Source organism: Salmo salar, chromosome ssa10 (assembly GCF_905237065.1).
Source record: "Salmo salar chromosome ssa10, Ssal_v3.1, whole genome shotgun sequence".
Classification (NCBI taxonomy): domain Eukaryota; kingdom Metazoa; phylum Chordata; class Actinopteri; order Salmoniformes; family Salmonidae; genus Salmo; species Salmo salar.
Window position 1 is genome coordinate 117447675 of NC_059451.1, and position 71701 is coordinate 117519375.

A 71701-nucleotide genomic window follows, 5' to 3' on the forward strand; every position below is an offset into this window, starting at 1 on the left:
GACACCCAGACGTACTGGTTGCATTTTCAATGCTTAGCAGGACAGGAACATGGTCTAATTCACACACTTATCAAGAGAACATCCCTGGTCATCTCTACTGCCTCTGATCTGGAGGACTCACTAAACAGAGAACATCCCTGGTCATCCCTACTGCCTCTGATCTGGAGGACTCACTAAACAGAGAACATCCCTGGTCATCCCTACTGCCTCTGATCTGGTGGACTCACTAAACAGAGAACATCCCTGGTCATCCCTACTGCCTCTGATCTGGAGGACTCACTAAACAGAGAACATCCCTGGTCGTCCCTACTGCCTCTGATCTGGAGGACTCACTAAACAGAGAACATCCCTGGTCATCCCTACTGCCTCTGATCTGGAGGACTCACTAAACAGAGAACATCCCTGGTCATCCCTACTGCCTCTGATCTGGAGGACTCACTAAACAGAGAACATCCCTGGTCGTCCCTACTGCCTCTGATCTGGAGGACTCACTAAACAGAGAACATCCCTGGTCATCCCTACTGCCTCTGATCTGGAGGACTCACTAAACAGAGAACATCCCTGGTCATCCCTACTGCCTCTGATCTGGAGGACTCACTAAACAGAGAACATCCCTGGTCGTCCCTACTGCCTCTGATCTGGAGGACTCACTAAACAGAGAACATCCCTGGTCATCCCTACTGCCTCTGATCTGGAGGACTCACTAAACAGAGAACATCCCTGGTCGTCCCTACTGCCTCTGATCTGGAGGACTCACTAAACAGAGAACATCCCTGGTCATCCCTACTGCCTCTGATCTGGAGGACTCACTAAACAGAGAACATCCCTGGTCGTCCCTACTGCCTCTGATCTGGTGGACTCACTAAACAGAGAACATCCCTGGTCATCCCTACTGCCTCTGATCTGGAGGACTCACTAAACAGAGAACATCCCTGGTTGTCCCTACTGCCTCTGATCTGGAGGACTCACTAAACAGAGAACATCCCTGGTCATCCCTACTGCCTCTGATCTGGAGGACTCACTAAACAGAGAACATCCCTGGTCATCCCTACTGCCTCTGATCTGGAGGACTCACTAAACAGAGAACATCCCTGGTCATCCCTACTGCCTCTGATCTGGAGGACTCACTAAACAGAGAACATCCCCGGTCATCCCTACTGCCTCTGATCTGGAGGACTCACTAAACAGAGAACATCCCCGGTCATCCCTACTGCCTCTGATCTGGAGGACTCACTAAACAGAGAACATCCCCGGTCGTCCCTACAACCTCTGATCTGGAGGACTCACTAAACAGAGAACATCCCCGGTCATCCCTACTACCTCTGATCTGGAGGACTCACTAAACAGAGATTATCCCTGGTCGTCCCTACTACCTCTGATCTGGAGGACTCACTAAACAGAGAACATCCCTGGTCATCCCTACTGCCTCTGATCTGTCAGACTCACTGAACACAAATATTTTGTTTATAAATGATGCCTGGGTGTGCCGCTGGCTATCCATAAATAAAATTAAAAAACAAGAAAATCGTGCCATCTGGTTTGCTTAATATAAGGAATTTGAAATGATTTATACTTTAATATTTGAGCAATTACATTTACTTTTGATACTTAAGTATATTTAAAACCAAATACTTTTAAACTTTTACTCAAGTAGTATTTTACTGGGTGACTTTCACTTTTACATTAGTTATTTTCTATTACGGTATCTTCACTTTTACTCTAGTGTGAAAATTGGGCACTTTTTCCATCACTGAACCAGGGTTGTTGTACTGTCCAGGAGCAGGCTGGAGGATGGACAATAGGCCAGCCGCCGGAGGGTGACCCTGGGCTGTTCCTAGCCTGTTGCTGTAGTAGCTGTAGTAGCCTACACTGTGACGTGTGAAGACAAGTCACAGTGTGAAATAGAACAGTGCAGACTAGTATGTGTAATGTAAAGTAACAGAGGAGATGGGGGGGGGGGGGGGGTAAAGTAGGAACAACAGCTCAAGCCAGAAGTATGCTGCGGTCCAACCTGGCTGAGGCTACAGGAAGTATGACGGGCCGAGAGGGAGAGCGAGAGAGGGGAAGACGGGGAGGAGCGACCAGGGTGGGTTTTGTCGTTTAATGGAGGAATGTGCAGTCCTATGAGTTCCTGTCTGCCTGGTTAATCACAGTCTACACGCTAGCACACAGGCTGACTAGTCTTGTCTAAAGTAGTACACTTCATAGAGAATAGTCTTGTCTAAAGTAGTGCACTTCATAGAGAATAGTCTTGTCTAAAGTAGTGCACTTCATAGGGAGTAGTCTTGTCTAAAGTAGTGCACTTCATAGGGAATAGTCTTGTCTAAAGTAGTGCACTTCATAGGGAATAGTCTTGTCTAAAGTAGTGCACTTCATAGGGAATAGTCTTGTCTAAAGTAGTGCACTTCATAGAGAATAGTCTTGTCTAAAGTAGTGCACTTCATAGGGAATAGTCTTGTCTAAAGTAGTGCACTTCATAGGGAATAGTCTTGTCTAAAGTAGTGCACTTCATAGGGAGTAGTCTTGTCTAAAGTAGTGCACTTCATAGAGAGTAGTCTTGTCTAAAGTAGTGCACTTCATAGGGAATAGTCTTGTCTAAAGTAGTGGTCTTCATATGGAATAGTCTTGTCTAAAGTAGTGCACTTCATAGGGAATAGTCTTATCTAAAGTAGTGCACTTCATAGGGAATAGTCTTGTCTACAGTAGTGCACTTCATAGGGAATAGTCTTGTCTAAAGTAGTGCACTTCATAGGGAATAGTCTTGTCTAAAGTAGTGCACTTCATAGGGAATAGTCTTGTCTAAAGTAGTGCACTTCATAGGGAATAGTCTTGTCTAAAGTAGTGCACTTCATAGGGAGTAGTCTTGTCTAAAGTAGTGCACTTCATAGGGAATAGTCTTGTCTAAAGTAGTACACTTCATAGGGAGTAGTCTTGTCTAAAGTAGTGCACTTCATAGGGAATAGTCTTGTCTAAAGTAGTGCACTTCATAGGGAATAGTCTTGTCTAAAGTAGTGCACTTCATAGGGAATAGTCTTGTCTAAAGTAGTGCACTTCATAGGGAATAGTCTTGTCTAAAGTAGTGCACTTCATAGGGAATAGTCTTGTCTAAAGTAGTGCACTTCATAGGGAATAGTCTTGTCTAAAGTAGTGCACTTCATAGGGAGTTGTCTTGTCTAAAGTAGTGCACTTCATAGGGAATAGTCTTGTCTAAAGTAGTGCACTTCATAGGGAATAGTCTTGTCTAAAGTAGTGCACTTCATAGGGAATAGTCTTGTCTAAAGTAGTGCACTTCATAGGGAATAGTCTTGTCTAAAGTAATGCACTTCATAGGGAATAACCTGGGAAACTGTTCTCTGGTTCTGGTTTAATATGAGACAAACTCAATGATCGGTGTTCTGATGAGGAAAGTGAAATATTATTGACCCTGATCAATGAATGCATTATCAAACCTACACACACACACACACACACACACACACACGCGCGCGCGCGTACGGACACACACACGCGTACGGACACACACACGCGTACGGACACATGCTTACGTAGTACACACACACACACGTACACACCTAGACACATACACACAAACATACACACACATCGTCAGAACACATTTCCGGCACAAAGTATCCCTAGAGTTTTCTATCTGTTATGTCAAACCACAAAACTGTCAAAGTCAGGACTTCCTCCTATTCTACTGTCAAGGACACATTGGTAGGGAGAGGGGGGATCCAACACTATGGGGCGCATTTCCCCAATCCTGTTCCACTTCCGACTCACTGCCTGCCTGGGTCATGGGATCAAGTGAAACTGTCCCTCTCACACTCCACCCCTTGGACATATACTAGGACAAAACAAATGACTGCTTTAAGAGGGCATTCTATGTTTAGGGTTCCTAGTGGCCGGGGGACTTTAATGCAGGGAAACTTAAATCAGCTTTACATCATTTCTATCAGCATGTTAAATGTGCAACCAGAGGGAAAACAAATTCTACAACACCTTTACTCCACACACAGAGACGCGTACAAAGCTCTCCCTCACCCTCCATTTGGCAAATCTGACCACAATTCTATCCTCCTGATTCCTGCTTACAAGCAAAAATTAAAGCAGGAAGCACCAGTGACTCGGTCTATAAAAAAAAGTGGTCAGAAGTAGCAGATGCAAAACTACAGGACTGTTTTGCTAGCACAGACTGGAATATGTTCCGGGATTCTTCCTGGAAGAATCAAGGACGTCGTCCCCACAGTGACTGTACGTACATACCCCAACCAGAAACCATGGCTTACAGGCAACATTCGCACTGAGCTAAACCCGGAAGCTGCACTCCGACAAACCATCAAACAGGCAAGCATCAATACAGGACTAAGATTGAATCATACTACACCGGCTCAGACGCTCGTCAGATGTGGCAGGGGATGCAAACTATTAAGAGACTACAAAGGGAAGCACAGCCAAGAGCTTCCCAATGACATGAGCCAACCAGACGAGTTAAATGACTTCTATGCTCTCTTCGAGGCAAGTAACACTGAAACATGCATGAGAGCATCAGCTGTTCCGGACGACTGTGTGATCACGCTCTCCGCCGCCGATGTAAGACCTTCAAACAGGTCAACATTCACAAGGCCGCAGGGCCAGATGGATTACCAGGACGTGTACTCTGAGCATGTGCTGACCAACTGGCAAGTGTCTTCACTAACATTTTCAACCTCTCCCTGTCTGAGTCTATAATACCAACATGTTTCAAGCAGACCACCATAGTCTCTGTGCCCAAGAACACTAAGGTAACTTGCCTAAATGACTACCGACCCGTAGCACTCACTTCTGTAGCCATGAAATACTTTGAAAAGCTCGTCATGGCTCACATCAACACAATTATCCCAGAAACCCTACACCCACTCCAATTTGCATACCGCACCAACAAATCCACAGATGACGCAATCTCTATTGCACTCCACACTGCCCTTTCACACCTGGACAAAAGGAACACCTATGTGAGAATGCTATTCATTGACTACTCCTCAGCATTCAACACCATAGTGCCCTCAAAGCTCATCATTAAGCTAAGGACCCTGGGACCAAACACCTCCCTCTGCAACTGGATCCTGGACATCCTGATGGGCCACCCCTAGGTAGTAAGAGTAGGTAACAACACATCCGCCACACTGATCCTCAACACGGGGGCCCCTCAGGGGCTCAGTCCCCTCCTGTACTCCCTGTTCACTCATGACTGCACGACCAGGCACGACTCCAACACCATCATCAAGTTTGCAGATGACACAACAGTGGTAGGCCTGATCACAGACAACGATGAGACAGCCTATAGGGAGGAGGTCAGAGACCTGACAGTGTGGTGGAAGGACAACAACTTCTCCCTCAACGTGATCAAGACAAAGGAGATGATTGTGGACTACAGAGAAACGACGGGGCTGTAGTGGATCAGGCTGAGAGCTTCAAGTTCCTTGGCATCCACATCACCAACAAACTAACATGGTCCAAGCACACCAAGACAGTTGTGAAGAGGGCACGACAAAGCCTATTCCCCCTCAGGAGACTGAAAAGATTTGGCATGGGTCCTCAGATCCTCAAAAGGTTTTACAGATGCACCATCGAGAGCATCCTGACGGGTTGCATCCCTGCCTGGTATGGCAACTGCTCGGCCTCCAACCGCAAGGCAATACAGAGGGTAGTGCGTACAGCCCAGTACATCACTGGGGCCAAGCTTCCTGCCTTCCAGGTCCTTTATACCAGGCGGTGTCAGAGGAAGACCCTAAAAATTGTCTAAGACTCCAGCCACCCTAGTCATAGAGTGTTCTCTCTGCTACCGCATGGAAAGCGGTACCAGAACGCCAAGACTAGGTCCAAGAGGCTTCTAAATAGCTTCTACCCCCAAGCCATAAGAACAGCTAATTAAATGACTGCCCAGATTATTTGCATTGCCCCCCCCCCCCCTCCCCTTCTACGCTGCTGGCACTCTCTGTTATTATCTATGCATAGCCACTTTAATAACTACCTACATGTACATAATTACCTCAACACCGGTGCCCCCGCACATTGACTCTGTACTGGTACCCCCTGTATATAACCCCACTATTGTTATTTACTGCTGCTCTTTAATTTCTTGTTATTCTTATCTCGTTATTTTTTTAGTTTTTTTCTTAAAACTGCAATGTTGGTTAGGGGCTTGTAAGTAAGCATTTCACTGTAAGGTCTACACCTGTTGTATTCGACGCATGTGACAAATAAAATTTGATTTGATTTGATTTAATTAAGTTCAACTTTCCACGTCACCTCAGCAATCATTTAAACACAGTTTTGTGCGAAAACATTTGTCACCTTTGTAATATGAACCATGATCTTCCTGGTTATTCAGAGTTCACACAAAGCCATCCAGTGTTTTGGGGAACGGAAACTCCTAATGTGATTAGGTGCTGTGTGTGGAGACAACTTAACCATGACTAAATCTGCTCTCTTCCTGTTCACATTCACAGTCCGTCGCTCGCTGGAAAATCCAACCACCGATTGCGAGTGAACCCCATAGTCGTTACATACGGCCAGCTTCAGAAAGCCCAAGCGGTGTTTTGAGTTGAATCTAGGTAGCTCTGTATAATACCCAACTTCTTTTTTATTATCTATTTATGTAACTGTCTGTCTCATTCTCTTACTTTTGAATAGAATAGTATGACTAAAACATAATTCACACAGGAGATTAGACAGAGTTGAAATAGACACACTCCAATACTGTGTATTTATTTTTCTGTCTCACTGACAAAGTTTGAAGATGTTTTCACTACCAGACAGATGCAAACCGGAAGCTCGTAGAAATGTTGTATAGTCTACTCCAGACCAGACAAACTAGAAACTCTCTTGCTGAAAGATCCTATTCTATTCCTCTGTTACACTGAGTTTACAGTAAAACGTGAATAAACAGCAACAATACATCTAGCTTTATGAATTTATGAATTTTGGTATAGACTAGAAACAAAACTACCTGTCCACATGTGGTCTACTCACACATATAATCTACAATAATTGAGATCAGTTTACCTAATTCATCAACCTACCTTTCAAAATCCATGTTGACTTTTCACTATCAAAGAAACAATGAAAAACCATAATAACATAACATAAAAACACATTTACTTGTTTTTACATTACCTGCGATCTCTTGTTTGCCTTTCCTTGAAACTCCTTGAAAAAGTTTATGATGAAATTTGTATGACCCCTTGTTTTTCCATTCTGACTGCCGTCTAGCTTGGCTACATGGCTCTGCTGGACTGAAATAGGATCCTGGCTTCTTTTTCTCTTTCTGAGCAGGAAGTTGGAGCAGGCAGACAGAGAGCCGGCTGGCTTCCTCTTCCCTACGATTCCCCAGGCGTTTTGCCGTCTATGTAAACACGCCTTTCCTCCTCCCTCTCTCTCTCTCTCTCTCTCTCTCTCTCTCTCTCTCTCTCTCTCTCTCTCTCTCTCTCTCTCTCTCTCTCTCTCTCTCTCTCTCTCTCTCTCTCTCTCTCTCTCTCTCTTTCTCTCTCTCTCTCTCTACGCGCCGATGGCCAACGTTGCTCTCGATTATAACACACATGGTAATATTGTAACTCTCCAACTTACTCAACAGTTAAGCTGACATCAAATAGAATACAATTGTATTTGTCACATGTTTCGTAAACAACAAGTGTAGACTAACAGTAGCTGTGTTTCCACTAAGTTCAGTTGTTTTTCTGTGGACATTTAGAAAGTTTGGATAGAAAAATGTGTTTCCATTAAACTGTGTTGTGTCGATTAAAAACAGCTGTAAAAACTGAAAGTGTCCAATACAAATGTAGTGGTTGAAGTGTTTCCATTACCCATTTAGACAAATTACACATTAATAATTTGGCCAACCCGTATGCCCTCCCATCTATCTATTTCATGTCTCAGGAAGTATGGGTGCTGAGGGTGCTGCCCTGAAAAATCTGAATAAAAAAATATATAAAAAAAAAAAAAAGAAAATGAAAATTCTCACAAAAGTGGTGCACAGAGCCTTTAATAGTTCTGCATTAGTGGATGATATAGCAGTCTGCAGCACCAGCACGGACAATACAATTTGTACGTGGTGACATATGCCCTGCGTACCTTCAAAAATGATTCTGCAATCATCATTCATTTAACAACAAAAAAAACACCATTTACCAAATAATTTCTCGCATTATATAAAAAATCACTCCTATCAAACAGATAAAAAATGTTGTCGATTTTTAGAAAGTTTCTCCTATAGCTGCTGTTTCCATTACACATGTCGCAAGGATTTTTGTTGTTGTTGCAACATTGCTTTTGTCTATTAAACCTTGTTCAATGGAAATCTAGTGAAATGCTTATGGGCCCTTCCAACAATACAGAGAGGAAAAAAGAGAAATAATAGAAAAAGAATAACACGAGGAATAAATAAGTAACACAATGAGTAACGACAACTTGGCTATATGGCTATATCAGTACCAAGTCGCTGTGCAGCGCTGAGTGGTGATTGAGATAGATATGTATATATAGGTAGGGATAGAGTGACTAGGCAACAGGATAGATAAACAGTCGCTGCAGCGTGTGTGACGAGTCAAAAGAGTTAGTGCAAAAAGGGTCAATGCAGATAGTCCGGGTGAGCTTAACTATTTAACTAACTATTTCGCAATCTTATGGCTTTGGGGGCAGAAGCTGTTCAGAGTCCTGGTGGTTCCAGATTTGGTGCATCTGTACCGCTTGCCAAGTCAATGACTTGGGTGACTGGAATGTTTTTAGGGCCTTCCTCTGACACCGCCTGGTATAGAGGTCCTGGATGGCAGGGAGCTCGGCCTCAGTGATGTACTGGGCCGTACGCACTACCCTCTGTAGCGGTACATAATCATAGAACATAGAACATATAGTATAGAACATAGAACATGCAGTATAGAACATACTGTATAGAACATAGAACATACAGTATAGAACATACAGTATAGAACATAGAACACAGAACATACAGTATAGAGCATAGAACATACAGTATAGAACATAGAACATACAGTATAGAACATAGAACATACAGTATAGAACATAGAACATAGAACACAGAGAGAGCCAGAGAGAGAAAGAGAGAGTTATTTAGCCAAAATAGGATAGTATCTAGTATCTGCTCGTCGCACATCTCATTTCAAAATCATGGGCATTAATATGGAGTTGGTCCCCCCTTTGCTGCTAGAACAGCCTTCAGTCTTCTGGGAAGGCTTTCCGCTAGATGTTGGAACATTGCTGCGGGAACTTGCTTCCATTCAGCCACAAGAGCATTAGTGAAGTCGGGTACTGATGTTGTGCGATTAGGCTTGGCTCGGCGTTCCAATTTATCGCAAAGGTGTTCGATGGGGTTGAGGTCAGGGCTCTGTGCAGGCCAGTCAAGTTCTTCAATACCGATCTCGACAAACTATTTCTGTATGTACCTTGCCTTGTGCACGAGGGCATTGTCATGCTGAAACAGGAAAGGGCCTTCCCAACCTGTTACCACAAAGTTGGAAGCACAGAATCGTCTAGAACGTCATTGTAGTGTAGCGTTAATATTTCCCTTCACTGGAACTAAGGGGCCTAGCCCAAACCATGAAAAACAGCCCCAGACCATCATCCCTCCTCCACCAAACTTTACAGTTGGCACTATGCATTCGGACAGGTAGTGTTCTCTTGGCACCCCCAAACCCAGATTTGTCTGTCAGACTGCCAGATGGTGAAGGGTGATTCATCACTCCAGAGAACGCATTTCCACTGCTCCGGAATCCAATGTCGGCGATCTTTACACCACTCCAGCCGACGCTTGGCATTGCGCATGTTATTGCGCATGGTGATCTTAGGCTTGCGTGGTGCTGTTCGGCCATGGAAACCCATTTCATGAAGCTCCCGACAAACAGTTCTTGTGCTGACTTTGCTTCCAGAGGCAGTTTGGAACTCGGTAGTGAGTGTTGCAACTGAGGACAGACGGTTTTTCCGCGCTTCAGCACTCGGAGGTCCCATTCTGTGAGCTTGTGTGGCCTACCACTTTGCGGCTGAGACGTTATTGCTCCTAGACATTTCCACTTCACAATAACAGCACTTACAGTTGACCGGGGCAGCTCTAGCAGGGCAGAAATTTGACAAACTGACTTGTTGGAAAGGTGGCATCCTATGACTGTGCCATATTGAAAGCAACTGAGCTCTTCAGTAAGGCCGTTCTACTGCCAATGTTTGTCCATGGAGAATGCATGGCTGTGTGCTCGATTTTATACACCTGTCAGCAACGGGTGTGGCTGAAATAGCCAAATCCATTCATTTTAAGGGGTGTCCACATACTCTTGTATATGGACTGTAGGACCTACACGCACCAAGGTTTCCATGAATCCAGTAAATTCCACTGCACCTTGGAACAAGCTAAACAATGAGGCGTGGTTCCCGTGCGCACCCCTGATTGGCTGTTGCCTGTTTGGCCCCTGAACTTGGTACCTTGGATAGCGAAAGACGCTCGAGAGTCATTTTAGTACACTACACTAACCTAATCCTAACTGACGCGCCATGCCTCGCTATACGGTTCACATTCGGGACGAATGGCTGGCTGTTCCCTGCCGCGACCCGACCTACACCATCCAGTGGCTGGGCTACGAGGCGCTCAAACGCTACACCAAGAACAAGCCCGACAACGGAGGCATCAACGCGGTGAAAGACATTCGGTTTGTCACGAGGAGGTGCCAGGGACAGGGGCTGTTGGACGGTGATGACACCATAGAGGATGTCCTCGAGGACAATGACTTCGTCGAAATTGGTAATTCGTCTATATTCAATTTATTTTATTTTGTACCACTTAGAAGGTGGACAGAATAACTTATTTTCTCCCTTGGAAAACTTAAGGAAACATGGCAAGGTCTACAATAGAATAGGATTTGAGTGCGCAATACAATAGAAAGCCTATGTGTTTTTTTGGTAGAATGTCTATTAATATATTGATTTATATTATCGATTTGTAGCCATCGAAGGGGATACCATGTCTCCAGATTTCATTCCATACCAGCCTGGAGTTTCACACCTGTATCCTTCTTGTGTCACATTGAACTGCTCATGTCAATGTTGGAATGGAATGGTATTAATTAACCAGATACGCATTTGGATTATGACTATAATTTGACTACAAATGTGTGTCATAAAATTGTTCTAAATCTCATATTAGCTAGCCATAAATGGAAGATAGGTAGTCATTATACCCATATCAGAATATGTCTTAGTAGCCTGCTCATGCCAGGTGAGTACTTAAGTTATTGATTGAGACATTATGCTGTAGTCATTTGAGGGTTAATATAGCGTAATTTCTGGTCCATATCCCTAACCATTATCAAACAGGACAGCTGCATACAGAGAATCCGACGATGTGAGTATTACTGGCGTATAACACTGCCTTACATGCTGTTTAATTCATATCTAATCAGTTCATAAGCAACACGTGCTTTCTTCTCTTCAGAACCTTTTCCTAGATGGCAACAGTCTGACTTCGACAGACCTGGTGAATTTAGGACGGGGTCTGTACAAGATTAAGGTCATTATTTATTTCATATTTTTCCCTGGTATATATATATATATATATATATATATATATATATTCATTTTGGGGCATTTCTTGGAAAAAGTAAGTTGTCTGTATTTGCCCTTTTGTAACTGTTTAAAAAAAACAACAACATATAAACAGTTGATCACCAAAAACAGATTTAAAGTAATGATCAACAAGCTTGTAGTCTAGTTGTGCTATCATGTCCATGATGTGCTGATCATATCATTACCCAATCCTTCTCTTCCTGTCCTCTCCTTTCCTCCTGTACCTAACCTTTCAGCTGACCTCAGAAGCAGAGAACGGAGTTGTGAAATCCAGAGAGCTTCTGGACACCATCGTCAAGGAGAACAAAGGTTAGAACAGTTAGAATCCTTAGACTCCCAAGTTAGAATCCAAGTTAGAATCCTTAGAATCTGAGTTAGAATCCAAGTTAGAATCCGAGTTAGAATCCAAGTTAGAATCCTTAGACTCCAAGTTAGAATCCAAGTTAGAATCCTTAGAATCTGAGTTAGAATCCTTAGAATCCGAGTTAGAATCCAAGTTAGAATCCTTAGAATCCAAGTTAGAATCCAAGTTAGAATCCAAGTTAGAATCCTTAGAATCCGAGTTAGAATTCAAGTTAAAATCTTTAGAATCCGAGTTAGAATCCAACTTAGAATCCATAGAATCCGAATTAGAATCCAAGTTAGAATCCTTAGAATCCGAGTTAGAATCCAAGTTAGAATCCTTAGAATCCAAGTTAGAATCCAAGTTAGAATCCAAGTTAGAATCCTTAGAATCCGAGTTAGAATTCAAGTTAAAATCTTTAGAATCCGAGTTAGAATCCAACTTAGAATCCATAGAATCCGAATTAGAATCCAAGTTAGAATCCTTAGAATCCTAGTTAGAATCCAAGTTAGAATCCTTAGAATCCGAGTTAGAATCCTTAGAATCCGAGTTAGAATCCAAGTTAGAATCCAAGTTAGAATCCTTAGAATCCTAGTTAGAATCCAAGTTAGAATCCTAGTTAGAATCCAAGTTAGAATCCTTACAATCCGAGTTAGAATCCAAGTTAGAATCCTAGTTAGAATCCAATTTAGAATCCTTAGAATCCAAGTTAGAATCCTGTCATGATGATTATAGAACTATTCATGTACCCATAACAGAAGAAGGTCAATCGAAAAAGAAACAATAATACTGAATAACAGTTTAACACACATATGTAAAATTGGTTATAGAATAGCATATATTATCTGTGAACCATACTGTTGACAATCCACCCCTATATAATGAAATTTGCACTAATTTTAACATAATATGCAATAGACTGTGATGGTAAACACCTGAGTAAAGTTATCCTGGGTGCGAGAGTGCAACAAATTGTTCACTGTCATCAGATAATTGACCTACATGCAACCGTCTTTCGTCTCTCTAGTTGTCTATGGAATCACTACAGGGTTTGGTAAATTTGCCCGGACTGTCATTCCTGTCCACAAGCTCAAGTACAGTACTTTATCTTTTTTCTCTGAATATTGTCTGATAAGATTGATGCATTGTTTGCTTACAATGTGTCCATGTGTTGTATTCCCTTAGGGAGCTACAGGAAAATCTGGTGCGATCACACTCTGCAGGTTAGTGACCTAACGTATAACCAAGCTACAGGTACTAATATCTAACTGGCCCATGTGTTCCACTACCTAAAGCATATACCTAAAAAAACTGATTTTAATTCATTCAAGTCTGTCTTTTTGTAATACTTGTATATTCGCTATGAATATATCCATTATTTTATATTCACTGGTCTTGTTTTGTGGCTCATTGTGACGATTGTCAAAAGGAGTAGACCAAGGTGCAGCATGTTGAGTGCTCATAATAAATATTTATTTTAACTCCGAACACTAAAGCAAAATAACAAACAAACGGAAAACAAACGTCACGTTCTGTGGGCTTTACAGAGCTGTGCAAAAACAAGATCCCACAACCCAGGTGGAAAAAAAACCCTACTTAAGTATGATCTCCAATTAGAGACAACGAGGACCAGCTGCCGCTAATTGGAGATCATCCCAAACAAACCAACAAAGAAATACAAAAACTAGAACCTAACATCATCGAAATAGAAAACATAGAATAAACCCCCTGTCACGCCCTGACCTACTCTACCATAGAAAATAACAGCTTACCTCGGTCAGAACATGACACTCATATTATACCATAGATAGGACCGCATTCATTTGAAACTTTCCCATTACGCTCTGGTGTTTAGGTGTGGGCAACCCACTGAGCCCAGAAAGGACCAGGATGTTGTTGGCTCTGAGGATCAATGTCCTGGCTAAAGGATACAGTGGAATCTCCCTGGAAACCCTGCACAGAATGATCCAAGCCTTCAACGGTAAACTCTTTAACCCTGACTTTCACCTCAGCTTCACCTCAGGGATAGCCTACATTCCATTGATTCCATTGGTACTATTGGTTCTGTTGGTTCCATTAGTTATTTTGATTCCATTGGTTCCGTTGATTCCATTAGTTATTTTGGTTCCATTGGTTCCGTTGATTCCATTAGTTATTTTGGTTCCATTTAGTTTAGTTTATTAGGATCCCCATTAGCTACTACACATGTAGCAGCTACGCTTCCTGGGGTCCACTTAAAACGTGTAAATACATAACAAAGTACAGAACAGTAATAGACAAGAACAACATAAGATAACATTACATTTAAAATAAAATGTTTTAATAAAATAAGAGTTAAACTGTATATAGGAAAGACACCAAGAAACAACACAAATACTATTTACACATGATTCATATTCTTATATACAGTACAGTTAAATTAGATCTTTAGAAAAAGGAGAGACGCTGTGTTTTTAAAGCTAAGCTTTCTTTTTGGCTTTGTAACCTCTAGTGGCAGAGCATTCCACGATGCGTTCCATTCTCTATAAATGTAACGAGTGCACTGAGAGCTGAGAGCAAGTCCTGGGAGTGAGTGTTTTAAAACCTGTTGTGGATAGGGGGCAGTATTGTCACAGCCGGATGAAAAAAACGTACCCGATTTAAACTGGTTACTACTCTTGCCCAGAAACGAGAATATGCATATTATTAGTAGATTTGGATAGAAAACACTCTGAAGTTTCTAAAACTGTTTGAATGGTGTCTGTGAGTATAACAGAACTCATATGGCAGGCAAAAACCTGAGAAGATTCCAAGCAGGAAGTGGCCTGTCTGTAAATTTGTAGTTCTTCTTTTGGTTCTCTATCGAAACTACAGTATCTGAGCTGTTACGAAGCACTTTCTAAGGCTTCCATTGACTCTCTAAAGCCTTCAGAAAGCGGATTGAGGCGTCTCCTGTCTCTGGGCAGAGTATACTAGCACAGTTTGTCAGTGGTCTGCCTGGTGACAAAGAGATTGGATATGCGCGGTCCCGCGACCATGCTGTTTTTTCTTTTCCTCTTTGAATGAATACACTATTGTCCCAATCCCCACACAAACATCCCCTTGGAAACCAGGGTCAGCCCGAACAACTGTGGTCCAGAGAGCTGAACTGAAGAAGAGTTGATCCAACACAGCCCAGTGACATGCCAAATATATATATATATGGAATATTATCGCTATTTTATGAGAAAAATACCCTACAAATTGATTTTAAACAGCGTTTGACATGCTTCTAAGTACAGTAAAGGAACATTTTGAATTTTTTTGTCTCGAAATGCGCTCGGGTGTTACCCTTTGGATAGTGACCTGAACGCACGAACAAAACGGAGGTATTTGGACATAACTATGGATTATTTGGAACAAAAACAACATTTGTTGTTGAAGTAGCAGTCCTGGGAGTGCGTTCTGACGAAGATCAGCAAAGGTAATACAATTTTTCTAATAGTAATTCTGAGTTTAGTGAGCCCCGAACTTGGCGGGTGTCAAAATAGCTAGCCGTGATGGCTGAGCTATGTACTCAGAATATTGCAAAATGTGCTTTCGCCGAAAAGCTATTTTAAAATCTGACATAGCGATTGCATAAAGGAGTTCTGTATCTATAATTCTTAAAATAATTGCTATGTATTTTGTCAACGTTTATGATGAGTAATTTAGTAAATTCACCGGAAGTTTTGGGTGGGAATGCATGTTCTGAACATCACATGCTAATGTAAAAAGCTGTTTTTGGATATAAATATGAACTTGATTGAACAAAACATGCATGTATTGTATAACATAATGTCCTAGGAGTGTCATCTAATGAAGATCATCAAAGGTTAGTGCTTCATTTAGCTGTGTTTTGGGTTTATGTGACATATATGCTTGCTTGGAAAATGGCTGTGTGATTATTTTTGGCTGTGTCTAATGTTTTGCTTTTGCTGTAAAGCCTTTTTGAAATCGGACAATGTGGTTAGATTAACGAGAGTCTTGTCTTTAAAATGGTGTAAAATAGTCATATGTTTGAAAAATTGAAATTATAGCATTTTTGAGGTTTTTGTATTTCTCGCCACGCTCTACCATTGGATATTGGCGAGGCATTCCGCTAGCGGAACGTCTGTCCTCAACAGGTTTTAATAAATAAACGAAACACAAACAACGCATCGACATGAAAACTGAATCAATAACACCTGAGGAAAGAACCAAGGGGAGTGACAGATATAGGGAAGATAATCAAGGAGGTGATGGAGTCCAGGTGAGTGTCATGAGGCGCTGGTGCGCGAGACGATGGTGACAGGTGTGCAGGATAATCAGCAGCCTGATGACCTAGAGGCCGGAGATGGAGTATGACACTAGATAACTGAGCGAAGCATTAAATCTGTTTTTGGTTTGGGTACCGTGAAGAAACCCATAGTGGCGTGTCTGGTACACAGGAGGTTGGTGGCTCCTTCATTTGTGAAGACGGACTCATGGTAATGGCTGGAGCGGAATCAGTGGAATGGTATGAAATACATCAAACACATGGTTTCTAGGTATTTGATGCCATTCCATTCGTCACGTTCCATCCATTATTATGAGCCGTCCTCTCCCCTCAGCAGCCTCCACTGGTCTGATGGGGTATGTTTGTCGTAAGTTAATGCAAATAGATTATGCAAGTGGTTTGGCATTTTCAGCACACAAATGTTTCTTCAAAAGACTAGAAGAGAAGTAGTCAATTTCTCGTCAACCCTCAACCATGGAAGACTATCATGCATATTGTTGATGTTAGTTATGTGTGTGCAGTTCAGGGCAAGGTGTGCTGCTTTGTTTGGAACCAGCTGCAGCTTTGCTAGGTCTTTGTTGGCTGCAACTGACCATGTTACCGGACAGTAATCAAGATGGGACAAGATCAAAGCCTGAACAAGTAGTACAGATGATATTTCTGTCAAAAATGGCTGAACATATTTTTGTAACAGACATACAGTGCATTCGGAATGTATTCAGACCCCTTGACTTTTTCCACATTTTGTTACATTACAGTCTTATTCTAAAATGGATGAAATCTTTTTTTTTCTTCTCATCAATCTTCAAACAATACCCCATAATGACATCACAATACCCCATAATGACATCACAATACCCCATAATGACATCACAATACCCCATAATGACAAAGCTCAAACAGGTTTTTAGAAATGTTTACAAATGTATTTAAAAAAACAACAACAGAAATATCACATTTACATAAGTATTCAGACCTTTTCCTATGAGACTCGAAATTGAGCTCAGGTGCATCCTGTTTCCATTGATAATCCTTGATATGTTTCTATAACTTGATTGGAGTCCAACTATAGTAATTTCAATTGATTGGACATGATTTGGAAAGGCACACACCTGTCTATATAAGGTCTCACAGTTGTCAGAGCAAAAACCAAGCCATGATGTCGAAGGAATTGTCCATAGAGCTCCGAGACAGGATTGTGTCGAGGGACAGATCTGGGGAAGGGTACCAAAAAATGTCTGCAGCATTGAAGTTCCTCAAGAACACAGTGGCCTCCATCATTCTTAAATGGAAGAAGTTTGGAACCACCAAGACTCTTCCTAGAGCTGGCCGCCCAGCCAAACTGAGCAATCGGGGGAGAAGGGCCTTGGTCAGGGAGGTGACCAAGAGCCCGATGGTCACTGACAGAGCTCCAGAGTTCCTTTGTGGAGATGGTTGGCCTTCTGGAAGGACAATCATCTCTGCAGCACTCTACCAATCAGGCCTTTATGGTAGTGGCCAGACGGAAGCCACTCCTCAGTAAAAGGCATATGACAGCCCGCTTAGAGTTTGCCAAAACGTACCTAAAGGACTCTCAGACAATAAGAAACAAGATTCTCTGGTCTGATGAAACCAAGATTGTACTTGAATGCCAAGCGTCGCGTCTGGAGGAAACCTGGTACCATCCCTACGGTGAAGCATGGTGGTGGCAGCATCATGCTGTGGGGATGTTCTTCAGTGGCAGGGAATGGGAAACTAGTCAGGTTCTAGGGAAAGATGAACAGAGCAAAGTACAGAGAGATCCTTGATGAAAACCTACTTCAGAGCGCTCAGGACCTCAGGCTGGGGTGAAGGTTCACCTTCCAACTGGACAACGACCCAAAGCACACAGCCACGACAACGCATGAATGGCTTCGGGCCTGATCACCAACAATGACGAGACAGCCTATAGGGAGGAGGTCAGAGACCTGGCCGGGTGGTGCCAGAATAACAACCTATCCCTCAACGTAACCAAGACTAAGGAGATTATTGTGGACTACAGGAAAAGGAGGACCGACCACACCCCCATTCTCATCGACGGGGCTGTAGTGGAGCAGGTTGAGAGCTTCACGTTCCTTGGTGTCCACATCAACAACAAACTAGAATGGTCCAAACACACCAAGACAGTCGTGAAGAGCGCCTATTCCCCCTCAGGAAACTAAAAAGATTTGGCATGGGTCCTGAGATCCTCAAAAGGTTCTACAGCTGCAACATTGAGAGCATCCTGACTGGTTGCATCACTGCCTGGTACGGTGTCAGAGGAAGGCCCTAAAAATTGTCAAAGACCCCAGCCACCCCAGTCATAGACTGTTCTCTCTACTACCGCATGGTAAGCGGTACCGGAGTGCCAAGTCTAGGACAAAAAGGCTTCTCAACAGTTTTTACCCCCAAGACTCCTGAACAGGTAATAGAATGGCTACCCGGACTATTTGCATTGTGTGCCCCCCCAACCCCTCTCTTACGCTGCTGCTACTCTCTGTTTATCATATATACATTCATGTACATATTACCTCAACTGGCCCGACCAACCAGTGCCCCCACACATTGGCTAACCGGGCTATCTACATTGTGTCCCACCACCCGCCAACCCCTCTTTTACACTACTGCTACTCTCTGTTCATCATATATGCATAGTCAATTTAACCATATCTACATGTACATACTACCTCAATCAGCCTGACTAACCGGTGTCTGTATGTAGCCTCGCTACTTTTATAGCCTCGCTACTGTATATAGCCTGTCTTTTTACTGTTGTTTTATTTCTTTACTTACCTATTGTTCACCTAATACCTTTTTTTGCACTATTGGTTAGAGCCTGTAAGTAAGCATTTCACTGTAAGGTCTACACCTGTTCTATTCAGCGCACGTGACAAATAAACTTTGATTTGACAAGTCTCTGAATGTCCTTGAGTGGTCCGGGCTCAGAGACAATGTTTGTCTATTGAGATTGCATGGCTAGAGATTGCATGGCTATGTGCTCGATTTTATAGACCTGTCAGCAACAAGTGTGGCTGAAATAGCCGAATCCACTAATTTGAAGGGTTGTCCACATACTTTTGTATATATAGTGTACTTCTCCCCATCTTCACAGCAACTTTGTCAATATGACTTGACCATGATAACTGACCATCCAGTGTTATTCCTAGGAGTAACCATTGCTTCCATATGTTCTTTTGGTTCCGTAAGTTATTTTCTTCTATTTTCTTCCATTGCTTCCATATGTTCTTTTGGTTCCGTAAGTTATTTTCTTCTATTTTCTTCCATTGCTTCCATTGGTTCTTTTGGTTCCGTAAGTTATTTTCTTCTATTTTCTTCCATTGCTTCCATTGGTTCTTTTGGTTCCGTAAGTTATTTTCTTCTATTTTCTTCCATTGCTTCCATTGGTTCTTTTGGTTCCGTAAGTTATTTTCTTCTATTTTCTTCCATTGCTTCCATTGGTTCTTTTGGTTACGTAAGTTATTTTCTTCTATTTTCTTCCATTGCTTCCATTGGTTCTTTTGGTTCCGTAAGTTATTTTCTTCTATTTTCTTCCATTGCTTCCATTGGTTCTTTTGGTTCCGTAAGTTATTTTCTTCTATTTTCTTCCATTGCTTCCATTGGTTCTTTTGGTTCCGTAAGTTATTTTCTTCTATTTTCTTCCATTGCTTCCATTGGTTCTTTTGGTTCCGTAAGTTATTTTCTTCTATTTTCTTCCATTGCTTCCATAGGTTCTTTTGGTTCTATTGCTTATTTTGCTTCCATTACTTCCATTGAAGGGGCCACTTCAGAGAGTCTTTCATTGAAAAAACAACAACAACGTTAAACAAACAGAAACAGGGAAACGTTGACTGGGGTCTCTCTCTCACATCTCTGTCTTCCCCTCATAGCGTCCTGCCTGTCCTTCGTCCCTGAGAAGGGGACAGTAGGTGCCAGCGGAGACCTGGCCCCTCTCTCCCACCTGGCTCTGGGGCTGATGGGAGAAGGCAAGATGTGGTCGCCCAAGAGTGGATGGGCCGACGCCAAATACGTAAGCCATATCACTGCATTTATTTAATGTTCTATTTTACCTTTATGTAACCAGGCGATTCAGGACAAATTGTTATTTATAACGACAGCGTGTAACTGTATAACTAACAAACTGATGTCACTGGAACTTCTCAATGAGCCTGGATGATTGGGACATTGCACAATATCCCCAGTGAAAATATTGACATTGGGATCAACACAGTGGTAGACTGACTACTGAGAGGTCAGATGAGAAAACATGTTTGTTTTTCTTCAACCCTTGAACTTTTCCTTTCCCCCTGTTTTCCCCTTTCATCCCTCTACGCAGGTACTAGAGGCTCATGGACTCAAGCCAATATCACTGAAGCCCAAGGAGGTAAAGCGAACACACTCATCTACTCTTTTGTTGTTCTTTGTCCCTCTATGGAGCGGTTGATTTGAGTTCACACTGTGTATTTGTGTACCGTTTACAACAAACCAATTTCAATCAGTTTGCAAATGGCTGCTGATAAAACAGAATGTTCTCTGATTTTCCACAACAAAGGTGTTTAACTCCAGTCCTTGAGATAGGTGTTTTGATGGGATGAGACTCCTATATTTGGCATGTCACTGGGCTGTGTTGGATCAACTCTTCTTCAGTTCAGCTCTCTGGACCACAGTTGTTCGGGCTGACCCTGGTTTCCAAGGGGATGTTTGTGTGGGGATTGGGTTAAAAGCCATCTCTCTCCCCTGCCCATAGGGCCTGGCATTAATTAATGGTACCCAGATGATCACGTCTCTGGGGGCAGAGGCGGTGGAGAGAGCCCAGGCCATCGCCAGGCAGGCGGACATCATCGCTGCTATCACCCTGGAGGTGCTTAAGGGGACCTCCAAGGCCTTCGACAGTGGTGAGACGAGACGGAGGGATGCGTGTGTATGTGTGTGCTTTCACCCAATCACCCTGGAGGTTTTCAAGGGGACTTTCCAAGCCTTTGAGCATGGAGGGTTAGTGTTCACTCTAAAGTTAGCGTTAGTTAACCCTGCTGAGGCGCTCAAGGGGATGCATATAAGGACTCCCGAGTGGCGCAGCGGTCTAACGCACTGCATCTCAGTGCTTCAGGCGTCACTACAGACACCCTGGTTCAAATCCAGGCTGTATCACAACCGGCTGTGATTGGTAGTCCCATAGGGCAGCGCACATAAAAAAATATACTTTTAGTGTGTGTAGGTGATCACTGCGGGACATACAACCACAACTTTGTAATTTTCTAGCACTTTTACCAACTGCCGACCACAACGACCGATCTAAAACATCATGATTGAGACTGATTTAGCTACGCTATGCTAACTCTGTCCTCCATCATTCAGACTGATTTAGCTACGCTATGCTAACTCTGTCCTCCATCATTCAGACTGATTTAGCTACGCTATGCTAACTCTGTCCTCCATCATTCAGACTGATTTAGCTACGCTATGCTAACTGTCCTCCATCATTCTAGATATCCACGCTCTGCGGCCCCATCCAGGACAGATAGAAGTGGCCATGAGGTTCCGCGCCTTACTGGACTCAGACCACCACCCCTCAGAGATCGCAGGTGAGTGACTGGATCAGGGTGCTGTACTATGGCTGACCCTCTGCTCTAACCTCTCCAATCGTGTGTGTGTGTGTGTGTGTGTGTGTGTGTGTGTGCCTGTCTTTTGGAGGATTTGGGATAAAGTATTAATTGGACAATAAAAGTAATGTTGTTGTTCCTGTACAGAGAGCCATCGGTTCTGTGACAGAGTCCAGGATGCCTACACCATGCGTTGCTGTCCTCAGGTGACTTAACATAGGGGTGAGAGGTCACAGAGTTTCATATTTAGTTCACAGAGAATCCCCTCCAGGTCAGGACTCGACTCAGCCTGGTCTTTTCTTTTCATCCACAGGTCCACGGTATTGTGAACGACACAATAGATTTTACCCAGAAAATCATCAACACCGAGATCAACAGCGCCACCGACAACCCTGTATCCTTCACTGTGTGTGTGTGTGTGTGTGTGTGTGTGTGTGTGTGTGTGTGTGTGTGTGTGTGTGTGTGTGTGTGTGTGTGTGTGTGTGTGTGTGTGTGTGTGTGTGTGTGTGTGTGTGTGTGTGTGTGTGTGTGTGTGTCCAAACTATTCACCAACTATTCCCCCTGACCAAATTTGACGATTTCTACCTTCTGTGACAGTTTTATCCTTAAATGTCTGAAACAGATGGTGTTTGCAGAGAGAGGAGAGACCATCTCAGGAGGAAACTTCCATGGAGAATACCCAGCCAAGGTATCAAAAGCTTCTGGTGGACTGAGTATTCCTGAGTTTTAGAACTATGTGAGACGATGAAAGACAGTATAACTATATTCAGCCGCGGGCTGATTTGTTTTCTGGAGCAGATATTTGGGGGGCCGGAACATGATTACAAATCATTTATAGACCGCAAATTTATATAATGTTTATAGACTGCAAATTTATATAATGTTTATAGACTGCAAATTTATATAATGTTTATAGACTGCAAATTTATATAATGTTTATAGACTGCAAATTTATATAATGTTTATAGACTGCAAATTTATATAATGTTTATAGACCGCAAATTTATATAATGTTTATAGACTGCAAATTTATGTAATGTTTATAGACTGCAAATTTATATAATGTTTATAGACTGCAAATTTATATAATGTTTATAGACTGCAAATTTATATAATGTTTATAGACTGCAAATTTATATAATGTTTATAGACTGCAAATTTATATAATGTTTTGACTAAAACATAATCATTTCAAACCTTGCTTACATTTGTATACAATCATGTATCTCTCTATTATGGGTGGGAATACTTGGTAAAGTTTGTGGTCATACGCACATCCTTAAAAACATACAGGAGGTGCTGGGCTAATAAAGAATATTAGTAAAGAACAAGAAGACTGTTAAAGCTCACAATTCACCGATTTATTTACAACGTTTCCATCCCAAACGGATCTTCGTCAGGTCAAACAAACAGACTGAGTGCTCACATCTCAAAATATACACATTTCACCTCACATGACCGTTACGCACATGATGCATGGTGGGTGTGGAAACGATTCAATTCACTTTTATGCACAATCAATCAGAATGAATCACAGGGGTACATATGGTCATTAAGGATTATATGCATACAAATGGGGCCAAGTTAAAACCTAGGCAACAGTAAAAAAGATTATGTTGGAAACTGTTGGAATACCATATGACCATTACGCCCAGGAGGCGCGGTGAACGTAAATATAATTCCAGTGACCCAAAAACAATTTGTGTATGTCTATCAATGACAGAATGAATCACAGGGGTACATATGGTCATTAAGGATTATATGCATACAAATGGGGCCAAGTTAAAACCTAGGCAACAGTAAAAAAGATTATGTTGGAAACTGTTGGAATACCATATGACCATTACGCCCAGGAGGCGCGGTGAATGTAAATATAATTCCAGTGACCCAAAAACAATTTGTGTATGTCTATCAATGACATGGGCACATGTAGTAGTTACAGAATCTAATATACATGTACAAAATGACCAAGTTGAGACCTGGATGGCAGGACAAATCAGCGTGACATATTAATATAAGAAATGGCCTGACATCAAACTCTTGGTTCAGAACTTTAGGAGACATGGGGCACAAACGGTGAATCCAATACAATTCTCTTCTCAATATTAGATGATCAGTATCTCCTCCCTCCTAGGGGTCTTAACATGTTCGATACCAATGTATTTTAGAGAGCTAATGTTGTGACCAGCCTCTACTTGGGAACAGATTTCTAAAGTTAAGCTGAACACAAATATAAATGCAATATGCAAAAATTATTTATTTCAATTGATGTATATATATATATATACATACAGTTGAAGTCTGAAGTTTACATACACTTAGGTTAGAGTCATTAAAACTAGTTTTTCAACAAACTATAGTTTTGGCAAGTCAGATAGGACATCTACTTCGTGCATGACACAAATAATTTTTCCAACAACTATTTACAGACAGATTATTTCACTTATAATTCACTGTATCACAATTCCAGTGGGTCAGAAGTTTACATACACTAAGTTGACTGTGCCTTTAAACAACGTGGAAATTCCAGACAATGATGTCATGGCTTTAGAAGCTTCTGATAGGCTAATTGACATCATTTGAGTCAATTGGAGGTGTACCTGTGGATGTATTTGAAGGCCTACCTTCAAACTCAGTGCCTCTATGCTTGACATCATGGGAAAATCAAAAGAAATCAGCCAAGACCTCAGAAAGAAAATTGTAGACCTCCACAAGTCTGGCTCATCCTTGGGAGCAATTTCCAAACGCCTGAAGGTACCACGTTCATCTGTACAAACAATAGTACACAAGTATAAACACCATGGGACCACGCAGCCGTCATACCGCTCAGGAAGGAGACGCGTTCTGCCTCCTAGAGATGAACGTACTTTGGTGTGAAAAGTGCAAGTCAATCCCAGAACAACAGCAAAGGACCTTGTGAAGATGCTGGAGGAAACAGGTAGAAAAGTATCTATATCCACAGTAAAACGAGTCCTATATCGACACAACCTGAAAGGCCGCTCAGCAAGGAAGAAGCCACCACTACAAAACCGCCATTAAAAAGCCAGACTACGGTTTGCAACTGCACATGGCGACAAAGATCGTACTTTTTGGAGAAATGTTCTCTGGTCTGAGGAAACAAAAATAAAACTGTTTGGCCATAATGACCATCGTTATGGGAACATTATGTGGATATATTGAAGCAACATCTCAAGACATCAGTCAGGAGGTTCAAGCTTGGTCGCAAATGGGTCTTCCAAATGGACAATAACCCCAAGCATACTTCCAAAGTTGTGGCAAAATGGCTTAAGGACAACAAAGTCAAGGTATTGGAGTGGCCATCACAAGGCCCTGACCTCAATCCTTTAGAAAATGTGTGGGCAGAACTGAAAAAGTGTGTGCGAGCAAGGAGGCCTACAAACCTGACTCAGTTACACCAGCTCTGTCAGGAGGAATGGGCCACAATTCACCCAACTTATTGTGGGAAGCTTGTGGAAGGATACCCGAAACATTTGAACCAAGTTAAACAATTTAAAGGCAATGCTACTAAATGCTAATTGAGTGTATGTAAACTTCTGACCCACTGGGAATGTGATGAAAGAAATAAAAGTTGAAATAAATCATTCTCTCTACTATTATTCTGACATTTCACATTCTTAAAATAAAGTGGTGATCCTAACTGACCTAAGACAGGGAATTGTTACTAGGATTAAATGTCAGGAATTGTGAAAAACTGAATTTAAATGTATGTAAACTTCCGACTTCAACTGTGTATATATATATATAAATCCGTATGAATCTGTGTACGTGACCAGTAAACTTTGATTTGATGACTCCTATACCTCTATTGCTCTCTATCTGTCTCTAGGCCCTGGACTTCTTGGCTATAGGTGTCCATGAGCTGGCAGCCATCAGCGAGAGGAGGATTGAACGTCTGTGTAACCCGTCTCTCAGTGAGCTACCAGCCTTCCTGGTCAACGAGGGAGGGCTCAACTCTGGATTCATGATCGCACACTGTACAGCTGCTTCCCTGGGTTAGTAAAGGATCAGCTCTTACTAACGTATGTAATTATGTCTTTGGGTGCCCAGGAGTAAACCCCATTGTGTGATAAAGAAGGCTATCACTGAGAAATAAAGTATTACTTAGATTTAAACACGCTCATCAACATGTATTGATCACATCTTTACTAATGCTGCAGAAATGAGCTTGAAGGCAGTATCCAGATCCATCGGATGTAGTGATCACAATATATTAGCCATATCTAGGAAAACCAAAGTTCCAAAGGCTGAGTCTAATATAGTGTATAAGAGGTCATACAATAAGTTTTGTAGTGATATTGTTGAATATTTGTTGGTCCGTGGTGTGTAATGAGGAGCAATCAGACACTGCACTTGACACATTTATGAAATTGCTTATTCCAGTTACTAATCAAATGTTATTGGTCACATACACATGGTTAGCAGATGTTAATGCAAGTGTAGCGAAATGCTTGTGCTTCTAGTTCCGACCATGCAGTAATATCTAACAAGTAATCTAACAATTTCACAACAACTACCTAATACACACAAGTGTAAACAATTTTTTAATGTATTTTATTTTATTTCACTTTTATTTAACCAGGTAGGCTAGTTGAGAACAAGTTCTCATTTACAACTGCGACCTGACCAAGATAAAGCAAAGCAGTGCAACACAATCAACAACACAGAGTTACACATGGAATAAACTAACATGCAGTCAATAATACAACAGAAAAAGTCTATATACAGTGTGTGCAAATGAGGTAGGATAATGGAGGTAAGGCAATAAATAGGCCATAGTGGCAAAACAATTACAATATAGCAATTAAACACTGTAGTGATAGATGTGCAGAATATGAGTGTACAAGTAGAGATACTGGGGTGCAAAAGAGCAAAATAAATGAAATAGATAACAGTATGGGGATGGGGTAGTTGGATAGGCTAATTACAGATGGGCAATGTACAGGTACAGTGATCTATGAGCTGCTCTGACAGCTGATGCTTAAAGCTAGTGAGGGAGATATGAGTCTCCAGCTTCAGTGATTTTTGCAGTTCGTTCCAGTCATTGGCAGCAGAGAACTGGAAGGAAAGGCGGCCGAAGGAGGAATTGGCTTTGGGGTTGACTAGTGAAATATACCTGCTGGAGCACGTGCTATGGGCGGGTGCTGCTATGGTGACCAGTGAGCTGAGATAAGGTGGGGCTTTACCTAGCAAAGACTTATAGATGACCTGGAGCCAGTGGGTTTGGCGACAAATATGAAGCGAGGACCAACCAACGAGAGCATACTGGTCGCAATGGTGGGTAGTATATGGGGCTTTGGTGACAAAACGGATGGCACTGTGATAGACTGCATCCAATTTGCTGAGTAGAGTGTCGGAGGCTATTTTGTAAATGACATTGCCGAAGTCAAGGATCGGTAGGATAGTCAGTTTTACGAGGGTATGTTTGGCAGCATGAGTGAAGGATGCTTTGTTGTGAAATAGGAAGCTGATTCTAGATTTAATTTTGGATTGGAGATGCTTAATGTGAGTCTAGAAGGAGAGTTTACAGTCTAACCAGACACCTAGGTATTTGTAGTTGTCCACATATTCTAAGTCAGAACCGTCCAGAGTAGTGATGAATGAATAAGAATATATACATATAAATATATGGATGAGTGATGGCCGTGCGGCATAGGCGAGATGCAGTAGATGGTATAGAGTACTGTATATACATATGAGATGAGTAATGTAGGGTATGTAAACATTATATAAAGTGGCATTTGTTTAAAGTGACTAGTGATACATTTATTACATCGAATTTTTGATTATTAAAGTGACTAGAGATTTGAGTCAGTATGTTGGCAGCAGCCACTCAATGTTAGTGATGGCTGTTTAACAGTCTGATGGCCTTGAGATAGAAGCTGTTTTTCAGTCTCTCGGTCCCAGCTTTGATGCACCTGTACTGACCTCTCCTTCTGGATGGTAGCAGGGTGAACAGGCAGTGGCTCGGGTGGTTGTTGTCCTTGATTATCTTTTTGGCCTTCCTGTGACATCGGGTGCTGTAGGTGTCCTGGAGGGCAGGTAGTTTGGCCCTAGTGATGCGTTGTGCAGACTTCACTACCCTCTGGAGACAGGATGCTCTTGATTGTGCATCTGTAAAAGTTTGAGTGTTTTAGGTGACAAGCCAAATTTCTTCAGCCTCCTGAGTTTGAAGTTGCGCCTTCACCACACTGTCTGTGTGGGTGGACCATTTCAGTTTGTCCGTGATGTGTTCGCCGAGGGACTTAAAACTTTCCGTCTTCTCCGCTACTGTCCTGTCGATGTGGATGGGGGCTGCTCCCTCTGCTGTTTCCTGAAGTCCACGATCATCTCCTTTGTTTTGTTGACATTGAGTGTGAGGTTATTTTCCTGACACCACACTCCGAGGGCCCTCACCTCCTCCCTGTAGGCCGTCTCGTCGTTGTTGGTAATCAAGCCTACCACTGTAGTGTCATCTGCAAACTTGATGATTGAGTTGGATGCGTGCATGGCCATGCAGTCATGGGTGAACAGGGAGTACAGGAGAGGGCTGAGAACGCACCCTTGTGGGGCCCCAGTGTTGAGGATCAGCGGGGTGGAGATGTTGTTTCCTACCCTCACCACCTGGGGACGGCCCGTCAGAAAGTCCAGGACCCAGTTGCACAGGGCGGGGTCGAGACCCAGGGTCTCGAGCTTAATGAAGGGTTTTGAGGGGTACTATGGTGTGAAGCATGCACCCATTAAGAAAATGACTGTAAAAATTGTTAAATCCACGCGAATTGATGAGGAATTGAAAAATGGTATGGTTGAGAGGGATGAGGCAAAAGGAATGGCAAATAAGTCTGGCTACACAACCGGATTGGCAAATGTATTGCAAATTGAGAAATCATGTGACTAAACTGCCTAAAAAGAGAGCTAATATTAATAATATTTATGTCAATCTCTCCTGGCTCAAAGTGGAGGAGAGATTGACTTCATCACTACTTGTATTTATGAGAGGTATTGTCATGTTGAATGCACCGAGCTGTCTGTCTAAACTACTGGCACACAGCTCGGACACCCATCCATACCCCACAAGACATGCCACCGGAGGTCTCTTCACAGTCCCCAAGTCCAGAGCAGACTATGGGAGGCGAACAGTACTACATAGAGCCATGACTACATGGAACTCTATTCCACATCAAGTAACTGCTGCAAACAGTAAAATTAGATTTAAAAAACGGATAAAAATACACCTTAAGGAACAGCAGGGACTGTGAAGCAACACAAACATAGGAACAGACACATGCATACACAAACACATGATAACATACGCACTATACACACAGATACACATGGATTTTGTACTGTAGATATGTGGTGGAGTAGGGGCCTGAGGGCACACAGTGTGTTGTGAATGTATTGTAATGTTTTTAAAGTTGTCCTTGTACAAAGGCTTGATGGCTGAAACGTGTCCGAAACGTTACTCCTAAATTGATCAAATCAATCATTATATCCTGTTTCACTTGTGTAGTATCAGAGAACAAGGTGCTGTGCCACCCGTCTTCAGTGGACTCCCTGTCCACAAGCGCAGCCACAGAGGACCACGTATCCATGGGAGGCTGGGCCGCCAGGAAAGCCCTCAGGGTGGTGGAACATGTGGAACAAGGTGGGAAACTAACCATTGATTTGGACTTGATACAGTAGATATTCATCTTTGGATTATTTGTTACTGTTGAAAATAAGCAATATTTTGATACTAGATATTAATTAGTTACCTGTCAGATTTTTTTCTGTGAAATTCACACAGAAATATTTTTGGGGCTGGGTTCACACACAAAGGGGCAAAAACAACAACATAATTTAATTGGTTCTAACCTGGGAATTGTCTGCGCAAGGTCGCAATTCATTGGTGAATAGTTTTTCTGACACGAGCTGTGTACTATATCGGTCACAAAACCTCAAAGTTATCTGCTTTTGAGCATTTAATGTAAATAGTGAGTAGCAAACAAACAGAAGTAAATGATGTATACTGATGTACAGTGCATTCGGAAAGTATTCAGACCATTTGACATTTTCCACATTTAGTACGTTACAGCCTTATTCTAAAATTTATTAAATCGTTTTTTCCCCCTCATCAATCTATACACAATACCCCATAATGATGAAGCAAAAATATAGTTAAAAAAAAAAGAAGAAAAAAAATCCTGAAATATCACCTCTGAACTTTGTTGAAGCACCTTCGGCAGCGATTACATCCTGGAGTCTTCTTGGGTATGACTCTACAAGCTTGGCACAAGCTGCCCAGTGACACGAGCTAAATATCTTCTATGCTCGCTTCGAGGGAAGTAAAAGTGAAACGTGCATGAGAGCATCAGCTGTTCCGGACGACTGTGTGATCACGCTCTCCGCAGCTGATGTGAGTAAGACCTTCAAACAGGTCAACATTCACAAGACGGATTACCAGGACGTGTACTCAGAGCATGTGCTGAGCAACTGGCAAGTGTCTTCACTGACATTTTCAACCTCTCCCTGACTGAGTCTGTAATACCAACATGTTTCAAGCAGACCACCATAGTCCCTGTGCCCAAGAACACTAAGGTAACCTGCCTAAATGACTACCGACCCGTAGCACTCACGTATGTAGCCATGAAGTGCTTTGAAAGGCTGGTCATGGCTTACATCAACACCATTATCCCAGAAACCCTAGACCCACTCCAATTCGCATACCGCACCAACAGATCCACAGACGATGCAATCTCTATTGCACTCCACACTGCCCTTTCCCACCTGGACAAAAGGAACACATATGTGAGAATGCTATTCATTGACTACAGCTCAGCGTTCAACACCATAGTGCCCACAAAGCTCATCACTAAGCTAAGGAACCTGGGACTAAACACTTCCCTCTGCAACTGGATCCTGGACCTTCTGATGGGCCGCCCCCAGGTGGTAAGGGTAGGTAGCAACACATCTGCCACACTGATCCTCAACACAGGGGCCCCTCTGGGGTGCATGCTCAGCCCCCTCCTGTACTCCCTGTTCACTCATGAGGTACAACTCCAACACCATCATCAAGTTTGCTGATGACACAACAGTGGAAGGCTTGATCACCGACAACGATGATACAGCCTATATGGAGAAGGTCAGAGACCTGATTGTGTGGTGGAAGGACAACAACCTCTCCCTCAACGTGATCAAGACAAAGGAGATGATTGTGGACTATTGGGAAAGGAGGACCGAGCACGCCCCCATTTTCATCGACGGGGCTATAGTGGAGCAGGTTGAGAGCTTCAAGTTCTTTGGTGTCCACATTACCAACAAACTAACATGGTCCAAGCACACCAAGACAGTTGTGAAGAGGGCACGACAAAACCTATTCCCCCTCAGGAGACTGAAAAGATTTGGCATGGGTCCTCAGATCCTCAAAAGGTTTTACAGATGCACCATCGAGAGCATCCTGACGGGTTGCATCCCTGCCTGGTATGGCAACTACTCGGCCTCCGACAGCAAGGTACTACAGAGGGTAGTGCATACGGCCCAGTACATCACCGAGGCCAAGCTTCCTGCCATCCAGGACCTCTATACCAGGCGGTGTCAGAGGAAGGCCCTAAAAATTGTCAAAGACTCCAGCCACCCTAGTCATAGACTGTTCTCTCTGCTACCGCATGGCAAGCGGTGCCGGAGCACCAAGTCTAGGTCCAAGAGGCTCCTAAATAGCTTCTACACCCAAGCCATAAGACTCCTGAACAGCTAATCAAATGGCTACCCAGACTATTTGCATTGCCCCCCCCCCCCCCCCCGGCTCTGGAACGCTGCTGCTACTCTCTGTTACTATCTATGCATAGTCACTTTAATAACTCTACCTACATGTACATATTACCCCAATTACCTCGACACCGGTGCCCCCTCACATTGACATTGACTCTGTACCGGTATCCCTGTATATAACCCCGGTATTGTTATTTACTGCTGCTCTTTAATTATTTGTTATTCTTATCTCTTACTTTTGGGGGGGGGTGTATGTTCTTAAAACTGCATTGCTGGTTAAGGGCTTGTAAGTAAGCATTTCACTAAGGTCTACACCTGTTGTAATCAGGGTTGTTCTTCTTAATCTGAATTGGGAAACATTTACCCAGTTACTGTGAAAATGTCCTACTTCTACTGACTGTGGGCATTCTGGGTAATATGTAACTTCACGGTGATACTGACAACTGCAGTAGTGGAGTTCAAGCAAACACAGAAAAACAACAAGTCAGCGATATTTAAAAGACACCCCAGAGGAAGTTGCCGCCACTATTTCAATATATTGTCTTGTCCTAGAGATGAAATGCACGTTGACTTAAATCATTGTGCAACATCATGTGTAAACTCTGGCCATCGTCTTTCAGCAACAAAAAAAAGTTGATTTCTACCGGTGTGGCCGTTTTAAAAACTAGCCCACATTTAGAGAGCTCAACCAGTGTTAAAAGTATAATGTAATATCAGATCATTTCTGGGTAACAATTACTGTGATTGCTTTCAATTAAAATTGTCAAAAAGAAACAAAAATAGCTTCTTAGAGATATTTTATGAGATATTTCCCATGCAAGAATGCTGCTAGGATTTTCTGGGAGTGGTCTGAATGGGGAGGGGACCAGGCTGGTCAAAACTCCATCCCACCAAAACAGGCTGAAATTTCAGGCTTTTAAAAAAATATAGAGATTTTTTTTTTTTTATTATTATTATTTATTTTTTTACAAACAGCTCTTACACTAAAAGGACATTATCATCATTTTCACAATTTCACAGTATTATTCCAACCTCATACTGTGGAAATATATATAAAATACAGGAAAATCATGTTTTTTTGACTGCACTGGACATTTAAAATACTTTTTACCTCTATGTCAAAAAGGACATTTTTGATTTTTTGGTCTCTATTTTGTATATTTCTATGCATTGAACATTACTAAGAAATACAACAAAAATTGTATTAGATTTTATCCTATATAATAATTTGTATAATACTGTTGTTGATGATACTTATCCAATCAGAAAAATGTGTTTTATTTATGTGAATAACGTGTTATTCTGAGGGTCCACAATTGGTCCATAACCTATCTCATTTCCTCTCCCCCTCGTCAGTCCTAGCAATCGAGCTGCTAGCTGCCTGCCAGGGAATTGAGTTCCTCCGCCCCCTGCGTACTACAACACCATTGGAGAAGGTCTATGACCTTGTACGCAGCGTAGTCAAGTAAGCCAAACCGATCTGGACAGTGTGTACACACTAACGCACACAGCACATGTCTCAGTCCTCTGAAATAATTGAGAAAGTTGGTTAATATTTATCCAATGTCCCTCTTCTTTCTGTGCCTCCTCTTCCCCTCATTATGTGGCTCCCACCGATTCGCTTCCCTTCTCTGCCTCCCCCTCTTCTCCTCACCTTCTCTGCCTCACCCTCTTCTCCTCCCCTTCTCTGCCTCCCCCTCGCTGCCTGCCCCTCTTCTCCTCACCCTCTCTGCCTACCCCTCTTCTCCTCACCCTCTCTGCCTCCCCCTCTTCTCCTCCCCTTCTCTGCCTCCCCCTCTTCTCCTCCCCTTCTCTGCCTACCCCTCTTCTCCTCACCCTCTCTGCCTACCCCTCTTCTCCACACCCTCTCTGCCTACCCCTCTTCTCCACACCCTCTCTGCCTCCCCCTCTTCTCCTCACCCTCTCTGCCTCCCCCTCTTCTCCTCCCCTTCTCTGCCTCCCCCTCTTCTCCTCACCCTCTCTGCCTCCCCCTCTTCTCCTCACCCTCTCTGCCTCACCCTCTTCTCCTCACCCTCTCTGCCTCCCCCTCTTCTCCTCCCCTTCTCTGCCTCCCCCTCTTCTCCTCACCCTCTCTGCCTACCCCTCTTCTCCTCCCCTTCTCTGCCTCCCCCTCTTCTCCTCCCCTTCTCTGCCTCCCCCTCTTCTCCTCACCCTCTCTGCCTACCCCTCTTCTCCTCCCCTTCTCTGCCTCCCCCTCTTCACCTCCCCTTCTCTGCCTCCCCCTCTTCTCCTCCCCTTCTCTGCCTCCCCCTCTTCTCCTCCACTTCTCTGCCTCCCCTCTTCTCTTCCACTTCTCTGCCTCCCCCTCTTCTCCTCACCCTGTCTGCCTCACCCGGTCTGCCTCACCCTCTTCTCCTCACCCTCTTCTCCTCACCTTCTTCCTCCACTTCTCTGCCTCCCCCTCTTCCTCCACTTCTCTGCCTCCCCTCTTCTCCTCAACCTCTCTGCCTCCCCCTCTCCTCCTCCCCTTCTTCTCCTCCCCTTCTCTGCCTCACCCTCTTCTCCTCCCCTTCTCTGCCTCACCCTCTTCTCCTCCCCTTCTCTGCCTACCCTTCTTCTCCTCCCCCTCTCTGCCTCCCCCTCTTCTCTTCCCCTTCTCTGCCTCCCCTCTTTTCCTCCCCCTCTCTGCCTCCCCCTCTTCTCCTCACCCTCTCTGCCTCCCCCTCTTCTCCTCACCCTCTCTGCCTCCCCCTCTCTGCCTCCCCCTCTTTTCCTCCCCTTCTCTGCCTACCCCTCTTCTCCTCCCCTTCTTTGCCTACCCCTCTTCTCCTCCCCTTCTTTGCCTACCCCTCTTCTCCTCACCTTCTCTGCCTCCCCCTCTTCTCTTCCCCTTCTCTGCCTCCCCCTCTTCACCTCACCCTCTCTGCCTACCCCTCTTCTCAGGCCCTGGATCAAGGATAGGTTCATGTCTCCAGACATTGAGGCAGTCCATCGTCTTCTTCTAGACCAGAAGGCAAGTGTTGGGTCATAATAGTGTGGGGTCATAACTCTCAGCCTATATTCATTTAAATAAATGAAAATGTTAATTTAGCACATGCTTTTGTCCAAGTTTGTGTATTTTGTGTGGTTATTCAGGTGTGGAACGTGGCTCAGCCATACATTGAGAAGTACAACATGGAGCTTCTTCCTGAGTCCCGCCCCATCTCTCCTACTGCCTTCTCATTGGATCCCCCAGCATCACCACGGAAACGCATCCGACTTGAGTGAAATCATCATCTGTCTAAATGTATACTTTTTGTCTTCCTGTTTTTCAGACAAATGTTTTCTTCCTTCCACAGCCGCTTCAATAATGATCATGTATTCCATGCTAGTTTTGAACAAAGAGTTGTCGGATAACATTGATTAAGGCTAGACAGTAGATTTGTAATCTTATTAGTCACAGAAACTAGATAGAGCTTGATTTAATGTATTAAACTTTATTCACAAAAGCAATGTGAATTTATTTTTCAATAAACTACAATAATTTGTTGCCTTATTACCTTAGTTATTTCATATATTCATACTTTGTTTAATAGTAATTTGGGGAACTTATTGTACACAGAAATGACTATGTACGTAGAGTGAATATTGATTTAAAACTACAATGTCCACCTGAATAATCTAAACAGTAAATACAGTCAGTCAATCTAAGGCAGTGGTTTTGTGTTTTTACTGGAATTGACCAACACCTGAAGATGTTTCTAAACAAATGTAATTTTTACAACATAAGGCCTACATGTGCACACTGTATTCTACATGTTTGTGCAAAATAGGTTGCACCCTTTACATTTTAGCACTGAATAAAGTGCTAATAACATGCTCATAATTATAGTGGAATATGCATTCAACTGTTTCCGTTGAAATTCTACAATGAATTTCCAACAACTGAATGTTTTATCACGCACTCGCTCAAGTGGATTTGGGAGTTGGTGGTAGAACAAGCTCGCCTGGGTACCAGTCTCTTTACCGAATCCATTCCCTGTACCCACGTGATGTGCCAGGGGACTGGTCTTGGTTTCTGCCATCTTCAAATATAAAGTTATATCATAATGAGCTCGATGAGAACAGAGGATTTGATCCTGATCACACATCTATCGTCCCATCACAACGATTATGTAAATATTGAAACTCACTTTTTCTCCACAGAACATGTTGCTAAAACCAGTCTGTCAAAATTTGCTAGCTCACTTCTAAATTCTCAAACTAAATACATACTGCAATTCCAACCACAAAACGTATTTAGTCTCAAAATACAACAACGTGCCTAGCTAACAGCTAAATGTTTGTTTTTGACTTTGTTATAAATTGCAATTATATTTTCGAGGCTCCACATGTTGTCATGGAAAATATTCACGGTATTTACAACAATCAATGAGCAACTCCGCCGTAAATCCAGCGCAAGGACGTTGAGATTGCTGAAAGTCCAGTCTCTGGCAATGACAAGGAAGTGGCAAGGAGTGAAACGTTCACTAAAGACACTGGCATTCAGACTAAGAACATATAGGCCTACTTCAAAAGAAACACTAGGGGGCAACTGTCAAACACAGAGGCTATGTAATGTATTTTCTGAGAAACGCAAAGGAACAAATGGATAAGTTCCTGTATGCTGCTACTGTACAAGAAAATGCGGTGCCATTTCATTGGGACATGGAGAGAACCCCCCCCCCCCCCCCATATTTCCCTGACATTCTTTTCTAATGAACTACATAGCTACAGTGCGCAATATTGCGTGAGTTGTTTACATTTGAAACGCGCACCACTCATTTTAGCCTCATATGCCCAGAGATTGGAACAAATCAGACATTTCACCCAAGAAAGCTATTGGAGAAAACATTTCAAGGCAAGTGGACAGAGATAAAACCAGGGATTCAGGCATTAGACCCATTCTGTAAACAACAATAACCTGCACTGAACGTTTGTTTCTTAACACTGGGATCTGAATAGCAACACCAGATTCACATTCTAACCAATGCAAAACTATAAGATGTAGGCTATTGATTATTTACACTATAGAAGTAGTCACTATTTTTGACTGCAAACTGAAAAGTATTTGTTATTGCATTCCCTCAGATATTCATTATTGTAAGTTATAGTACCTATTCTGAACACAAAGTGAGAATGGACATTCGCTCCCCTTTGAGCATGCCTGATATAAAGAAAGGTAAGCCAACATTTAAACAGATGCTAGTTTTTCTATATATAAGATTTATTTGTTGACATGTTATGATACCATTTATGTTCTTTCAGTGAAGATAAGTTCTCCCAAACACACTCCTGATGCTGAATACCTCTCAAGGAGAAGGTGTGGGATGGCAGGTATTTAATTTGAGGACAAATATACAATTTATGGGTGATTTTTACTGTGACTAAAATGTTTATTATGAATAAGAAACAAATAAACATCTAATTTCTTAAAGAAAGTCTTGAGGAGACTGCAAAGCCAACATTGGATACAGTTTGGCTGAAATCAAGAAATAGTACAGGTAACGCTTAACATATGCATGCAAATAATTGAACAATGGCAAATGTCATTGTTCTTACTTTCATGATAATGTTATTATTTTGTATTTATTTGTATCTTGTTAAAAGCACTTTGATAGGATATTTGTTGAACTGTTGAATGCAGTGTTTCTCAAAACTCTCCTTGTGGACCCCCAGACATTTAACCATCTTGTTGTGGCCCTGAACTAGCTCACCTGATTGCCCTAGTCAACAGGCATGATTATTAGTTGACAAATTGAATCAGGTGTGCTAGCTCTGGAATAGATCCAAGGAGAGGTTTGAGAACCACTGGTTTAATGGATACACACCAGCCATGGAGACATGTTTTTCTTATCTCTGATATGCAGATAACGACAGAAAAGCTAACAACCCGTTTGTGCTTCCAATGGATCGTAACCTCTTCAAAAAGAGAGAGATCGACTCTGTAATCAAACAACAAGTACGTAGGCTACTGTAATACCCTCGGGGACTTTTATGCATCCATCTCTAGACTATAATAGAAAATAATACAAATAGAATCTGAGCCATGATTACCACAGTATGCCGGGTCTTCAGATCGAGGCCTGTGGGCCTATCACAAGTGATTACAGGAATACCATTTTGCAATTCTCTCTCTCGCTCTCTCTCTTGCTCTCTCTCAGGAGAAGAAGTTCTTCAGCAGCCTGCCGACCCAGATGAAGAGTACCCACCTGTCCCGACTCAGGTGCCGCTCTGCCCCCATGAGGAGCGCTGTGGAAGACACCATCTCCGAACCAGAGAAATGCAGACGGGAAAAAACAACATGTGCCACCGTGGTCACTAAAAGTACTGTATATGACAGACAACAGTCTAGAATCAAAATGTACATTTTAATTATCTAAATATGAATGTATTTGCATTGCTGTCTGGGTCCTATAATTAAGATGATTGTATAATAGGTACACCTATGATAAAAGTATAGTCTACTATATATTTTATTATAGGAGTATCTATCATTATTTTATTTAAATTATTGGACTTCGACAGCAGTGTTGACCAGATTATCTATTGTCGTTTTGCAGGTTGCAGTCAAGAGAGGGAGAACATTAGGGACTACTTGTCTAAACAGCGAGAAAAGTTTATGCAGCAGGTAAAACAATTATAGTCTAAAATGTAACATAAGCTGTGGCTAGGTGTAATGAATTCAATCACACCTGCAGTGCCGTAGTTATGAAAAGCCAATTTAATTTCAATTCAATATGAATTTTTAATAAAGCCATCATTTCTGATGTAGAAGAGACATAATCTCTACAGTAGGTTTTTAAGGAATTCCAGGCTCTCTCTCTATCCGTGTCTCTATAGTACTCTCTGTCAGTGAAGCAAGACACCATCAAGAAGCTGGAGAAGGACACAGTGATAGAGCTTCAGTTGATCAGACACGCTGAGAAACATCTGGAACAGGACTCAGTCGCCTTTGAAAAGTTCATCAAGGAAAACGACCAAAGATCAGTGGAAGCTGTCAAGTTGTTAGTAGGCCTATCATTTTTATTACCAATAAATAGTAGCCTACACATGATTTTGTATTAGCTTTTAAAATATCTCTAGCTACCTGATTGACAAATTTCCGGTAGGTTACAGTAATAATTACAGCAGTTAATTTATTCGTGATAGGTCCACCACAGGTAGATCATGGTAAATGCACAATGTTACAATAAGTTAATCATTACCCATCTCATGAATATACTGTATTATATACTATTCTACTGTATCTTAGTCTATGCCGCTCTGACATTGCTTGTCCATATATTTATATATTCTTAATTACATTCCTTTACTTAGATTTGTGTGTATTGGGTATATGGTGTGAAATTGTTAGATATTACTGCACTGTCAAGGGCTAGAAACACAAGCATTACGCTACATCCGCAATAACGTCTGCTAAACACGTGTATGTGAACAATACATTTATTTTTATTTTATTTAAATAAAAACATCACATGTATATTCTGTTATACTTCTTTCCAGGGCAGAGAAAGAGACTATGATCAAAATGGAGAAAACAGCAGAAATTAAAAAAGTAACAGTACAAATGATGGCGATAAAAAGGTACTGTATCATGTACGCTATACTAGAAAGGAAAATATCAAAATGTGTCTCCTTCGAGCCGGATTTGAACCAGCGACCTAAGGATTTCAGCTTGATTCCAACTACAGTCCTCCGCTCTACCAACTGAGCTATCGAAGGGACGCTGAATGATGCTGAATAAATCAGATATTTAAAGATGACATCAGAGGAAATCGACAGTTGCAAAATGTTTAATATTTTCAGTATTTTTTCCCCCCAGTAACGCTGCTCGGTTTTAACATATTTGACTAGTGGTGCTAATATAGTAGTGAAAACTACCTAACCACGTTAGGTTTCTTCAGAATGGATGAGCTAGCATGCGCGTTAGCTACGCTACGTTTAGAGAACACGCCGCCGCCGTCGCGCTGAACTCATTCATTTCCATTGGGGAGTGGAAGTGAGTCTACATGTGTTTTTTTTCAGTGCTAGTAAATGTCATCCCACATAATGCAAGCATATCCCCCTTTAGCGACATCTCAAAGTATCAAGAAATCCTGAAGGAGTACCAGACCTACAAAACGTTTCTCATGGCCGTCGGACCCATGGAGTGGCGTGAGGAACAGAAGCGCAAGAGGGAGGACAGGAGAGCAACCAAGCAGAGGGAGAGAGAGAATACAAACATTTTCTGTCTTCCTTCATCGGTCAAAGGTATGGGAGTTTAAATACTTTCCTTGGATTTATGTGAGAATAAAATGAGTAAAATAGGAAATATGCAATAGTAGGCTAAGGGTGTGTTGCAGCAAAATGGTTTAAATTAATCTAGGATTAGAGTTAATCCACGTTGGTGCAACGCACCCTAAATCTATTGACAGAAATCTGAGATTATGTATTATTTTCCTGACTCCAAGACAGAAATAAAAAAGGTCCGGCGTATGCCAGACGCAATTCAAGAGTCACAACAAATTCTCAGATAAGACATCAAAGCAAAAGGTAAGAGGATGGGGAATATATATTTTTGTGTGTGGATTATATCATAAAATCAATCAATGTAATTGACAAGTAAAATTGAAAATAGTTCAGTGTTAGTGTGTGCATTTGATTGTGCCCTGTCAGCGGCAAAGTCAGCATCATCCTTCACCACCAGGAGAGACAGGGGTCCACCATCCCTGAGGTGCCAGAGACAGCAGAGACCTCAGACAGTGACGAGGTATGGATTAAACGTTCCTGTTTTTATTCATGAACCATCTTGAGTATTGGTGTGTTTGATGACATAATGTATGTAACCAACCAGGGTAGTGGTTAAAACATTTGGGTAAACCGGAGGTAAATTTAGCAAAGCCTCTAATGCAAAAAAACAAACAAATAATACATAAATAACATATCTAACTACCGTAATAAGTGGGTTAACCCTATTTCACAAATGAAGACGAGGTTGACCCCCTAAGACAAACTGATCCGACTGGGACCAGACATCATTAGCGCTTCCATTTTGTTCTCTGCTGTGGCTCCTCTCCTCCAAGGAGCCAGAGTTGTGTTACTCCAACCCCAGGGACATGCTGAATTTGCTGACTGATCTGGAGGAGCAGAACCTGTCCTACATCCAGAACTTCCAGGAGACAGAGGAGGTCATGGATGAGATCCGCAAAACCATCCAGTTGACACAGGAAAGAATGTAAGGAAGAGCACGTAATCTATGCTGTTATACTCCCTATTTGAATCAAGTCCTCTCCGGAATACAACAGCGCTGTGTTCCTCAGAGCATGCAACGGAAACGAAAATGAGTGTTTTTCTTATCGACGAGTCCAGGTTCTCCTTGGGCAACTTCACCTTTTTTATTCAGTTAATTTCATGCCTAATAAACACGAGCCAGGTGTCCATCCCTATCAGATGTGTGTGCTAACAGCATGTGGTGTGTTTATTTGTGTGTAATGTACAGGAACAGTGAGGCACGGATCCTGCTACAGCAGGTAGACATCCTGAAGAACACCATCCAGCGGGAGGAAGAGAAGACCTCTGAGCTGGAGCTCAAGTCCAGGATCTTCTCCTACGGAGAGTACAGAGCTGACAAACAGGTTAGTACTATTGTCCACGTCGTTGCTGCAGGCCCCAATGGATGAGCGCATTTGATGATCGGTATCACTCTCGGTGACGAAATTGCATCAGCAGGTTATGTGGACGCCTTTGATTGGCTGATTTGATTCATTGGTCTACTTCCTAAAATGCATCAGAGAAGAAGATCCAAAGGTACCTCAATCTCCCCAGACCTTTTCCTCCCACTGCATTTTGAGAGGGAGACTAGGAAAAAGGATGCAAGGATTCAAAGGAAATACATGGTGTGTTTGTAAATTCAATCTGGAGTGCCAGAGTGTGCTCAGAATGCGCTCTGGGCGTTCGTAAACTCTGAGCGTTGTCAGATTGTCTATTAGTAAATTCAGAGCGTTTTGCTCTCGGAGCGTTCAGAGCGCACACTGGATGCTCTGGTCGAGGAGTAGGGCTGATCCGAGTGTTCTGACCTCACAACGGCTGTCAAGGACCCAAGCTAACTGGCTAACGTTGGCTAGCTTTCTAGCTACTTCCAGACACAAATGAGAGACCACCTCACTCTGACCATTTTACTTCCCTAGCAGAGCTGGTTAGGCTGTTTTCATGTTATCCAGAGCGTTGGTGACTGTACCTGTGCTGCTGGCAACAATTTCATTGTGCCTTTTCACTGACAACTGCCATATTCAACGGGTGTTGAGCGTTCGTAAATTAATCTGTTATTCTGTGCTCTGGCACACTCAGACGAGTGCTCTGAAATCGGTGTAGCGTGAATTTACGAACGCACCCAAAATTGAGATTAAACCATTTCGTAGTCAATTTCACCTCTTCCTTATCACAGGATGTGATGCTCAATGTGCTGCACAAGAAGGTGAAGGAAGTGTACAGGGTGTGTGTGGGAGAGGTGGACTCCAATATCAGCACTCTTCACATGCTGGCCAACATCGAGAGCAGAATGCAGGACATTATGGACGGACTGGAGACACTGCCCCCGGACAACATTGACACCGTCCGCACCCAGAGGGAGAAGGAGAAGAGGCTCAAGTATGTGTCCTTCCTCACAGCTCTTTGCGGTCATACACCGACGAGTAACCGTAAAGCTCTTTGGCTGCGTTTACACAGGAAGCCCAATTCTGGTATTTTTCCCACACTAATTGTTCTTTTGACCAATCACCTATTTTGCCAATAATTGGGTAAAACATCAGAATTGGTCTGCCTGAGTAAACACAACCTTTGTGACAACTTCTGGTGTAAAAAGGTCTTTATAAAATAAATGTGATTGATTGAATTAATAGTTGCCAACAACATACCACACTGTAATGCACATTCAGGATGAATGCTCTCAATTGTGCGGTCAGCGGTAGAAGTTGACCAGAGTATTCATTATCCCAAACTTCCTCAGCAATCTCAGGGAGAAGGCTATAAAAGGCTGTTGTGCTCCCTCTCTCTAATCTCCTTTCAGGATGCGTGAGGAGAAGCTGTTGATGAAGAAACGCCACCAGGAGGAGAGACTCCGGATGGCTCTGGAGAGAGCCACCTCAGTCAGCAAGAAGAGGGTTAGTGTAGTCACTGGTTCAAACTGTGCACAAACAGGTCACCTATCGATTGCTATAATACAGTTTGAGTAAATATAGACTGTTTTATAGACTGGTGGGCATAGAGAATCAACCTAGAAAACAGTATCTACCTTTGCAACACTGTGTATTGATGAAACATGCTTTTCCAGGACCAAATGCCTTTGCAATGACACCTAATATTACAGAACTGTAACAGACAGTTTGATACACAGCATAGTGAGCCAGTCTCCATTTATGCTGTTTTCTCTGGCTTGTAGACGGGCAGAAGGCTGATGCCACGATCGAAGCCATCAGAGATCAAGAAGGACAAGACACACGCGCTGACCACTAGAGAGCAAGAAGACGCCTTGTACTTCTTTGCCTGATTATTTTTAAACCATCAGTATTCACAGACAATATAAGACAGTGACTGATTTTATATGAGCTTTTGTATACAGTACCAATCAAAAGTTTGGACACACCTACTCATTCAAGGGTTTTTCTTATAAAAAAAAAAAAAAACTTTTCTGAAGACATCAAAACGATGAAATAATACATATGGAATCATGTAGTAACCCAAAAAGTGTTAAACAAATCTATATTTTAGATTCTTCAAAGTAGCCACCCTTTGCCTTGATGACAGCTCTGCACACTCTTGGCATTCTCTCAACCAGCTTCACCTGGAATGTTTTTCCAACAATCTTGAAGGACTTTCCACATATGCTGAGCATTTGTTGGCTGCTTTTCCTTCACTCTGCGGTCCAAATCATCCGAAACCATCTCAATTGGGTTGAGGTCGGGTGATTGTGGAGGCCAAGTCATCTGATGCAGCACTCCATCACTCTCCTTCTTGGTCAAATAGCCCTTACACAGCCTGGAGGTGTGTTGGGTCATTGTCCTGTTGAAGAACAAATGATAGCGCAAATCAGATGTGATGGTGTATCGCTGCAGAATGCTGTGGTAGCCATGCTGGTTAAGTGTGCCTTGAATTCTAAATAAATCACTGACAGTTGCATCAGCAAAGCAACATCACACCTCCTCCATGCTTCACGGTGGGAACCACATGTGGAGATCATCCGTTCACCTACTCTGCTTCTCACAAAGACACAGCTGTTGGAACCAAAAATCTAAAATTTGGACTCGTCACACCAAAGGAGATTTCCACCGGTCTAATGTCCATTGCTTGTGTTTCTTGGCCCAAGCAAGTCTCTTCTTATTACTGGTGTCCTTTAGTAGTGGTTTCTTTGCAGCAATTCGACCATGAAGGCCTGATTACACAGTCTCCTCTGAACAGTTGATGTTGAAATGTGTCTGTTACTTGAACTCTGAAGCATTTATTTGGGCTGCAATTTCTGAGGATGGTAACTCTAATGAGCTTATCCTCTGCAGCAGAGGTAACGCTGGGTGTTCCTTTCCTGTGGCAGTCCGCTTTTTCATAGCGCTTGATGGTTTTTGCAACTGCACTTGAAGAAACTTTCAAAGTTCTTAAAATTTTCCGTATTGACTGACCTTCATGTGTTAAAGTAATGGACTGCCGTTTCTCTTTGTTTATTTGAGCTGTTCTTGCCATAATATGGACTTGGTCTTTTACCAAATAGGGCTATCTTCTGTCTACCACCCCTACCTTGTCACAACACAACTGAATGGCTCAAATGCATTAAGGAAAGACATTTCACAAGTTAACAAGGCACACCTGTTAATTGAAATGCATTCCAGGTGACTACCTCATGAAACTGGTTGAGAGAATGCCAAGAGTGTGCAAAGCTGTCAAGGCAAAGGGTGGCTACTTTGAAGAATCTAAAATATATTTTGATTTGTTTAACACTTTTTTGGTTACAACATGATTACATGTGTTATTTCATAGTTGATGTCTTCACTATTAATCTACAATGTAGAAAATATTAAAAATAAAAACCCTAGAAGGAGTAGGTGTCCAAACTTTTGACTGGTACTGTACATTAGGTCTATATTTCAGTTAGCCCAGGTCACCAAGGAGCATTTAGATTCACTCACTGATTTGGCCTATACAAGATTATCTAATGCTATACAACAGTTAGATTGTTAATTAAAATGTACTGTATACTTTCATTATAAATCAAATTCAATTATTTTTACCTTTGTATATTCTGTTGTTTCCTAAATATGATAATTTACAGATAGAAAGTAGGTAAATTGCACAAAATAATGCCATACAAGATATTACTGAAAAGTGCAATATGCACAATTTTATTATCCTTGTGCTCAAAAGGGGCACAACAGCTTGCTTCATCATCATATAAAAAAAGACAACTGCTTCTCAGATGTTTTCATCAAAAATGGCAACAAATCAGCAAACTAGATTAGCAACCAGACATCAAAAAGAAGCTTGCAGTAGCATGCATCTTTCAACCGTCTTTCATTTCACCATCCTCCTCCTCTTCTTCTACCCCTCTAATGAACAAGACATTGTTGCATCTGTGTGGAGGGGGAAAAAAATAGTGTACTGTTAGCTCACCGTGGGCTGGTATGTCAGAAAGGAAATTAAACATTGTGCTAATTCTGCAATTACAATGGAGATACAGTGCTATCAGAAAGTATTCATAACCTTTGACTTATTCCACATTTGTTACAGCCCGAATTCAAAATATATATATTTTTTTCCCCTTCACCCATCTACACACACTACCCCATGATAAAAGTGAAAACATGTTTAGAGATTTTTTTTTTGCTAATTTATTGAAAATGAAATCTCTAATTTACATAAGTATTCACACCGAGGAGTCATTGCATGTTAGAATCACCTTTGGCAGCAATTACAGCTGTGAGTCTAAGAGCTTTGCACACCAGGATTGTACAATATTTACATATTATTTAATTCTTCAAGCTCTGTCAAGTTGGTTGTTGATCATTGCTCGACAGCCATTTTCAAGTCTTACCATAGATTTAAGACGATTTAAGTCAAAACTGTAACTAGGCCACCCAGGAACATTCAATGTTGTCTTGGTAAGCAACTCCAGTGTATATTTGGCCTTGTGTTTTAGGTTATTGTCCTGCTGAAAGGTGATTTTATCTCCCAGTGTCTGTTGGATAGCAGACTGAACCAGGTTTTCCTCTAAGATTTTTCCTGTGCTTAGCTCTATTCCGTATATTTTATCCTAAAAAAAAACTCCCTAGTCCTTGTCAATGACGAGCATACCCATAACATGATGCAGCTACCACCATGCTTGAAAATATGAAGAGTGGTACTCAGTAATGTGTTGTATTGGATTAGCCCCAAACATAAGGCTTTGTATTCAGAACATAAAGTACATTTCTTTGTCACATTTTTAGCAGTTTTATTTTAGTTCCTTATTGCAAACAGGATGCATGTTTTGGAATAGTTTTATTATGTACAGGCTTCCTTCTTTTCACTGTCATTTAGGTTATTATTGTGGAGCAACTTCAATGTTTTCTCCTATTACAGCATTTAAACTTGGTAACAGTTTTAGTCACCATTGGCCTCATGGTGAAATCCCTGAGTAGTTTCCTTCCTCTCCAGCAACTGAGTTAGGAAGGACACCTGTATCTTTGTAGTGACTGGGTGTATGGATATACCACCCAAAGTGTAATTAATAACTTCACCATGCTCAAAAAGACCTTCAATGTCTGCTTTTATAGTTTATACCCATATACCAAGAGGTACCCTTCTTTGCGAGGCATTGGAAAACCTCTGTGGTTGAGTCGTTGTTTGAAATTCACTAATCGACTGAGGGACCTTACAAATAATTGAATGTGTGGGGTACAGAGATGAGGTAGTCTTTCAAAGTCATGTTTAACACTTATTTACACACAGTGAGTCCATGCAACTTTTTATGTGACTTGTTAAGCACATGTTTATCCCTGAACTAATTTAGGCTTGCCATAACAAAGAAGTTGAATACTTATTGACTCAAGACATTTCAGCTTTTCATATATATTTTTTTTTGTTACATTTGTAAACATAATTCCACTTTGACATTATGGGGTATTGTGTGCAAGCCAGTGACACAATCTCAATGTAATACATTTTAAATTCAGGCTGTAACACAACAAAATGGGGGAAAAAGTCAAGGGGTGTGAATACTTTCTAAAAGCCTTTATGTGTAGCCTGGTCACAGATCTGTTTGTGCGGTCTTGCAACTCCTATGGTCATCGTTACTCCAATCCATGACCATAGGAGTTGGCAAGACAGCACAAACAGATCTGAGACCAGGCTAATGTGTTTAATCATGAACTCTGCGAAGTACAAGTAAACAAAAAAGTATTCCACTGAACTTACCTGACGAGCACTTCTCCTAGGTGACCAGCCAATGCTCCATCCACATACTCTTCAGTGTTGGCCAACTATAAAATCAGAGACAATATATTGTTAGATGTTATAAATTGATATGAATGCTGTACAAAATGTACACCTGTTTTAATCAAACTAAATGAATGGCCCACAGTGATGCAACCAGAGCCATATAGCTTAGCTAGAGATTCAGATGGGCAAGCTCTCTCTAGATGCATCTGTGTGCGCATGAGGGACTCCAGCTGTAGGGAATTATGCATTTCAGTGATGTTTTCACATATTTTACTGTATGCATCTTTCTGGTCCACACACAAACACACACCTGCATATTCATGTAGCTGTCCACGGACACCAGGTATCCTTTGTATTCCATGCCCCACTTCAGCTTCACCATCACGGGCTTGCCAGTCAGACCGTTCAGGAACGGTTTGGGATTCAGTGGTAAACTCTGAAATCACATTCACATGTGCCATTATCAAAAAACATGTTATTGGTCAAAAGGAACACCTATATGAGAATGTTGTTCATTGACTACAGCTCAGCGTTCAACACCATAGTGCCCACAAAGCTCATCACTAAGCTAAGGACCCTGGGACTAAACACCTCCCTCTGCAACTGGATCCTGGACTTACTGATGGGCCACCCCCAGGTGGTAAGGGTAGGCAAAAACACGTCTGCCATGCTGATCCTCAACACTGGTGCCCCTCAGGGGTGTGTGCTTAGAAGGCGGCAGCGTAGCCTAGTGGTTAGAGCGTTGGACTAGTAACCGAAAGGTTACAAGATCAAATCCCCGAGCTGACAAGGTACAAAATCTGTCGTTCTGCCCCTGAACAAGGTTAAACATTAGGCTGTCATTGAAAATAAGAATTTGTTCTTAACTGACTTTCCTAGTTAAATAAATAAAATAAATGTGTCCCCTCCTGTATTCCTTGTTCAGCCACGACTGCGTGGCCAAACACGACTCCAACACCATCATTAAGTTTGCTGACGACACAACAGTGTCTGATCACCGACAGCATATAGGGAGGAGGTCAGATACCTGGCAGTGTGGTACCAGGACAACAACCTCTCCCTCACATCACCAATGCATTATCATGGTCCAAACACACCAAGACAGTTGTGAATAGTGTACGACAACAGGAGACTGAAAAGATTTGGCATGGGTCCCCAGATCCTCAAAGTTCTACAGCTGCACCATCGAGAGCATCCTGACCGGTTGCATCACCAACTGGTATGGCGAGCGGTACTGTAGCGCCAAGTCTAGGACTAAAAGGCTCCTTAACAGCTTCTACCTCCAAGCCATAAGACTGCTGAACAATTAATCAAATGGCCACCCTAACTATTTACATTGACCCCCCCTTTGTTTTTACACTTGCTGTTATTATGTATGCATCATGGACATTTTTACTGACAGTTGTGGCTGCAAATTACCTCGACTAACCTGTACATCGCACATTGACTCTGTACTGGTACCCGCTGTATATAGCCTTTTTCAATTTTTTTGTACTTTACCGTAAATTCCGAACTATAAACCGCAACTTTTTTCCCAGTTTTGAACCTCGCGGCTAATATGGATTTTTCCCGCTTTCAATTTTTTTTCTCCCCCCCCCCAAAAAAAACCACATTGTGTGACGTGCTCAGTTTTTTGGCGGCATGAAGCTTTCATTAGACCAATGAAATTGCCGAACGGGTTAAGGTCAAACAACTTTTTTGTTTACTGTTTAGATTAAATCGAGCGCTTTTAAACTTCCCATCATTCTGATTACGGTAGTCATTTTGTCACCCTCATCATGGCAAAGACACGGAGAAATGCATATGATGCAGCTTTCAAGGCGATTGATCTGGCTGTTGGAAAAGGAAATAGAGCTGCTGCACGGGAGCTTGGTCTTAATGAGTCAATGATAAGACGTTGGAAACAGCAGCGTGAGGAATTGACTCAGTGCAGAAAGACAACTAAAGCTTACTGCTAATTTGTTATTTTTTGTTACAAGCCGTGTTTCGTTAAAGCCTATTTATTTTTGTTACAAGCCGTGTTTCGTTAAAGCCTGTGTAAAGTTAATTTGTTTCAATGTACCGGTAGGCACCTGCGGCTTATAGACATGTGCGGCTTATTTATGTTCAAAATTATATCTTTTTTAAAATTCAGTGGGTGCGGCTTATATTCAGGTGCGCTTAATAGTCCGGAAATTACGGTAGTTTATTTGGTAAATATTTTCTTAACTCTTTCGTGAACTGCACTGTTGGTTAAGGGCTTGTAAGTAAGCATTTCTACACCTGTTGTATTCGGCGCATGTGACAAAGTTCTTTGATGTGGTATATTGGCCATATATCACACCTCCTCGGGCCTTATTGCCTAATTATATTATAGTCATAATATTAACGATAATTAACTGGTTATATTTAAGCAATAAGGCACGAGGGGATGTGGTATATGGCCAATATACCACGGCTAAGGACTGTTCTTCCCCACGACGCAACGAGGAGTGCCTGGATACAGCCCTTAGCCGTGGTATATTGGTAATATATCACAAACCCCTGAGGTGCCGTATTGCTATTATAAACTGGTTACCAATGTAATTTGAGCATTAGATACACATTTGTCATACCCACGGTATATGGTCTGTTATAAACTGGGTGGTTTGAGCCCTGAATGGTGATTGGCTGACAGCCATTGTATATCAGACTGTATACCATGGGTATGACAAAACGTTTATTTTTACTTCTCTAATTACATTGGTAACCAGTTTATAATAGCAATAAGGCACCTCTGGGGTTTGTGATATATGGCTAATATATCACGACTAAGGGCTGTATCCAGGCACTACTCGTTGCGTCGTGCATAAGAACAGCCCTTAGCCGTGCTATATTGATCATATACCACACCTCCTCGGGCCTTATTGCTTAAATATACCACGGCTGTCAGCCAATCAGTAATCAGGGCCCGAACCACTCAGTTTATAATGTTTATAACAGGTATGACAAAACATTTATTTTTACAGTTCTAATTACGTTGGTAGCCAGTTTATAATAGAAATAAGGCCGTGGCATATCGGCTATATGCCACATCTCCTCGGGCCTTATTGCTTAAATATCCCACGGCTGTTCAGACAACCAGCATCCAGGACCCAAACACATTACAGCTGCATCTCACAGCTAGCTACCTAGATAATCAAACTAGCCTTTCACATGCAGTGCAAAGCACAACAAAGTACATCTTACCACCCTAACTAGCTACCGTAGCTAGCAAGTTGGATAATCACAACAAAGGCGCATAATGCGAATTTATGATAACTTTAATTTGAGTAGTTAGCTATGATATGCCTGGACGTTCACTACATATATTACCAATCCTCATCAAACACCTCATAATATAGTCTAGAATATTTACCATTTTGATTCTGTGTGAGCTTCAACGACGATTGCACGCCGTTATTGGATACAGGAAGTAGTGGTGAACTCTGAACTCTGATCCGTACAAAACAGCACTGTGATTGGTTCAGTTTTTGTAATTGTTCATCCTGATTGGCCACAGAACCGGAGAGAAAAACAGACGGGAATTTTATAATATAGTCTCTCTTGCTCGCCGGGCTAGACAACAGCAGTTGCAGTTTGAGTTGTGACCACTAGGAGGTAATGTTCTCAAATGGATTGAAGTAGCCAACACTCCCAACCATTGTGAGTGATTTGAATAACATAAGAGAAACTTTTATGGAAACTTGAATCTCCTTTTAAAGATGTAAATTATATTATGATAATCGATATTGGCAGCCACATAGTAGTCTAAAGAATGTTGGTAATTTTAGAATGTTTATTTAAATGTACATTTAAATTCACTGCAGATTGTTGCTTGTGCTATTGCTGTACTGTAGTTCATTGTGAATGTCATGGGATTTTTGACACAAGATAGATCAAATTCTCTCTCTATGTCTCTGGCCGTTTTCGAGCGGATCACTTTTGTCAATCCCCAGCTTTCAAAGTGTGTTGCATTATGGGGATAGAAATTGTCCGACTTGATGATTAAGGTGTTTTTGTTTGTCCCATGCAAACGTGTCTACCTGCATGAACTTGATAAAAATCAAGAGATCAAAGGTAATGGAGTTTTGACTGCAGTCGACAGCAAGTTTCTGCAGTTGCTCTTCACCAACCTCCTCCGGCAGCCATGGCCTGCATTGTGGAAGGCTCTATTGTATTTATTTAACCTTTATACTAGGCAAATCAGTTAAGAACGAATTCTTATTTACAATGACGGCCTACCAAAAGGCAAAAGGCCTCCTGATGGGGCCGGGATTAAAAATAAAAAATATAGGACAAAACACACATCATGAGAAAGAGAGACCTAAGACAACAGCATAACATGGCAGCAACACATGACAACACAGCATGGTAGCAACACCACATGACAACAACATGGTAGCAACACAACATGGCAGCAGCACAAAACACGGTACAAACATTATTGGGCACAGACAAGAGCACAAAGGCAAGAAGGTAGAGACAACAATACATCACGCGAAGCAGTCACAACTGTCAGTAAGAGTGTCCATGATTGAGTCTTTGAATGAAGAGATGGAGATAAAACTGTCCAGTTTGAGTGTTTGTTGCAGCTCGTTCCAGTCGCTAGTTGCAGCGAACTGAAAAGAGGAGCGACCCAGGGATGTGTGTGCTTTGGTGACCTTTAATAGAATGTGACTGGCAGAACGGGTGTTGTATGTGGAGGATGAGGGCTGCAGTAGGTATCTCAGATAGGGCGGGAATGAGGCCTTAGAGGGTTTTATAAATAAGCATCAACCAGTGGGTCTTGCGACGGGGTTACAGAGAAGTATAGAGTGCAGTGATGTGTCCTATAAGGAGCATTGGTTGCCAATCTGATGGCCGAATTGTAAAGAACATCTAGCTGCTTGAGAGCACCCTTGATGATTAAGGTGTTTTTGTTTGACCCATGCAAACGTGACCAAAGACGTGACTGAAACAGGAAATAACTTTGCCGCAATTCATGTATACAGTGGATATGTACAAATTAATGTGATATTTGAGGCTCTCTCTCACCAGGGGCGAACTGGGACAAAAATTCAGCCCTGGCATTTTATCCACACCAGCCCCCTCTGAATCAGAGAGGCGTCCCGTGGAGCAGTTGTTGGGGGTTAACTGTCTTGATCTATGGCAGAACAGCAGTAAGTCTCTCTCTCTCTCTCTCTCTCCCTCTTTCTCTGTTTTCTCTCCATGTCCACTACACTTGACTGCTGCAGCAGCAGCCGATATGTCTGTGCTGCTAAGCCTAGCATCACTGGGACCAGAAGACCAGGGGGACCACACTGCCTGTACAGGGCCCAGCAACATCCTAAGGTAACACTTTATTTTAAGGGTCAATAATAAACCATTTCTAAAGTATAAATAGCACTCACTTTAGATTAGGGACTGCAAAAATACTTTACTAATAATTAGTAAATGGTTTGTTAATGTGGGAGTAATGATTCATAAATGGTGAACGCACAATTTATAAATGCCTTATAAATGGTTTATTATAGACCCATAAAATAAAGTGTTACCTGTCCTAGTTGTGAATGAATTAACACATATATTAGACAAATAAGAAAATCAGTGAATGAATGCCTTATACAGGACCATTGGCTTATAACAGGGCTACTCCAGTACTATTTGAGAAGGTCCATGTAATGAACACGAGGGGAGACAGAGAGCTGGTTTCAAGCGCAGGGCACAGCAGGTGTTTATTGGTAAAGGACCACAGGAGGAGGCAGGTAGCTGGGTCCAGGGGCAGGCAGAAGGTCATACACAGGAGAAGGCAGGTAGCTGGGTCCAGGGGCAGGCAGAAGGTCATACACAGGAGAAGGCAGGTAGCTGGGTCCAAGGGCAGGCAGAAGGTCATACACAGGGGGTCCAAAAAGGCTAAAGTACAGGCAGGGAAAAGGCTAGTAACGTCGTCCGGGAGATCAGGAAATATGTTGATAACAGGAAATCCGATAGGCTTAAAGTACAGGCAGGGAATAGGCAAAAGGCGTTGTTCGTTTTTGCCTGCCTCACTATCATACACAGGAGGATTAAATTACGTAGAAAAACAGCGCTCCGAAAAGAAGTGTGTCACAAAACAAACAATACCTCACAATGATGAGGTGCAAAGAACTGAACTAAATAGTGTGTGATAATGACATACAGGTGTGTGAACAGGTGATCAGAATTCAGGTGTCGGGGATCTGGAGAGGGACGGCGTTCAGGTGATCTACGTGTTTCAGAGTGTGAGTTGGAAGCAGACGTTACGGTCCGGTCACACAAATTTCCTCGGTGGTAAAAGTCCAGATAGATATTGTCATTTGTCGACGTAGTAGCAAACCCCCACCTCACAACCCCTGCGACACCAAACTGTTCACACCCCTCTTGAATGTGGAGTGAAAATGTTGCAGTTTTTAAACTAACTTCCCATAATTCTACACATTTTGCATGGGGCAGAGAATTTGGTTCCTCTTTTAAAGTTAATTTCCTGCAATTCTACACATTTTTCCATGTCTTATGTGTGTTTATATGGTCGAAGAGCGTTTGTTTTTTTGTAGTTGGGACCCGCTGTCCGTATTGACCCTGTTCTGGACTGTGGACCGCCAGTTGAGTATCGGGACTTAAATAATAACTACATATTTCATGTTTTACCCCAGCCCACTTAGCTGAGTGTTTAAATATTGGGCTACATATAATTCAATAGAATAAAACCGAGAGAGGAGAGCCAGTTCCCTGATGTTTTGGCTGTATAATACAGCCAATGGCTACATTAAGGAACTGGCATTCTCTTCCTCTCTCTGTTTTCTTCTATTTAATTCAATATATAACCTTCTGTGTTTGTCAAAAAACGATGCCGGGACTAGTTTATGTGGATGCGGATAGATTTCCAGCGTTGTGCTTCGTTTGACAGTGCCGCATGCATATGCATATCATTCTGCCAAGAATGGACGGTCCTTTCAGTGAATTAAATAAGCTGTAGATAGGCGGGACTTTCCAGCCTTCAGTGGTGGTAGCTATGTAATGTAATAAGATACCAGAGTCAGTCCTTAATTCAGCTCATAAACTCATGGGCTGGGCTGAAGAGACAGATTCAGAAGCGAATAAACATTGATAAAACAATTAAAATACACAGACAGTCCCTGAATTGACCTTTTATTGTAATACATATTGACTTTTGTTTATTAAAAAGCTTTGTATAAATGTCTAGTAGATGGCTATTGCCTTACATATGTGTTATAAAAGCCAATCTAATGACTTGTTAGGCTATATTACAAGTAGCCTAGTGCCTAAATGTTTGTGTACTTTAAAAAAATGTTTATGTTTTATGTACGTATATTATTTATGTATTTTTTCAACCAGCCCACCCCAATAAAAGACGCTCGAAGGGCCAGACTGCCAATCCGTCCAGGTCTCTCACTAATTGATTGTACAATGCACACACATACAGTACCAGTCAAAGGTTTGGAAACACCTACTCATTCAAGGGTTTTTTCTTTATTTGTACTATTTTCTACATTGTAGAATAATAGTGAAGACATCAAAACTAGGAAATATGTATGTGATATGGGTGTTGGAGACATGTTTATTTCGACATTATAAAGACATTTTTTTGTTACCAATGGGAAAACTGTCCTGTTGCACTGAGACTTGCTGTTGGAAAACCACATCAGTGTCCAAATCACCGAAGGTTGAGGAGTAAAGTCGGGAGAGGTGCATCTGCGACAGCTGAAAGTCAGACACTAATGTGGTCTTCCAACAGCATTTCTCACGTCAACATGGCAGTGTTTCCATTGTTTATAAAGGTTTTTCTTTATAATGCCCGAAATAAACATGGCTTCAACCCCCATATGAAACGCTCACAGATGCTATAATGACACAGATATAAAGTTGAGTCCTCTATCTATCTCTATGAGTCTCCAACAAGGCAGGCCGTGGCTGCAGTCCTCTATCTATCTCTATGATCCTCCCCAGGATGAAGCCGGTTAAGAGCAACTGCAGTCAAAACTTCGTCACTTTTGATCACATGATTTTTGTAAAGTCCATGCAGTCGACATGTAGGCGCAAGTCGCACAATTTGTTTTATCCCATAATGTAACAGGCGTTGAAAGGCAGGGACCAACGATGGTCACCGACCAAAGAAAAAAAAATAAAAAACAGCTTGAACGTGCAATAGCCATCGATCCATGACACCATTCATTCCTATGTGAAGACTCAATAGCGCATTGAAGTCAAATGAAGTCGGTTAAGATGGCATCTTATTGAAAGGTAACATGCGCAGTTTGAGCTACTCCAGGAGTGACGTCGCAAGCTAAACCAGTGCCTACCCCTTTCAATGAGTAACTCAATTTGAAGGCCGCCCGAGGTACTTCTCCTGTGTGCGATTTTTAAATATGCGGTTTAAGGACATGCATAAGAAGCAATTATTGGTATCATGATTGTCTTTGAAACATGTTTTTATTTACACAAAGATTGTCATTTTTCCATGAGCTGTTTTCTGCTAACAATGGCTTCAGTGAGAGGGGGTAGTCATTCTCCCCTGGATGTAACCTAGGCTATATATCTTTGTGGGCTATACTCGGGCCTTGTCTTAGGACGGTAAGTTGGTGGTTGGAGACATCCCTCTAGTGGTGTGGGGGCTGTGCTTTGGCAAAGTGGGTGGGGTTATATCCTGCCTGTTTGGCCCTGTCCGGGGGTTTCATCGGATGGGGCCACAGTGTCTCCTGATCCCTCCTGTCTCAGCCTCCAGTATTTATGCTGCAGTAGTTTATGTGTCGGGGGGCTAGGGTCAGTCTGTTACATCTGGAGTATTTCTCTTGTCTTATCCGGTGTCCTGTGTGAATTTAAATATGCTCTCTCTAATTCTCTCTTTCTTTCTCTCTCTCGGAGGACCTGAGCCCTAGGACCATGCCTCAGGACTACCTGGCATGATGACTCCTTGCTGTCCCCAGTCCACCTGGCCGTGCACTGCTCCAGTTTCAACTGTTCTGCCTGCGGCTATGGAACCCTGACCTGTTCACCGGACGTGCTTGTTGCACCCTCGACAACTACTATGATTATTATTTGACCATGCTGGTCATTTATGAACATTTTAACATCTTGACCATGTTCTGTTATAATATCCACCCGGCACAGCCAGAAGAGGACTGGCCACCCCTCATAGCCTGGTTCCTCTCTAGGTTTCTTTCTAGGTTTTTGGCCTTTCTAGGGAGTTTTTCCTAGGGAGTTTTCCCTAGCCACCGTGCTTCTTTCACATGCATTGCTTGCTGTTTGGGGTTTTAGGCTGGGTTTCTGTACAGCACTTTGAGATATCAGCTGATGTACGAAGGGCTATATAAATACATTTGATTTGATTTGATTTGATATATCTTTGGCTGTGACACAAAATCATACCTGTGTTAGGATCCAAGATATGGGTACAGATAATTATTGGATAGTCTCAATGCTCCACTGGGTGGGTTGTTGATGACATGTATTAACCTATCAAAGGATGTGTCTGAGGACCAGGAATCTAACAAATGAACTGCAACTTCAAGCCAAACAAACCACAAACACACTACACAGACAGGGTGATGAGTGGTGGGATTTACAAGTTGATAAACAGCCAGGGCATGGACATAGAATAGGGTAGAATTCCTGTATAAGGAGTCTAAAAACCCAGTTACAACAATTATAGACCATCTCTGGTGTCTATGCTTTGGACAGAAACCAATCCGTTTTCAGTTACAATGAAGGAAGGTCCATTATAAGAGACATAGCCAAAGGCTTGGGTAGAGGTAGTGGTATTTCATTGCAATGATGTTTTCCTCCAGCTGCTGTTGATGCTATTATTGTCTATTGTTCATCAGATGTAAACCATATGAACCGTTTGAACCATATGAACTGTGCGAACCATATGAACTATATGAAACGTGTGAACCATATGAACTGTGTGAACCATATGAACCGTATGAACCATATGAAGCGTGTGAACCATATGAACCGTGTGAACCATATGAACCGTGTGAACCATATGAACCGTGTGAACCATATAAACCGTATGAACCGTGTGAACCATATGAACCGTGTGAACCATATGAACCATATAAACCGTATGAACCATATGAACCGTGTGAACCATATAAACCGTATGAACTGTGCGAACCATATGAACTGTGTGAACCATATGAACCATTTGAACCATATGAACCGTGTGAACCATATGAACAGTGTGAACCATATGAACCGTGTGAACCGTATGAACTGTGTGAACTGTATGAACCATGTGACCCATATGAACCGTGTGAACCATATAAACCGTATGAACCGTGTGAACCATATGAACCGTTTGAACCATATGAACCGGTGAACCATATGAACCGTGTGAACCATATGAACCGTGTGAACCATATGAACCGTGTGAACCATATAAACCGTGTGAACCATATGAACTGTGTGAACCATATGAACCGTGTGAACCATATGAACCGTGTGAACCATATGAACCTATGAACCATATGAACCGTGTGAACCATATGAACCGTGTGAACCATATAAACCGTATGAACCATATGAACCATGTGAACCATATAAACCGTATGAACCTGAACCATATGAACTGTGTGAACCATATGAACCATTTGAACCATATGAACCGTGTGAACCATATGAATCGTGTGAACCATATAAACCGTATGAACCGTGTGAACCATATGAACCGTTTGAACCATATGAACTCTTTGAACCATATGAACCGTGTGAAGCATATAAACCGTATGAACCATATGAACCGTGTGAACCATATGAACCGTGTGAACCATATGAACCGTGTGAACCATATGAACCGTGTGAACCATATGAACTGTGCGAACCATATGAACTATATGAAACGTGTGAACCATATGAACCGTGACCATTGAACCATATGAACCGTATGAACCGTGTTATAATGTGTGCTTATACAGGTTCAGGAGTAATGCCGGGAAAGGTACTGTCTAGTATACAGGCGCCTCAGAGTGGAATGAGTTTCTTCTGACCATAAAAACGACATCCACTCTGGGCAGCTTCAAAATGAAAGTAAAAAACAGTTTGATGTCTGCCGTGCCCATATGAATGACCTCTACGATGTAACTCCAATGATGAGATAGATGTTCTTATTTTTAAAAATGTTTTATTATCTCGCTGTCGTACTGTGTTCAACCGTGCTGGATCTTGCCTAGCCATCTTGTTTTAAGAGGACCACAATGGAAATAAGTCCCAGACTGTATTGTGTGTTATTCTCTATGATTCAACAATGGAAATAAGTCCCAGACTGTATTGTGTGTTATCCTCTATGATTCAACAATGGAAATAAGTCTCAGACTGTGTTGTGTGTTATCCTCTATGATTCAACAATGGAAATAAGTCTCAGGCTGTGTTGTGTGTTATCCTCTATGATTCAACAATGGAAATAAGTCTCAGGCTGTGTTGTGTGTTATCCTCTATGATTCAACAATGGAAATAAGTCCCAGACTGTATTGTGTGTTATCCTCTATGATTCAACAATGGAAATAAGTCCCAGACTGTATTGTGTGTTATCCTCTATGATTCAACAATGGAAATAAGTCCCAGACTGTATTGTGTGTTATCCTCTATGATTCTACTGATGGAAATAAGTCTCAGACTGTATTGTGTGTTATTCTCTATGATTCTACTGATGTGCATGTATGGGTTTTGCAAGTTTAATGTGGCTTGTTTTTTTTAAATGGTCGGAATTAATAACCAAACTAAACCATGTGAACCGTGTAAACTGTCACAAACTCCTTGAATACAAGTAACGTTATAGATCCTAGTTTACTTATAAAGACTCAAAAAAACATTTACTGTGTTGAAATCTCCCTAGGCAACAGATTCAGTTACAGTATACGCAATCTCAGCTATGACAAGCTTGGCTGCAGTCCTGCGATACTTCACAACTCCAACCAGACCACCAGGCTCAAATACTTTTCAAATCTTTACAATTCTTTGAGAGTTTTCTCTAGCCTGCCTGGAGTGACAGAGTGAACGGGTTTGTACTTCTGGGACTTTTCTAGTGGTTCAATTAAAGCAGGCAACATGAATAAATCACAGATAACGGCATTTGAATTGATTTAAAATAGCATTTGAACCCAGGTCTGATTCCCACCCAAACACAGGATATGTCTCAGCAGCATTGATCCCCATTGTTAGGACATGTTTCTACTACAGTCAGTAATCCTATTGTACATTCATCATCTACCAGGGGAAAGTACAATCTGAGAAATGAGCTGTATCATTAAAGAGCTATGTAGTATAGATACAGTAACATACTGAAACCCATCCCTGAACTGCACCTGTTGTTGATGGAGAGACCAATCTGTTAAGACAACATCTGGCAGCATCCCAGTAGAACTCTGCCAGAGGCAGCCTGGTGCACACAGACCAGTGAGCAAGATTTACTTTCAGCAATAATTAACACTTAACTTACCTCTGAGCAAGATTTAACTCTTTAAAAAGAACTCCCTAACTGTTTTCATACAGCCTTGACTCTGGACTACTCAGTGGGTGCTGCAGGTGTTGACTTTCCAAGTATAGTGGTTGTACCAATGAATAAGATATAAGGTAGTGAGTGACCTAGTGTCCATTTGCTTCACAGAAGGCCAGCATGTAATTAGCAATCAAAATATGTAATAAAACATGTTTAGTGTCGGAGACATGTCTCCCCCCCCCCCACACACACACACACACACAGGTGTTACTCTAATCTACACACTACCTCACACAGACACACACGCAGACAGACAGACACACACGCAGACAGACATGGAGTCTAAAACAGGATCACTGCGTCGGGGCAGTAGACATTCCAATCATAACACATGCTCCGATCCCAGCTCCTTCCCCATCCTTAACCGAGATTATCCTTCCTTTTGGTCCTTCGTGTCCCCTGTGCAGGGTCCAAGAGAAGCTCTGGTTACCCCCTGTCCTGTCTGCCTGAGGGTAGGTGGGGGGGGGCGAGATGGGAGGTGATGGTATGGGGCCTTTTTTGTCGTCGTGTTTCCATCAGTAACTGCAGCCAATCACTTACAATCTTTTTTTGTTTATTTTATTTTGATACTCCAGCATCCCAGAGTCGCCTCTTCTTTGTTGATGTTGAGACTGGTGTTTTGCGGGTACTACTGCCAGTTGAAGCTGCCAGTTGAGGACTTGTGAGGCGTCTGTTTCTCAAACTAGACACTCTAATGTCCTTGTCCTCTTGCTCAGTTGTGCATCGGGGCCTCCCACTCCTCTTTCTATTCTGGTTAGAGACAGTTTGTGCTGTCCTGTGAAGGGAGTAGTACACAGCGTTGTTCGAGATCTTCAGTTTCTTGGCAATTTCTTGTATGGAATAACCTTCATTTCTCAGAACAAGAATAGACTGACGAGTTTCAGAAGAAAGGTCTTTGTTTCTGGCCATTTTGAGCCTGTAATGGAACCCACAAATGCTGATGCTCCAGATACTCAACTAGTCTAAAGAAGGACAGTTTTATTGTTTCTTTAATCAGGACAACAGTTTTCAGCTGTGCAAACATAATTGCAAAAGGGTTTTCTAATGATCAATAAGCCTTTTTAAAATGATAAACCTGGATTAGCTAACACAACGTGCCATTGGAACACAAGAGTGATGGTTGCTGATAATGGACCTCTGTACGACTATGTAGATATTCCATAAAAAATCTGCTGTTTCCAGCTACAATAGTCATTTACAACATTAACAATGTCTACACTGTATTTCTGATCAATTTTATGTTATTTTAATGGACAAACAATGTGCTTTTCTTTCAAAAACAAGGACATTTCTAAGTGACCCCAAACATAGTTTGAGTTTATTGAGTTTATTTTATTTTTACAGGGACAGTGCACATTAATCAACGTTTCAGTAAAAGTGCCGGTTTTAGCCAGCCGGCTAATTTTCAACCGCAGTCCCTGGGCAGGTTATTAAAAACAATTACAATATAGACAATCATTGAACAGTGAGCACACGCAGAGTAACATAGGACAAGCAAGACATAGCATACAGACAGAGCAACATAGGACAAGCAAGATGTAGCATACAGACACAGCAACATAGAACAAAAAGCAACAAGACAAAATCCATAAAAGCAACAAAGTGTTTCCACACCTCACAAGCTACAGACAACAGACAACATGGAAAGCGGCAATACACAGCTAGGGATTATGTTCACAAGTCTGATTGACCTTTAGCCATGTCTTCATGCATTTTGTGAAAGTGTGATAGGTGGTGCAGTTATGTGTGTCTGATGGCAGTGTATTCCAGACATGGGAAGCTCTCACAGAGAAAGCAGATTTACTAAAGGTGTTTTTCCTTAAGGGAACTATACAGTCACCTCTCATGGCAGACCTTGTGGATCTGCTGCCATATGTTTGGGTTTTCTGTTTTACAAAAATACTGAGTGGAGGGGGAGCTAGGCCATTTAGGATCTTGAATACAAGACATGCGTCGGTGTATTGCACAAGATTTTCCCAACTCAGGAGCTCATGCTTTCTGAGGATGTAACAGTGATGATGGCTATTGGGCTTTCTATCGAGCACTTTGAGAGCCTGTTTGTAGACAGACTGAATAGGTTTTAATGTTGTATAGCAAGCTTGGGTCCAACTAGTCAAGCAGTATGTTAAGTGGGGGAGTATCATCGATTTGAAATACAGTTTTGCTACCTCTGTGGTCAAACAATTTCGTATAAATCGGAAATTAGCTAGGTTGAATTTGGTTATTTGAATTACCTTTTTCACATGCTTTTTAAAAGAGAGGTTGGAATCAAGTATGATTCCAAGGTACTTAAAATCAGATACCACCTGGAGCTTCTCCCCTGACACATAGACATCTGGCTCAGTAGCATCTGTTGCCCTCTTTGTGAAGAACATGCAAACTGTTTTTTTCACATTGAGATGCAAACACGAGTCACTGAGCCACTTTGTAACCTGGACCATTACAGTAGTGAGTTCTTGTGCAGCTTGTTGTTTGCTCTTTGCATGCACATATATCACTGTATCATCTGCATACATTTGAACTTAGTGTATATATATATTTTTGATCACTTACCATCTCTATACCTAAATATTAGCATTATGTTTTTTCAGTTACATACCTTGTTTTCTGCTCTACAATGTTACTAGCTCCGTCACATCCGCATGCAGTGTGTGGCCTTGGCCCGTCGAAAGAGAGACACACCCTGAAGTACAGTTCTGGGTAAATATCCGTTGTACTGAAAAGTCCACTTTGCCTTTTTCTACCTGCCTGCAGACTTCTCTCTCTCTCTCGCTCTCTCACGTGACCCTTTCACCTTGTAATTGGTTCTTAAATCAGTGATACTGTACGTTCATTTATTCACTCTGTTTTCAAGATCCCTCATTAAAAATCAATACTCCCCTTTAACCCACAGACTGCCACAGTGCTCCTTCTACGACGTTTGTAATGATTTCTGTCCTCATTAAGAAACGTTACAGACACTGAGAATCAAAGAAAGTGGCTGAAAAAAAGGTGAGTGCATTAAGAGAAAGACAGATGTTCTGCCTGTCTGCTGCCCCTTACAGTCTAGAGGTGAGTGTCTGACAAACTGTGCCCATAAAAAGCCAAGGCCTCTGGGCAGAGGCAAAAGAAAACACTCACATACGTCATGTTACACTGGAAACCAATCTGATTTAACCTTCTCATTCCAACTCCAAAATACAGTATACTTCTTTGGGGACCAAAAGCTGTGTTCTGTAGCTTTTGATGAAGTGTCTCATATTAAGTCTATCTGATACAAAAGGGAGGAAACTATGAAGATGATTTATACAACAAAGTGTCTATGAAAAGAAGCAGACCATTCTCTCTGTCCCCCATATTATCTCTTTAATAATCCTGTATAATATACTATCCTATCTTTAATAATCCTATATAATATACTATCCTATCTTTAATAATCCTGTATAATATACTATCCTATCTTTAATAATCCTGTATAATATACTTTCCTATCTTTAATAATCTTGTATAATATACTATCCTATCTTTAATAATCCAAAATATGGGACAGATCTGTGCCGCGGGTCTGGCTTTCTTGAAGGTGAAACTCTACTAGTATTCCCTTGTCTCTACCTCGCTCGCTTGTTGCTAATTTAGGCCAGCGCTCAGTCATGTGAACGGCCAATCTTTCCTGGGCACCAAGAGAGGAAGTCACAAGGTGAAGAGAAAAAATAAATGAGTGTAAACATCCAGAACTGTCGGTACTGTTCCATGGAATGCCTGTTTGAAATATTATTCAGAAGAGAAGGTGACTAGGAGCGATTCAGGCTAGAGGGGTAAGAGGAAAGTCAGGAAAATGGAAAAAGAGAGGTGAGGGATGACGGATAGAAGGATACAGCAGGGGCATATGGGCAGTGGTGTAAAGTACTTAAGTAAAAATATTTTAAAGTACTACTTAAGTAGTTTTTTTCGGGTATCTGTACTTTAAAGTAGAAGTGAAAGTCACCCAGTAAAATACTACTTGAGTAAAAGTCTAAAAGTATTTGGGTTTAAGCTATATAAGTATGACAGTTGGGTACTTTTTACACCACTGCATATGGGGGTCATTTCAAGTTCCCCATAGCATTCGTCTTATATCTATAGCATTATAGAGGGATATATATCCCAGCCTAGCCTCCTAGCATGTCTGTCTGTAGGTCTGGTTTCTACAAGGAGGTAGACAGATTCCCTCCAAGGGTCTCTCTCGTTCTGTAAGCATGAGGTACTAGGTGACATGTACTGCCGGGGGAGGGGCAAGGGGATGGAGGGGAGGGAGGGAGGGAAAGGGGAGGGAGGGGATGGAGGGGAGGGAGGGAGGGAGGGAGGGAAAGGGGAGGGAGGGGATGGAGGGGAGGGAGGGAGGGAAAGGGGAGGGAGGGGAGGGGAGGGAGGGAAAGGGGAGGGAGGGGATGGAGGGAGGGAGGGAAAGGGGGAGCGATATCCTTTTACAGTCTAGAAATAAAGCAAACCAGTGATGGTGGAGGAACTGTCTGTCTGTCTGTCTGTCTGTCTGTCTGTCTGTCTGTCTGTCTGTCTGTCTGTCTGTCTGTCTGTCTGTCTGTCTGTCTGTCTGTCTGTCTGTCTGTCTTGTCTGTCTGTCTGTTTGTCCTGTCTGCCTGTCTGTCTGCCAGTTTTACATGCTTTGGGAAGGGGAGGGAGGGGAGGGAGGGAGAGGAGGGAGGGAAAGGGGGAGCAATATCCTTTTACAGTTTGGAAATAAAGCAAACTAGTGGTGGTGGAGGAACTGTCTGTCTGTCCCGTCTGTCTGTCTGTCTGTCTGTCTGTCTGTCTGTCTGTCTGTCTGTCTGTCTGTCTGTCTGTCTGTCTGTCTGTCTGTCTGTCTGTCTGTCTGTCTGTCTGTCTGTCTGTCTGTCTGTCTGTCTGCCAGTTTTACATGCTTTGGGAATTTGCTCTTGGGATTTGTGGATTGAAAACATGTTACTGATGCATAGAATCAAAGGTTAAAGGTGCATCTCCCCTGTCCTGACCTGTCTAATCATTAAAGGTGCATCACCCCTGACCTGTCTAATCATTAAAGGTGCATCACCCCTGACCTGTCTAATCATTAAAGGTGCATCACCCCTGACCTGACCTGTCTAATCATTAAAGGTGCATCGCCCCTGACCTGTCTAATCATTAAAGGTGCATCGCCCCTGACCTGACCTGTCTAATCATTAAAGGTGCATCACCCCTGATCTGCCCTGTCTGATCATTAGAGGTGCATCGCCCCTGTCCTGACCTGTCTAATCATTAAAGGTGCATCACCCCTGACCTACCCTGTCTAATCATTAAAGGTACATCACCCCTGACCTGACCTGTCTAATCGTTAAAGGTGCATCACCCCTAACCTGTCTAATCATTAAAGGTGAATCACCCCTGACCTGACCTGTCTAATCATTAAAGGTGCATCACCCCTGACCTGACCTGTCTAATCGTTAAAGGTGCATCCCCCCTAACCTGTCTAATCGTTAAAGGTGCATCCCCCCTGACCTGTCTAATCATTAAAGGTGCATCGCCCCTGACCTGTCTGATCATTAAAGGTGCATCACCCCTGTCCTGACCTGTCTAATCATTAAAAGGTGCATCACCCCTGACCTGACCTGTCTAATCATTAAAGGTGCATCACCCCTAACCTGACCTGTCTAATCATTAAAGGTGCATCACCCCTGTCCTGACCTGTCTGATCATTAAAGGTGCATCACCCCTAACCTGACCTGTCTAATCATTAAAGGTGCATCACCCCTGTCCTGACCTGTCTAATCATTAAAGGTGCATCGCCCCTGACCTGTCTAATCATTAAAGGTGCATCGCCCCTGACCTGACCTGTCTAATCATTAAAGGTGCATCACCCCTGACCTGACCTGTCTAATCATTAAAGGTGCATCACCCCTGTCCTGACCTGTCTAATCATTAAAGGTGCATCACCCCTGCCCTGTCTAATAATCAAAGGTGCATCACCCCTGACCTGACCTGTCTAATCATTAGAGGACAGACATAAACCCTGTTCCCCCCAGACATCAAACAGAAGCCTGTCAGTCAACGGGAGTGACAACATTCTAAGAATGTCCTGATCCTGATCTGCTAGAGATGGGATGCTTAGGGGAGAGACAGGGAATGTCCTGATCCTGATCTGCTAGAGATGGGATGCTTAGGGGAGAGACAGGGAATGTCCTGATCCTGATCTGCTAGAGATGGGATGCTTAGGGGAGAGACAGGGAATGTCCTGATCCTGATCTGCTAGAGATGGGATGCTTAGGGGAGAGACAGGGAATGTCCTGATCCTGATCTGCTAGAGATGGGATGCTTAGGGGAGAGACAGGGAATGTCCTGATCCTGATCTACTAGAGATGGGATGCTTAGGGGAGAGACAGGGAATGTCCTGATCCTGATCTGCTAGAGATGGGATGCTTAGGGGAGAGACAGGGAATGTCCTGATCCTGATCTGCTAGAGATGGGATGCTTAGGGGAGAGACAGGGAATGTCCTGATCCTGATCTGCTAGAGATGGGATGCTTAGGGGAGAGACAGGGAATGTCCTGATCCTGATCTGCTAGAGATGGGATGCTTAGGGGAGAGACAGGGAATGTCCTGATCCTGATCTGCTAGAGATGGGATGCTTAGGGGAGAGACAGGGAATGTCCTGATCCTGATCTGCTAGAGATGGGATGCTTAGGGGAGAGACAGGGAATGTCCTGATCCTGATCTGCTAGAGATGGGATGCTTAGGGGAGAGACAGGGAATGTCCTGATCCTGATCTGCTAGAGATGGGATGCTTAGGGGAGAGACAGGGAATGTCCTGATCCTGATCTGCTAGAGATGGGATGCTTAGGGGAGAGACAGGGAATGTCCTGATCCTGATCTGCTAGAGATGGGATGCTTAGGGGAGAGACAGGGAATGTCCTGATCCTGATCTGCTAGAGATGGGATGCTTAGGGGAGAGACAGGGAATGTCCTGATCCTGATCTGCTAGAGATGGGATGCTTAGGGGAGAGACAGGGAATGTCCTGATCCTGATCTGCATACCGGAGTCGCCTCTTCACTGTTGACGTTGAGTCATTTACAACATTAACAATGTCTACACTGTATTTCTGATCAATTTGATGTAATTTTAATGGACAAAAAATGTTTTGCTTTTCTTTCAAAAACAAGGACATTTCTAAGTGACTACAAACTTTTGGACGGTGGTGTATGTATTAACTACACATGCCAAACAGTCAGGCAAGAGTGAGAGAACAGAGAAACAGAGAGAGAATGATTCAGTAAGACAGTGACATGTTGTGTTCACAGAGAGAAGTGACTACTCCTAATGTGCTGTATTTACAGCATGACCTGACCTTTCAGACAACCTCACCTGTTCATCTTGTCACCCAGTAACCACTCCTTCCTTTCTTTTTCTTTCTCTCTCTCGCTTTCTCTTTCTCTCTCTAACCCTCACCTATTCATTTTAGCCCATCAGGCACCTATCAGGCACTCTCATCATAATTTTGATTTCATTTGTTTTGATTTATTAGGATCCCCATTAGCCAACATCAATGGAGACAGCTAGTCTTACTGGGGTCCGACACATTACAAAAAATGTATTCCATACAAAATAATGTACAATTGACATACATTTAAAAACATTAAAATGTTCTGTGTTTGTGTACATCTATCAGTTACACATACATGTCAGTACATACACACAACAAGTAGGTCACATGGGGGAGAGGCGTTGTGCCGTGAGGCTTTGCTTTATTCGTTTTTTTAAAACCAGGTTTGCTGTTCACTTGCTCTATATGAGATAAAACTAGAGCTTGGAGGACTTGCTTTGTGGAGTGTGGTGTCAAAAAAGCAGAGCATCTCTTTAATAGGGACAGACCTCTCCCCATCTTCACAACCATTGAATCTATATGTTTTGACCATGACAGTTTACAATCTAAGATAACACCAAGTAATTTAGTCTCCTCAACTTGTTCAACAGCCACACCGTTCATTCATTACCAGATTGAGCTGAGGTCTAGAATTTAGGGAATGATTTGTACCAAATACAATGCTCTTAGTTTGGGCTCCCGAGTGGCGCAGGCACTGTATCTCAGTGTTAGAGGTGTCATTACAGACACCCTGGTTCAATCCAGGCTGTATCACACCCGGCTGTGATTGGGAGTCCCATAGGGTGGCGCACATTTGGCCAAGCGTCGTCTGTGTTTGGCTGGTGTAGGCCGTCATTGTAAATAAGAATTTGTTCTTAACTGACTTATCTAGTTAAATTAAGGTTACATTCTTTTAGAGATGTTCTGGACCAGTTTATTACGGGCCACCCATTCCAAAACAGACTGAAACTCTTTGTTAAGGGTTTCAGTGACTTCATTAGCTGTGGTTGCTAATGCGTATATGGTTGAATGATCAGCATACATGGACACCCAAGAGTAGAGGGCCTTGAGAGCTGCCCTGCGGTACACCACACTTAAAACATTTGACATTAGAGAAGCTTCCATAAAGAAAACCCTCCACAATATGGCAGAGGTTGAAAAGCCAAAACACAAAGGTTTTCTCAACAACAGGTTATGGTCAATAATATCAAAGGCTGCACTGAAATCTAACAGTACAGCTTCAACAGTACAACAGTATAATCTATATGTGTTATGATACATCAAAGTCGTAGCTTATTCATAACAGTGCAGATTAATTTATGCAAACACACACAGTGTATCTATCACCTCTTGCTGAAATCTCTATTTTTCTCTATTTCTTCCCCTCTCTCAGTTGACACTCTCTGGTGATGTCATCATGCGGTAAAGAACTGGCTCACAAATGGCTGATTATTGGGGTCAAGGGTCAAATGACCCCAGGTCCAGGGTTGTATACCTGACAACTGGCAGGTGGTGTGTGTGTGTGTGTATGTGTGTGTGTGTGTGTGTGTGTGTGTGTGTGTGCGTGTGCGTGTGTGCGTGTGTGTGTGTGTGTGTGCGTGTGTACGTGTGTGTACGTGTGTGTGTGTGTTTTAAATGAGTGACAGTTGGTAATAAGCGGTGACAGGAATGCACTAGAAAGACACGCTGGCCTGTTAGTAAAATGCACAACTGACTCACTGGCTGTGCAAACACTTAAAAGACACACCCTATCCCCTCAGCCCTCAAATTAAGTGGACACTTCTAATGACGTATCATGACGTCTGACGAGTATACACTTGCAGGGCAAGGGGCTAGGGAGGCAGGAATGATTTTTAAATGGACCACCCTTGGCTGGAAATTCGTCACTCGTTCATCCCACGATGATTGTATTTTCAGCCACCGGTGGCTTGTGGGTGCTTTATATGCACTATGTTCAATTATGATTGCATGTCTACTTATATTAAATATATAATTATTAATATACGCCTACTGTATGATAGCTAGCAAATTAATTAGCTAACTAAGACAAGCCCGCCTATCTGGAACTTCTGAAGAAAGGAAATGTTTTATTTCTACAATTTCCAACAGATAACCAAACAAAAACATATTGACTTTTTACGTAGTAGCAAAATGTCTAACTTATTTGCATTTGTTTTTGCTTACATTTGTATGTTGACTTCTCCATTGAGTTTGTTTTAATGTTTTCGCTGACTTTTCTTAGCGGATGTACAATCGTCGCAAATTGAATTATGGGGAGTTTCAGGCCCGGAGTGAACATAATTGTACACTCGCAAAGCCGACTAAAAACGAGGGCTGAGGGGCTTACGTTGCAAACTTCTCTTGTTTGGCTAATCATTTGGACCACCCTCCAAGATGGCGACGGGGATTCCCCCAAGGGCATAAGGTGAGGGTAAGTGGACGAGGGTGTGTCTTTTAACTGTTTGGACCGCCGCCACTGTGTGGTTTTTGGAGGTTCACAAACTGAAAACTTGTTTTTAAAAACAAAGACTTCAAATCAAATCAAATCAAATTCTATTAGTCACATGCGCCGAATACAACGGGTGTAGACCTTACATTGAAATACTTACTTACGAGCCCCTAACAAACAATTCAGTTAAAAAAACAGATCAGAATAAGAAATAAAAGTAACAAGTACTTAAAGAGCAGCAGTAAAATAACAATGGTGAGACTATATACAGGGGGTACTGGTACAGAATCAATGTGCGGGGGCACCGGTTATTTGAGGTAATATGTACATAAAGATAGAGTTATTAAAGTGACTATGCATAGATAATAACAACAGAGAGTATCAGCAGTGTAAAAGAGGGGAGGGGCAACGAAAATATTCTGGGTAGCCATTTGGTTAGGTGTTCAGGAGTCTTATGTGGGTAGAAGCTGTTTAGAAGCCTCTTGGACCTAGACTTGGCGCTCCGGTACAGCTTGCCGTGAGGTAGCAGAGAGAACAAACAGTCTATGACTAGGGTGGCTGGGGTCTTTGACAATTTTTAGGGCCTTCCTCTGACACCGCCTGGTACAGAGGTCCCGGATGGCAGGAAGCTTGGCCCCAGTGATGTACTGGGCCGTTTGCACTACCCTTTGTAGTGCCTGGCGGTCAGAGGCCGAGCAGTTGCCATACCAGGCTGTGATGCAACCAGTCAGGATGCTCTCGATGGTGCAGCTATAGAACCTTTTGAGGATCTGAGGACCCATGCCAAATCTTTTCAGTCTCCGGAGGGGGAATAGGTTTTGTCGTGCCCTCTTCACGACTGTCTTGGTGTGCTTGGACCATGTTAGTTTGTTGGTGATGTGGACACCACGGAACTTGAAGCTCTCAACCTGCTCCTCTGCAGCCCCGTTGATGAGAATGGGAGCGTGCTCGGTCCTATTTTTCCAGTAGTCCACAATCATCTCCTTTGTCTTGATCACGTTGAGGGAGAGGTTGTTGTCCTGGCACCACACGCCAGGTCTCTGACCTCCTCCATATAGGCTGTCTCCTCATTGTCGGTGATCAGGCCTACCACTGTTGTGTCATTGGCAAACTTAATGATGGTTTTGAAGTCGTGTCTGGTCGTGCACTCATGAGTGAACAGGGAGTAGAGGAGGGGACTGAGCATGCACCCCTGAGGGGCCCCTGTGTTGAAGATCAGCATGGCGGATGTGTTGTTACCTACCCTTACCACCTGGGGGCGGCCCGTCAAGAAGTCCAGGATCCAGTTGCACAGGGAGGTGTTTAGTCCCAGAGTCCTTAGCTTATTGATGAGCTTTGAAGGCACTATGGTGTTGAACACTGAGCTGTAGTCAATGAATGGCATTCTCACATAGGTGTTCCTTTTCTCCAGGTGGGAAAGGGCAGTGTGGGGTGCAATAGAGATTGCATCATCTGTGGATCTGTTGGGGCAGTATGCAAATTGGTGTGGGTCTAGGGTTTCTGGGATAATGGTGTTGATGTGAGCCATGACCAGCCTTTCAAAGCATTTCATGGCTACGGACATGCGTGCTACGGGTCGGTAGTCATTTAGGCAGGTTACCTTAGTGTTCTTGGGCACAGCCACTATGGCATTACATGGGCTTGCTCCTACCTATCTTTCCGATTTGGTCCTGCCGTACATATCTACACGTACGCTACGGTCACAAGACGCGGGCCTCCTAATTGTTCCTAGAATTTCTAAGCAAACAGCTGGAGGCATGGCTTTCTCCAATAGAGCTCCATTTTTATGGAATAGTCTGCCTACCCATGTGAGAGACGCAGACTCAGTCTCAACCTTTAAGTCTTTACTGAAGACATATCTCTTCAGTAGGTCCTATGATTAAGTGTAGTCTGGCCCAGGGGTGTGAAGGTGAACGGAAAGGCTGGAGCAACGAACCGCCCTTGCTGTCTCTGCCTGGCCAGTTTCCCCTCTTCCCACTGGGATTCTCTGCCTCTACCCCTATTACAGGGGCTGAGTCACTGGCTTACTGGTGTTCTTCCATGCCGTCCCTGGGAGGGGTGCGTCACTTGAGTGGGTTGAGTCACTGACGTGGTCTTCCTGTCTGGGTTGGCGCCCCCCCTTGGGCTGTGCCGTGGCGGAGATCTTTGTGGGCTATACTCGGCCTTGTCCCGGGATGGTATGTTGGTGGTTGGAGATATCCCTCCAGTGGTGTGGAGGCTGTGCTTTGGCAAAGTGGGTGGGGTTATATCCTACCTGTTTGGCCCTGTCCGGGGGTTTCATCGGATGGGGCCACAGTGTCTCCTGACCCCTCCTGTCTCAGCCCCAGTATTTATGCTGCAGTTGTTTATGTGTCGGGGGGCTAGGGTCAGTCTGTCTCATCTGGAGTATTTCTCTTGTCTTTTCCAGTGTCCTGTGTGAATTTAAATATG

General features: G+C 42.6%; 4 protein-coding genes and 1 non-coding gene across 7 annotated transcripts in view; 2 read left to right on the plus strand and 3 right to left on the minus strand.

Moving 5' to 3' along the window:
• LOC106561680 (ETS domain-containing protein Elk-3) overlaps positions 1-7434 on the minus strand; it is a 15119-nt gene extending 7685 nt beyond the window's left edge. For both annotated transcript variants that reach the window (XR_006757106.1, XM_014125862.2), the window contains exon 1: positions 7159-7434. The gene's annotated coding sequence lies outside the window, so the exon portion shown is untranslated. The remainder of the gene's footprint in view (positions 1-7158) is intronic.
• A 3043-nt stretch (positions 7435-10477) lies between these two features.
• Positions 10478-35194, plus strand: hal (histidine ammonia-lyase). Of its 2 annotated transcripts, XM_014125863.2 has the most exons (20): positions 10478-10783; positions 10986-11046; positions 11356-11383; positions 11474-11548; positions 11841-11913; positions 12975-13041; positions 13133-13170; positions 13803-13928; positions 20087-20226; positions 20533-20580; positions 20944-21091; positions 21683-21778; positions 21944-22002; positions 22110-22190; positions 22419-22484; positions 25644-25809; positions 29307-29441; positions 32900-33008; positions 34448-34517; positions 34640-35194. In XM_014125863.2, the coding sequence occupies exons 1-20, from the start codon at positions 10537-10539 to the stop codon at positions 34769-34771; spliced, it is 1965 nt and encodes a 654-aa protein (XP_013981338.1). In that variant the 5' UTR covers positions 10478-10536; the 3' UTR covers positions 34772-35194. The 2 variants fall into 2 exon arrangements, with proteins under 2 accessions (XP_013981338.1, XP_045544445.1); XM_045688489.1 differs by lacking the exon at positions 13803-13928.
• Positions 35195-36595: 1401 nt separating this feature from the next.
• On the plus strand, positions 36596-43190 carry LOC106561695 (coiled-coil domain-containing protein 38). The gene is made up of 16 exons (XM_014125903.2): positions 36596-36704; positions 36791-36859; positions 36961-37026; positions 37393-37484; positions 37687-37849; positions 38086-38153; positions 38366-38529; positions 39029-39109; positions 39597-39775; positions 39976-40057; positions 40181-40274; positions 40588-40739; positions 41004-41139; positions 41949-42151; positions 42570-42663; positions 42942-43190. Exons 1-16 carry the CDS (start codon positions 36662-36664, stop codon positions 43047-43049), a joined length of 1794 nt encoding a protein of 597 aa, XP_013981378.2. The 5' UTR covers positions 36596-36661; the 3' UTR covers positions 43050-43190.
• trnay-gua (transfer RNA tyrosine (anticodon GUA)) lies at positions 39159-39247 on the minus strand. The gene is given in 2 exon segments: positions 39159-39194; positions 39211-39247. It is a non-coding gene; the product is annotated as a tRNA-Tyr (tRNA).
• Positions 43191-44862: 1672 nt separating the features above from the next.
• Positions 44863-50534, minus strand: LOC106561682 (small nuclear ribonucleoprotein F). Its single transcript, XM_014125865.2, has 4 exons — positions 50340-50534; positions 47274-47399; positions 46940-47004; positions 44863-45117 (listed from the first exon to the last, which is right to left on the minus strand). Exons 1-4 carry the CDS (start codon positions 50340-50342, stop codon positions 45048-45050), a joined length of 264 nt encoding a protein of 87 aa, XP_013981340.1. The 5' UTR covers positions 50343-50534; the 3' UTR covers positions 44863-45047.
• Positions 50535-71701: the final 21167 nt, after the last annotated feature.

What these genes read in the sequence shown, in the direction of transcription:
- hal (XM_014125863.2), top strand. Translation starts at nt 10,537, where the DNA reads ATGCCTCGCTATACGGTTCACATTCGGGACGAATGGCTGGCTGTTCCC. An exon ending in CATACAGAGAATCCGACGAT is followed by an intron (nt 11,384 to 11,473) that starts GTGAGTATTACT and finishes TCTTCTCTTCAG; the next exon opens with AACCTTTTCCTAGATGGCAA. An exon ending in GGTGCGATCACACTCTGCAG is followed by an intron (nt 13,171 to 13,802) that starts GTTAGTGACCTA and finishes TCTGGTGTTTAG; the next exon opens with GTGTGGGCAACCCACTGAGC.
- LOC106561682 (XM_014125865.2), bottom strand. An exon ending in ACAGCTACATGAATATGCAG is followed by an intron (nt 47,005 to 47,273) that starts GTGTGTGTTTGT and finishes CTGATTTTATAG; the next exon opens with TTGGCCAACACTGAAGAGTA. An exon ending in CTAGGAGAAGTGCTCGTCAG is followed by an intron (nt 45,118 to 46,939) that starts GTAAGTTCAGTG and finishes CCCTCCACACAG; the next exon opens with ATGCAACAATGTCTTGTTCA.
- LOC106561695 (XM_014125903.2), top strand. Translation starts at nt 36,662, where the DNA reads ATGGACATTCGCTCCCCTTTGAGCATGCCTGATATAAAGAAAG. An exon ending in TCAGTGGAAGCTGTCAAGTT is followed by an intron (nt 38,530 to 39,028) that starts GTTAGTAGGCCT and finishes ACTTCTTTCCAG; the next exon opens with GGCAGAGAAAGAGACTATGA. An exon ending in CAAATGATGGCGATAAAAAG is followed by an intron (nt 39,110 to 39,596) that starts GTACTGTATCAT and finishes ATCCCCCTTTAG; the next exon opens with CGACATCTCAAAGTATCAAG.